Source organism: Neovison vison, chromosome 3 (assembly GCF_020171115.1).
Source record: "Neovison vison isolate M4711 chromosome 3, ASM_NN_V1, whole genome shotgun sequence".
Classification (NCBI taxonomy): Eukaryota; Metazoa; Chordata; class Mammalia; order Carnivora; family Mustelidae; genus Neogale; species Neogale vison.
In genome coordinates, this window is record NC_058093.1 from 42,013,243 (window position 1) to 42,085,331 (window position 72,089).

Genomic DNA, 72,089 nt, shown 5'->3' on the forward strand with positions numbered 1-72,089 from the left:
GCCAAGTCCTGAGGTGAGGCTGTCCCAGGGCTGGTTGTGTTAGCAGTTCAGTGATGTCATCTGAGACCCAGGTTCCTGTCCTGTTCCTCCCCTGCCATCTTCAGTGTGTGAGTTGGCAGTCGTCATGGTGTCAGGATGGCTGCTGCCACTCCACGCATCACATCTTTATTCACTGAAATTCAGAGGCGGCAAAGGAGAGCTATATGATGCCTGTGTCCAATTTTAAAAAATAAGGGAGATTTTCCAAAGCCCATCCACTTTTCTTCAAGAAGCCTTTCCCTTCAGTCTCATGACCCCTCCTAAACAAATCATGGGCAAGAAGAATGGATTAATTTTATGGCTCAGAGCCATCTTCCCCATAAGTGGTGTATAGCCACTTTCCCTGAGCACATAGCCATGAGGCAAAGGATATTTCCAAGCAAAACTGGGGTTCTGCCAGCAAGAAAGGTGACAAAGGTATAGAATTGTATGGGTTACCCAAGTGCCTGCTTCAGAAGATTTTACCCCCAATAGACTCTCCAACCCCTGATTCCATCACCCCAAAGCCTTACTCAAAGACAGGCAAGAAGAACAGGATTAAGGCACCAAGTGAATATCCCGGGGAGGTGGTCATCTTCAAAACTTTTGCAAGAAATTCCTAGCTCTATGGTGCAAACTGATTCCAAAACAGATTACACAACGCTTTTGGGTTCCTGGGGTCCACACTAACAGAGAGAAGCAGTGTGAGGTAAGAAGGGGATCTGAGACTCGTAGGATCAGCCGCTCAGATGATCCCCAGCCCTGAATGTCGGAGTAGGAGTAGACACTAAGGAGCCTTGCCAGGCATGTCATGAAATATCTGGTGGGTATGGAGAATGGGCACCACACGTGAGGGCAGCAAGACTGGGACCAGCAGCTGTGGCCACTGTGCTGAGCCCAGCTTCCAGAAGGACACTTCCACAAGCTGTCAGGGCAGGAAGGGAGAAAGCAGAGGAGCAGACTGTTAGCACAGTGATGTTAGCAGATCCTCCCCCAAGGGAATCTCAGAAAGAGCTGGAGAAGGAGATCCAGGGAAGACTGGGACGTCTTTAAGTTGCACCAAGACAGAGGGACATGTTTTACTCCAGGGCGAGTGTGGCATGGAAAATGTTAGCTTGGTTGAACTAAGGACTTTTTTTTTTGGTGAAACCGAAGGATATTTCGCACTGAAGTCCCCCGCTTCACTTGATACTTTAACCTTAATTTACCATCTAGAATGTCAGCCATCTGAAGACAAGAATCATGTTCCAAGTCTGTCTGGCACATCTGCTTAGTGGAGTGTCCCTAACATAACAGGCATCACAATTATTTACAGATATATATCTCCTTCCTTCTTCCTTCCTTCCTTCCTTTCTTTCTCCCCTCCTTCCTTTCTTTCTTTTTTTTTCTCTCTCTCTCTCTCTCTTTTTTCTTCTTCCTCTCTCTCTCTTTCTTTCTTTCTTTTTTTTTCTTTCTTTCTGAGTAGGATCCACACCCAGTATGGGGCTTGAACTCACAACCCGAGATTAAGAGTCTCATGCTCTACCGGCTGAGCCAGGCAGGGACCCCTCTTTGCACGTGTTTTTAACAGCCTTTTTTGCATGATGAATATGACATCCCAGAACACTGCTAATTACATAACAGTGCAAAAGTTCATCTGTGTAATAATGGACTCAAACATACATTTATGAAACAAGCTGTTGCAGTTGTCATTACTTACCATGATGACTTTTAAATTATATATTGAAATCATTCTAGCTTTTATGAGACATGGGCAGTTGAAATTAATTGCATAGGGAGTTAGTGTCTAAGGAGTGATAACAATCATGTGTGGCCATTAGAAGGAGAAGCCTGCAAAGGACAATGATAAGGAGGTTCATTTTCCTTAAGAGTCACTTACTAGACACTCACGCTGAAGTTGTATCTCCAGAAATTCACAAGGAGAGGTGTTTTCCTCCGGGAAGACTGCTTTGATTTACTCTGGAGGTGGAAGTTTTCTCATCAGTGAAAATGAACCAACAGGAGGAGCAGAAAGCCCCTGGAAGCCAGAGCTGGCACAGGACAGAAGGGGCCACAGTCCAGGCCTGCTGTGCCGAGCTTGCACATGTCTGGCCCCGCCACGTGCATGATGCTTTCCCACCTAGTATCTCATTTTGTCTTTGAAAACACCCTGAGGGACGGGCAGGGCCAGTGCCCTCAGCCTCATTGAAGGATTCCAGTAAAGAGTTATATGTCAAGACCACATTCCAAAGCAGGAACACTGATACCCATGTCCCCTCACCCCTTGGGGTCTGTAAATGTCCCTGTGTTAAGTGGCGAGGCATTGCCCCACCCAACAGTCTCTTGGAAAGAAATACTGGGAATAAAATTCTTCATGGACGGAACGTGGTAGCAGAGGGCTTGTGCTTTCCTAGAGCCTAGATTGCGCTCTTGAGGGAGGGAAGGCGAGACTCTGGGCTTGGGGTCAGGTATGTCAGCGGTGTTCGGCCTGAGTTCTGGGGCCTGGGTGGAGACAGGGCCCTCCCTGGCAAGAGAGGGCAGGAGGGCGGTGCTGCAGGCAGAACACCAGCCTCTGTCCTAAGTTCCCTGGAATCAGATTCCCAGTTTCCTTCAACGGTTGGGTTTCCCCCTCTAGGAACAGCAGACTGGGGACCTCCAGGAACTCAGTCTCTGGGTCTCAGGGACCTGGGGCTCCACCTGGGGCTCCGAGGGCATTTTTGAATCTCTTCACTTCTGTCTTCTCATCTCTAAGTGCAGATACAATCAAGGGATTCACTTATTTGATTAATGAATTGATCTGTTGGTGCACTTTGGAGAAAAAAAATAAAAGATCAAGCAGATCAAGCCTTAAGCGCGGCGATGGAGGCCAACACACAGTCAGCCCTCCGTGAAGGCTGGCGATGGCTCTTGTGACGATGAGGGTGCAGGACTCACGGGGAATAGAACAGAGCCGGATAGAAATACTTCACGTGACTATGTTATCGTAATTTTAATTTAATTTTAATATCGAAAAGATGCCCGTCCCCTCCAACCTATGTATAAATGCAACCTGAAAAATAATCTGGTTTGGTTCTCTCTTCCATGACTTGTTGTCACGCTCCAAGGAGATTACAACTGCTGTGATACTCTTATTAGGAGAAGTTAACCTCCCAGTGGCCTGGGAGGTCTGACCATTCGAAGAAAACCATTTCATGTTCTGAAACCCGAGCTGGGGTTAAACCACATCGTTCTTTTATTCTCACTTCTTCTACTGTTGGCCAAGAGGCCACACGCACTCTTTCTCAGAAGCCCTCAGTCTGCCATCTCTAAATGGAAGCGGCCCCATTCTCCATCCGAAGTCGGGCAGAGCCAATGTGTAAGTTGCTCGAGCGTCTTGTGCGAATGCCATTCTCAAAGGGCCTCAACTAAGCAGGAAAGGCTGTTTAAGGAGACATGAACATGGATGAGGGGTCCAAGTTTGAGGACAGAACAGAAAAGCCCCGTCAGCTGACACAGCACAGTGTGCTTCCTGGCGGGCAAAGGCCGGCCCTGGGCATTGGCTGAGCCCTCGAGGGCAGGGGTGGGCATGGGGAGCACGGGCCAAGCTCTGGGTGTGTTCTCACCTCCCTCTCTCACACCATCACACCTTATATTTCTGCTCTTTGCGCATAAGTTGTCTCTCCTTGCCAGCCCAAAGACGGGCCCTGGAATGGTCTGTGATGTTAGTACCATAAAATACAGGTTTCGGTCTCGGCTTCTTCTGACTGCTATTGTTTTCCATCCTCTGGAGGGCATGGATCCCCAAATGGTTTTTCAATAATTTTTCGGGCTTCAGGACTTAGAAATAGCACCTCTGCCCGTTCTGATGCCATCAGACTCCTAACCATCTGCTTTTTGATAAAAATCAAGCCTTGCTCATTTTTAAATAAAAACCACTAGCTTCACAGAAGTTTTATTAGGCATAAGAGTGTCCATGTCCCTCTCCCAAGCCACAGCCCTGATTCATCCCATGACAGGATCTTGAAGAAGATATTAATATGTTGTCCGTTTTCAACTTGATTAAAAATTTCATGAGAAATCATTGTTAATTTGGTGTCACGCCCATTTTAAAGTTTACGACTGAATCTAACTGATGAGAATTCAATCATCCAGCCCATGGTTATCGAGCATCTCGTTTATGCTCGATGGGATCCGGGGGCACCGGCCATCAACGATCTATGCCTGGCTCTGGGGGGCACTCGGAGCCTGGAGGGATGGGGTGTCCTGCTGCTTTGCTCAGCCCCACGTGGCTCTGGAAAGGAAGAGCACACGCCCGGCATGGTGGGAGAGTGCGCGACTGCTGGCTTGACCCCGGTCTGGCCTGGGCCTGGGGTCTGCAGCCTGCGTTCGGAAGGTAAGGACACGGAGAGGCCTGGTTAAAAGGGAAATTGCAGGGGCCTGATGTAAAGGCCTGCATGGAGGTTGAATTACCTCTTCCAGTTTGCTGGCGGCTTGTAATCAAAGCTAGCCCTGTAGAGCACAAGCTCCCTGTCAGGCCCTTCCTGAGCCCCTCAATGTATTATTTTGTGTTATGTTCTCCCCAGGAACCATGGTGACCCTGTTTTACATATGGGGAAATCGAGGCCCAAGAGGCCAAGGGCTGTTGAGTAAAATTACGGGGCCCTAAACATTTGAGCTGGAATGTGAAACTGGATCCTTCTGTGTCCAAAGCTGAGACACACATGGCACTTGGTTTCGTTGCTTGTTATCTGCCTAGTGTCTCCAGGAGCACGAGTGTAGAGAACCTGCCCTCATGCTCCTGATTCGCCCCCATCACCTTTTCTCCAGACAGTGGGCCTTTTCCCAACAGCGCCTACCAAGCAGGATGGTTTTATGGCGTCTGATGTCAAAGGACTCACGCCTTGTGCTCCTGATGTATATCTTGATGGTTTGGTCCAGACGGGAGCAGAGGAAGCCAAGACTATGAGCAGCTTTGTGACTACTCCTGGTGTTAGATGAGCACACAGTTACTTCCAACTGTACACAGTCTTATAATATTTCTGAAGTGCTTAAGAATTATGATTTTTTTTTAAAGTAGTTTCTACACCCAGGGTGGGACTTGAACTCATGACCCTCAGAGCAAGAGTCATGTGCTCTATGGATGGAGTCAGCCAGGTGGCCCAATCATGACCTTATTTTTTTTTTCTTCTAAAGATATTATTTATTTATTTGACAGAGATCACAAGGAGGCAGAGAGGCAGGCAGAGAGGAGGAAGCAGGCTCCCCGCTGAGCAGAGAGCCCGATGCGGGGCTCGATCCCAGGACCCTGGGACCATGACCCGAGCTGAAGGCAGAGGGTTAACCCACTGAGCCACCCAGGTGCCCCAGTATTTTCAATCATGACCTTTTTAATAACCGAGAGGCTGAGGCCAAGGAAGGCATTGAGGCCGTCTTCCCAAAGGATCTCTGAGGACCATGGAGAGGCACCCCATCAGGGGGACAGGCATCCAGCCCTCTCACTCCTCTGCTCAGGGCAGAGCCAGATGCTTCAGCCAGAGAAGCCGATTGGTCCGGCCTCATCAGGGCCCCAGAGCCCATCTCGTGAGCCTAGAAAGAGGGGCAACTCGAAAAAAGCCACCCAGACAACTTCCCCACGGGTTTGATTGTATAAATAATTTATTTCTGTTCACAGCATCATATATGCATATAAAAGGGAACAGGAACAGAAGAATGTTCAGGACAGAGAATTACAGCGGTAGAAACGGAAACGGAAACTGGGAGACATTGTCCCATCACCGTGACAGAGAATCTGTGAAGAGAATCCATTTGAAACAAAACCGGCCTCCCTGGGTCTATGAGAAACAATTTCAAATGCTCACGTGGGGAGGCCAGCTTCCTCTGTGTGAAACCCATTCATTCTCCAAAGGCCAGGAGGTATAATAAATCATGGGTGCTGTGTCGGGGGTGGGGGTCCCCCAAGACCACTCCAAGGTGAGTTGATGTGTGCTTCCTCTGTTTGGTCAGAGACAAAAATGGGCTATTATTAGGTCAAACAGGACAGAAATCAACTGAGACTCTTAACTATTAGTGGACACACCACAGGGCTTTACTTTACTGCACAATTACGAACAGCTGACTGCACCCTTAAGTCTTGAAAATGCAAAACCCAAAATCATGGAGCTTCGTTGGTTAAGCATGACAGGATTGGAACAGTGATCTTGAACCCAAGTATGGTTAGCACAAGATGGTGACAGTATTTGGCATCTGTAATGTCACAAAATAAATATATTATTCTCTCAATAGTGTGGAACTACCAAAATGTCAAAGTGCATAAGAAATTGTTACATGTGAAGAAAATAAAGGAAGATGGATTTTTTTTTAATAACTCTATACAGAATCTTCAGATGATGGGACCAGCCCATTTAGAAATCAGGGACTATGCTGTTGATATGTAAACCGAAATCCTGCAGGCTTTCACACGTCTTTCGCTCTCTTTTCTCTACTGAGTTCCCACAAAAAGACCAGCATTGGAGAGGTACCAAATTCACCGACAAAAGATAAAAAAAGAAGATGGGCTGGGTTTCCTCTTTTTAAATATTTCATATGAGAATTGGGTTTCAAGCAGGAAGCCAGGACTTCAACCTCTGGTTCTTAAATTAACTTTCTGAGTGCAATGGACAATAGGCATGGATTTAGAATTTGATTAACTCACATGCTCAAGCATGATCATGCCCAATTTCTATCAGCCTCCTTCGTAAAGAAATTTCTCACAGTAGGGGGAGGGGGCAATACACCTAATTCTACCTGTAAACATGAATTTTAAGAGGAAATAAAAAACCGAACAGTTAAGCGTTAAGTTTCCCTTTTGATACTGTGTTTCAGGGTAAATGACATCTTCTGCAAACCAAGACTCAGTCCTGATTATAAAAGATTTTTAAATTACATTATTAAAAATATGTATTTATTCTTCTTTTGCTTTATCTCTTTTCCAAAGCCTCTTTCAAGTAAACTGTGAAGTGCCTGAGTACAGGTGATCATTACATCACACGCTTTCTTTTATCTCAAGCACTCATTGTTTGCATTTGCTACGCAGGCCAGTTCCCACAAGAATGGATTAGGAAGGACCTCATCCTTGTGCTTTTCCTTCGCTCTTAAATCCATGCAACGAGGTCGGCTTTTGCAACAAGGTGGGGTTTTATTTTTTGGTGCATGACATCAAATACTCTGACGAGACATTTTTAATGAAATACTAAACCAGATAGGCCACAATGAACCAAATTAGAAATTTGAACATGTCGCCACTTGCAGCGTAAAGGGATCTAAAAGGGCAAAGTCTTTTTTTTTTTCTCCCTAAGGTGAATATTTCCAAGGTGAGTATTCATTTGTAGAATTTTTTTTAAAAACATGTCTGAAAACCAAAAACCCATCATCAGGCGGTTAGTATTACAAGAGGCATCCTTTGCGAAAACCATCTTGCATTTCAGCACACATCTGTAGCTGGTGTGCTTACACAAACCAATCAGTAGGCTAAGAGATTTTAAGATTCCACACATTTGGGTCCAGGTATTTATGCCGATTACACAGTACAGAGGGAGGTCCCTGTATCTACACACACACCCCATCCAGCATTTACGCCAGGAGCCTTACCCTTTAAACACCTTTAACTATCCTGCAAACAGTAAATACATCATTGGCCACCACCTCCAACAGTTTTTTTTTTTTTTTTTTAATTTTTATTGGTCTCTTTGTGTGATAATGACCTACACATGGACAGGGTCCAAACCATCTGGAAGATGTCTGATTCCAGGCTGAAAAGCAGTTCTCACCAGAACTGGTCTTCCGTAGCCACCAAAAAGCACCAGAAAAGGGGCATCTTCGCGGCCATTCCCCAGCCAAGGCCAGCGCATGTAATGCCTGTGCTCTGGGCTGCTGTATTGTTCCAGGCAGTCCTCTCATGGCCCAAACCATCACCTCGTTTGGGCCCAGAGCAGGACAAATGGAATTTCAACAGGGGCCTGCCCTGTGACATAAAATCATCCCCCTTCCAGAGCCCATGAATGCAAGGGGCAGCGGTCCGCCCCCCCCAACCAGGACCTCCCACTGCCAGCATGTCTCCAAACGTGTACTCCCAGGGTTCTGGGAACCACATACCTCCGGTAACTCACAGGTGGGAGCCCCCAGGGAGGGCGGGGCAGCCTGAACTTCTGGCCCTCCTGGAGGAAGAAATCTCTTTTGTCTCTGACATCTGAGCCATCCACCTGGGCCAGGAGGGCGGACTGCAGGCCAGGCACGTCCACTCCCCAGCGCCCCCCCCCACACCCATTAGTAGCTCTGGCATCCAGACAAAAGGTCCCCTGAGCTGGGGGTTGGGGTGGATCGAGGGCAGGGGGGCAAGTCAGCGTACACACCCAGGTTAAGTCACTAGTCCTGCGTCTGGGTGCACAGATTCCGTTTTAAAAATTCGAAGCATTGCTTTGGTTCTATGTCTTTGTTCGTGGGCGCAGATTCTCCTTCATCCAACCACCCATCCATTCATCCATCCCTGACTCGCTCGCTCGCTCCCGGCTCGCTCCCCGCTCGCTCCCCACCGCGGCCAGCCGCATTACCGCTTCTTCTTCTGCTTGAGGGACTTCCTGCGTTTCAGGATCATCTCATAGAGCTTGTCCATGCCCTCGGTGAGGCCCTCGCCGATGATGGCGCACGCCGGCTGGACGTGGTAGGTGGTGGCCGGGATGAGCTCGTGCAGCGCCAGCTGCTTCTCGATCTCGGCCACCGGCAGCGATTTGGGGAGGTCCTGCTTGTTGGCGATGACCAGCAGCGGCGTGCCTTGGTTCTCGGCGAACTTGGTCACCTTGTGCAGCTCCGTCTTGGCCTCCTCCAGCCGGTCCACGTCCACTGAGTCCACCACGTAGATGATGCCGTCCGTGCAGCGGCTGTAGGACTTCCACAGCGGCCGCAGCTTCTCCTGGCCGCCTACGTCCCAGAAGTGGCAGCTGATGCCCTTGGCCGTGCCGTTGCTCAGCTTGATCTTCTCGGTGTTGAAGCCAATGGTGGGCACCGTGTTCACGAACTCGTTGAACTTGAGCCGGTAGAGCACCGTGGTCTTGCCGGCCGAGTCCAAGCCCAGCATGACGATGTGCAGGGACTGGAAGGCCGAGATGTTGGAGGAGATGTTGCCCATGGCTCCTCGCTGCGGCGCCGGCCACTGCGGCTGCGACGGGAGGGCGCCGCCCCCCGAGCAGTGACGGGCCCGACGCGGCCGGGCGCACCTGGGCCGCCCCTGTCGCGCTCGGCCTCGGGCACCCGCCCGGCCTCGCCGTCCCCGGGGCGCACCGCTCGAGGCGCTCAGACGCCGCGGCCCCCGCGGCCGCGCAGGCCGGGCATCGCGTCTCTCCGGTGGGCTTTTGTCTCCCGCGAAGCCGCCTCTGCTACCGCGGCGCAGGATGCCCGCGCCCGGCGCCCTCCACCGGCCCCGGCTCTCTCTGCTGCTGCCTCCGACCGCGCCCCCGCGTTCCGGCCGCTGCCCGGCTCTCTGCCGCCCGCCCGCCGGCGGCTCCCGGCGCCCAGCGCTCGCCTCTGCCTCCCCGGGCGGCGGGGCAGCTCCCGCTCCCGGGCGCGCCTCGGAGGCGCAGGCGGGACGCGGGCTTCCCCGGGCGTCGCTGCCGGCGCGGCCGCCTGGCTGTCCCCGCAGTCCCCGCTCTGTCGCCGCCGCCGCCGCCGCCAGCCTGCCGCGGCGGGAGGGCGCCCGGCCCCGCCCCCGGCCCCGCCCCTCGGGCCCCGCCCCCCCTCGCCCCCGGCCGGGCGAGCACTTCCCCGCCCGCCCCTGCGCGCCGCTTTCGCGCCTTCTGAGCGTTCGAAATCACCCTCCGGGTCTCCCTCCCGCGCCGCGCCCAGACAATGGGCCGGGGCCGGCTCTTCCTCCCCGGCCGGCTGACGCATCTTATAAAAATAGCTCCAGGCTCCCGGAACCCCCAGCCTCCGAGCCCGGGCCTCACAGCCTGCCCGGGGAGCGGGGTCGGGGTAAGGGCTTGGTATCGTTGAGCAGGCGCTGGCTCGGCCCGGAATCCGGAGTCCAGAGAGGGGCGGGCAAGGGCCTCTTCCGCCCGGGGGTGCGGGAGTCGCCCAAAGTGGGCGTGAAAGTGCCCCGCGTGGGAAGGGGTTGTGGGGTCGTGTCCCCAGAAGAGGGTAATGAAAGGCGCACGCCGCGGTGAGCAGCCAATCTGCAGTTCACGACTGACCCAGCACTGGAGCTTTCCACTCTGGCGCCCTTTGCGGTGCTCAGGACCCGGGCCCTCCTTGATGCCCTGACAGGCTTTCCTGCCCGAGCTCCAGGGCCACTGCCGCGCCTGGAGTTCAGGCCTGTGCCCAGGAAGCGCCAGAGGAGGCCCAGCTTTTTCTAGCCTAGTGGTGGCCACGGTGAAGAAGGGGTCGGGCATTTGCATCCTAGGCCACAAGCCTTTTTATCCCCAATAATTTAGACAACTCACCTTTCCGAGACTCCCCTCCCCCTCCTCCGCAACGTCCCGCTGCCTAATTTTGTTTCCACCAGCATTTCTGACATCCCCAGCAAGCCTTATCATGGGCAGGCGCTGTCTGCCGCTCTGCTCTGAGACCTGAAAACCACCTGCTCGCATCTGGGGCTCCAGACACACTTGGGGACCGAAACAAAATATCGGCAGCCAGCAGTAGGTGGCACGGTGGGTTACAAACACCAGTGCCCCTTCCCTGGTTTCTGTTTCCCCTCACTCCAATTCAGTGGTTTAATTTTGGTTTGGAAACACATTAACAAATGCGAATCCTCTGGGCGCAAAGGAAACGCAGCAGAATGCATGATGGAGACACAAATACCAGGGGCAGAGGGGCTGTGCAGAGGCCACCAGCAACTGAATGGTCCACAGCATCTTTCCAACTCCAGACTATTGGGCAGAAAAGACAGGAATGGGGCCAAGAGGAACAGAGTGAAAATGAACACAATTATGAAAAACAAACACTTTATTTTATTTCTCAAGATTTTATTTTTAAGTAATCTCTACACCCAACATGGGGCTTGAACTTACAACCCAGACACCAAGAGTCACATGCTCCACTGACTGAACCAGCCAGGCCCCCCAAAACCAAATTTTCTAGAACTGCTTTCCTTTACCACCTTCCTTTCACAGACTGGGATAAAAATACATGAGTTTGTTGGTACCGAAAACGTGTGAGAAGACCACATCGGAAGAAAGGCAGGACAAGGCATCAAGCCATCCCATTTTTGGGATTCCCATAGTGGTGGCAGCCTTCACAGTCATGGGACGCCCAGAGTGGGTCCTGGGATTGGACATGGAATGTCAGGCTGGAAATGGCCTCACGGGTCCAGATGAGGAAAGCAAGTCCTCTGCACCTGGCACTTTGTCAAGGTGGAGTGTAGATATGGATACGTGCTCCAAGCCCAATGATATTCATGCCCAGGGCTAAGGGCCTGCCTTTCTCCCTCACTCCACACTCCATTAACATGCAATTTTAATGGGGAATAAAGTTGTACGCAACCTGAATCCAGTTGCAAAAGACAGAATTCAACTCACATTGGGTTGGACAAAATAGAAAACATTCACTGACATAATTGAAAAGTTGATAATTAGGCTTGTCTTCAGGTGTGGATAGATCCAGGAGATCCAGATCCAGGAGCTCAAAAGAAGTCTTAGATCAAGCCATCCTCCATCTCTCTTCTGTTTTTCTCTGTATTGATTCTTTTGCCTACTGGCCCCACTGGGCTCACAACCTTGGTTTAGATCCCAGAAGAAAAAAAGTGTACCTCTTTCCCAGTAACTGCAACAAAAGCATGGAGAACACATCCTTTTGGCCTGTTCTGCTCACTCTGCTTACTTCTGCTCACAGCAAGACTGCTGTCCAGGAGGTTGGGGCACACTGATAGACACGGCCCAGGGGCTCCAAGTGGAAAGGGGTGGTTCCCAAAGAATAATCAGGCATCTGTTCCCAAAAGGGCAAATGGGTGGTGAGTAAGCAAAAGTAACAGACATCAGAGTAGTTAATAATGATGTCGTTTGGTTACTGGGAACCCTGGGAAGGCAGGATTTTGTGTTTTGGGAAGTGATTTTCTTGACTCTCTTTAAGGTCTGCCCCATAGGTAGTCACCTTCTCAGGGGATTGTTTCTTCTCTCTCCTTGCTCTGTGCCACAGGCACAGGCTGGGGGCCAGTCTGAGACAGGATTTTGATTAATTGCCTTGGACCTGGGCATTTGGAAACCCTCTGGATCCAGCTCCCACAAATGCTCTTAATGTGGGACCCCTTTCTGTCAGTTGCATCTACCCCCAGGCAGGTGTTGCTTTGATTTTTAAGGGCAGGTGGAAGGAAATACTTTAGTAGAACATTTGATGCGTCTTCATGATGCTGTACTAATGACCGCCCATAATGGATTTGACTGCGGCAACCACCACTCGCACCCCATGATGTGGTTTAGCCATAAAGGTCTGTCTGTTGTCCAGTAGAAAAAGCAGATTAGTAGACATGATCAGAGCCTTCCAGAACAGAGCCATTAAACAGCAACCCACAGTCACGGAGCAGCCACTCTACATTCTAATTTCACTCACCAGGTGATAAGTTGATTTTGCAGTTGATAATTTAACTTCTAACACATAAAAATGTCATTCAGCTGGATCAACTAGTAACTTTCTTTTAAATATGGACTTAAGTTGGAAACAATGGAATTATGCAAAGGGAAGTAATATGTACTGCCGTGCAGGACCCACACTGAGTCTCTTTCTAGGTAGCATCAAGCTAGCAGCGTGGAGGGACTGGCTGGGCACTCTGCATTTACCTGCTCATATTCTAGCCACTGGTCAGCCCCAAGCTCGATCTTCTCAAGCTCCCCATTTCTACGCTGTGTCTAACATAATAACATATGCAGTAAATAACATAGGCAATAAATACTTAAACAAGAAACAAAAAATAATACACTTAAAGGTTTTGGCACAGTGCCCGGCACATAGTATGTGCTCAGTAAATGTCAGCTTTGCTAACTGTAAAGCCACTGGTTTTATAGTGTATAAAGTCATTTGAATAGTGACAGCCGCTCAAGGGGCAAGGATTCCACCAGGGTAGAAAACACTGGCTACAGTGTGCCATTTTCTTCACCCTCATGAATCAGAATAAGACATTTCTCAAAAAGCAGCGTGCACTTAGGTCATGCTTCAGAAGGGTTTCACCTCCAGCAGCCCTGACATTTCAGCTTCTCTCCCTTCCCTTCTACATCAAGATGACTTTACACCCAGAAAAGGACTCAGTTATTTCAAGTAAACAAAATTCAGTAACTTAGCAGTCATTTTTAAAATTTTTTTAAAAAGATTTTATTTATTTATTTGACAGAGAGAGATCACAAGTAAGCAGAGAGGCAGGCAGAGAAAGGTGGGGGAAAGCAGGCTCCCCACTGAACAGAGGGCCTGATGTGTTGCTTGATTCCAGGATCTGAGATCACAACCTGAGCTGAAGGCAGAGGCTTAACCTACTGAGCCACCCAAGTGCCCCTTAGCAGTCATTTTAAAATTGTATCCTAAAGCACTTTTTTTTCCCCTTAAGGGTTTAGAAATAAAGTGTGCCACAGATTAAAATAACTATTAAGTGGATCTGGGGAATGGAGCGATGAATAGATTGCATCATTATTATGTTTGCATTAGTAGCGTACTGGCATGATGTGTAAAGGTGTGAGCCTCTTATCTGTAGTTGAATATGTTTAAGGATAAATACCAGATCGTGGGCATGTGTGCCCGCACGCCTGCATGCAATATGTGTGATTATTTGCATTTTCTGATTGGATCCCTGGGTTCAGGAACACTGCCCCCACCCCCATGCTTAGCTGCTATAGTGCAGGAGTGCCCTCTACCGAGCTTCTTGTGTAATAGCCAAAGCCCTCTCCAGAGGCAAATTTGCCTAGTGCTTAGTAAATGTCCAATCCATATTTATTGAACCAATGAATACATAACTGCCTCCCTAACCTGGTTCTCAGTCTGGAGCTGTGGGACCAGATCTCTTATGGCCCCACTTTTTAAACTGAGAAAGTGCTTCTGGGTGGGGCTCAGAGCTTGAGGACAGTGATTCTCAGGTGTGGGCTTGGGTCTCGTTTGCTGAGACCAGTGCAGGACAAGGATGGGTGGTCGGCCAGGAGACTAGACAGAGCAGAGCAGGAAGGGGTAAGGCCAGGAAAACTGTTCAAAGAATCATAAAATTGATGGAACAGAGAGGAAATCGGCAGCCAGGAAATCCAGCTGAGACTAGAGAGTGGAAAAATCAATTTTTACATCTAATTCAGTGGGCAGGTACGGGCAGCAGTAAATGGAGAGGGAGCCAGGAGTCAGGCATGAAGGAGTCGGTTGTCTGACAAAGCCAGGTGGTCCAGGACTGAAGTTCTTTGTCTGGCGGGAGGGTCTCCTTCACAAAGACCTCCCCACCAACATTTCCAGAAGTCCTGGAGAGTGGCAGCCCAGGAAGGTCTTATCCCTGCAGATGCTGGTCTCAGGTTAGACTTGGAAGAAACTCTAAGACATTGATTCCAAGGAGAGTTTTGTGGACTGGGCAATAGATTTGGGTGGAGACAAGTGTGGATTTGGGATGCCCTAGACTTTATTGCCTCATTCAGGTGATTCAAAGCTTCGAAATACAAAAGACCCACTACTCCATTGTCCATTCAAATTCATCATTTTATGAAAACAAACAAAAAATAGTTCAGAATGCCTTATTTTTTTTTTTAATTGCTGCAAAGCAACTAGACTGAAACAATTCCGGTTCTCATTTTTCTAACAACCACTACTATGAGCATTTAAAAAAATATATTTATTTATTTGAGAGAGAGAGAGTGTGTGTACACAAGCAAGGGGAGGGGCAGAGGAAGAGGGAGAAGTAGGCAACCCGCTGAGCAGGGATCCTGAAGTGGGGGCTCGATCCCAGGACCCTGGGATCTTGACCTGAGCTGAAGGCAGATGCTTAACCGACTGAGCCACCCAGGGGCCCCTACTATGAGCATTTTATGATTCTCTCTGTTTTGGCATAAAATTGCTAAAAGAGTTTATTCCCCCTCACCCCACATTTAAGCCTTTATTACCAATTGTCTATCTCTATCATATGCCTGAGATAAGTATGAAAATTTAGAACTTCTAATCTTTTCAATCAATATTATTTTCAGATAAGAGTCTTATATAAGATTGTTTTAGGAATGCCTGGGTGGTCCAGTGAGTTAAGTGTCTGACACTTGATTCTGACTCAGGTCATGACCTCAGGGCTGTGAGATCGAGCCCAGTGTAGGACTCTGTGCTCAGCATGGAATCTGAGATTCTCTCTCCCTTCCCCTCTGCCCCTCCTTCTGCTTGAGCATGGCACATGCACACTCTCTCTCTCAAATAAATAAATTAAATCTTTAAAAGTAAAAAGATTGTTTTAAGTCTCTCCTTAGTACTTAAATTTCATGTCTTTCATATATTTTTTTAAAGTAGGCTTCACATACAACATGGGACTTGAACTCATGACTCAAAGATCAACAGTTGCATGCTTTACCAACTGAGCCAGCCAGGCATCCCTAAATTTCATATCCTTTTTGTTTCAGTAGAGATTTTTATTTTTAAGTAACCTCTACCCCCAACGTGGGGCTCAAACCCAAACCCCAAATCAAGAGTCACACACTCCACCAACTGAGCCAACAAGGAACCCCCTAAATTTCATACTTTAAATGAACTTTTATCAAGGACATTAAGACCCTACAGTCTGGAAGTTAAGGCTCAGGGCTACCAACAATGACAGAGAGTCCTCATACCAGTGCCAACATCCTTTCAGTTGAAGGGGAAGAAAAAGCTTAGTATGCAAAAGTTATTTGTGATTCATTTAATTATTCAGTCATCATAATTAAATTTCTACTTTAATAGCTATAGTGAAGAAGAAGGAAAAAAAACAGGTAACAATAAATACCAGGTGATCAGAGCACCGCACCATGAACCGAGAAGTATTTGATGGAAACTTGGATTACTTTCGTCCCCCTTCTCTATTCTCCCCAGGTGAACTGGGATGCCTATTATTTTCGTTTAATTAAAAGCGAGCTGGCTGGACCCAAGAGAGATGGAAACAATCATGCTTTTGTGCCTCGATCAAGCCCTGTCGGCTTCTCCCAGTTGTGGTGAAGGAGGACGGGGTGCATTGCCAGCTCTCCCTTTGTCTGCTGTGTGGTCACTTAGGATGACTCTTCTCTTTAATACAACAGTTGGCTTCTTCTGGAACTATCTTCTATGTGAATATGGCATGAGCATCTGAATAGAGTTCTTTAACTCGTTGCTGCTTTTGTTAGAGGCATGGCCACTTACGAATATCATTTTCTCCTTATGAGTTATGCTGTACTTTACATAATCTAATACTTTGTCCCATTAGTCATAGACTATCCATTTTACTTTCTTGATTCTGCCCCCTCCAATCTCCTAAGTCTACTTTCCAAGGGCAATCTGGATGAAAGTAAAAACCCACAAGACCTCTGTTCCTTCTTACCTGGACTTTCAACGGAACTTCTTGACCCTTCCACATTTCTTAATTTTTTTTCCTTAAGAAAACCAACTGGCCTGGCCAACCAGCAGTACCTCCCATACCCTATGTGGCCCCACATTGCTGTCCCCCAGCAGGACTGATTCGTGCTGGTGGCCATCTGGCATGGAGAGGCTCACAGGGTCAGAGGTCCACTGCCCACCATCCACATCTATGGCTGAAAAACCCCAATCCCTCCTCCTCTCTGATCATGGCCATGAGACTTTGTCCATTGGTCATTAATCCAAGGAATGTTGGTGGCTCCCCGTGTTTGGTCTTAAATGTTCTTGCCCTTTCACAGTTCTGTAGTTATTCCCACAGCCAGAGAAGCTCAGCATACACCATCCAACTCAGAGCTCTCTCTCTGTGTATATCTCTATCAGCATGACAGAGCAAGTACAGGAAACCAGCACCAGGACAACAGGTGAACTCCTCCTTCCCTTCCATCTGCTTGTTCCTTCATTCAGCCAACCTCTATTTCAGAAACAGTCCTTGGAATTAAAACTCGGAGCACTTTTAAATCACATTGGTTGGATTTTCCTCTGTTCAGGATAATTGCCTTCATTCTTGTCTTTGATGAGTGCTGTATCTACCTTTATTTTTGCATGTGAGAAGAGACTTCACCCAGGCATGTGCTTCTGTCCACTCTGCATGCACCTTGGAGAGGAGGGTAGCTCATCTCATATGCCCAAACCTGATACTTTGCCGAGACCCAGTTCATTAGCGATGATGAAGGGATGTGCATCCAGGAGTAGATCCACGGTCTGTCCCCTTCTCCACATGTCACAGGGAAGGTAAGATCTGTAGGATTGATCTTCTTGCACTCAAGGGTAGTGAAGGGCAAGTCCTACTTATATCCTTAACCTGAGATGCTTTCTTCGGTCTGGAATTCCAGAAATAGGGAGGTCAGTCATCAGTGTTTGCCTAGAGTGATAAAGCAATACTGTTTGGTCCATATAGGGTCATAATAAGTGAAGGGATTTAGACCTCAAAATCCAACTCTCAACCCCTACCGTGATGCAGAAGGCCATTCCAGTGCACTCTGGCAATGTGAGGAGACACAACCTCTACACAGCAACGGAGAAAAATCTAAGGAGAGAAGAGACCCAGTGAAAGGCACCCAGACAAGGGGCCAAAGAATGAAGGGATAGGAGGCTGAGCTTAGTTCCTCTGCTTCCTCCTCTTCTTTTTCCATTCAGAAAAAGTTGGGTATTTTCATTCTACTCAAGGACATTGCCGTCTTATGGAAGATCCAGCCCTTTATTTGCTCCTGGTAGAGCCAGTTCGATTCTCTTGACAAACCGATGTTCAAGAGAATTAAGACAGAGATGACTGAACAGATCATTTTTCAGTATTTTTAAAGATTTATTTATTTTAGAGAGAGCATGAGCGGGGGTGAGGGGACAGAGGAAAAGGGAGGGAGAGAGAATCTCAAGCAGATGCCCTGCTGAGGGCAGAGTCTGACATGGGGCTCGATCGCAGGACCCTGAGATCATGACTTGAGCCAAAATCTAGAGCTGGACGTTCGACGGACTGAGCCACCCAGTTTTGCCCGCCCCCCCCCCCCGCCATTTTTCAGTATTTTTGAATGAGGTGAACACACTGTGTAACATTCAGAAAGTACAAAAGGGCATTTGGTGAGAAGGAAGTACCTGTCCCACCCTCCCTCATTCCCTCCTGCCCCCACAGCCTCTGTCCTGGGAGGTGACAGCAGTTAACAACAGCTTGTATCTCCTTGTAGATACCTTCTCAGAGCTATTCCTTAAGGAAAGTGTATTATACTTCTCAAAAATCCTAAGCAAAGGAGCCAAAAGGAAGAGCATAAATTAATCTGATCGCAAGGAGTCCAGAGATCTAAAATATGGCCATGAAATATCAAGGCAATATACTCTAGAAGGAAAGTGAGTTTTTTGAGGAAGGAATAAGCTACGAGATCTTTCCTACTGCAGTTACTAAAGGCCTACAGCCCAGCCTCACCCAGCCCTTGAACCCCGAGGACTTCTGCTCCCAAGAGCCGCTGGGATCACTTAGAGGCACTCCTAGGGCACCGCAGTGCCTTGGAGCTGTCTCCTGCCCGGGAGCCGCTGGACACCTGCCTGGTAGGAGATCAGACCTCTGCTCCACCCACCTTGGCAACAGGCCAACCAGTCAGAAGCCCTCTCCCTGACTCCTGCGACTGGACCCCCAGCTGCTGGTGGAGTCCTGTTTGACCTGGATGTAACCCTGTGTCGATTAAATGATTTACGATGGGCTGGCGCAGACCGGAGAAGACAGGCTGATCTAAACAGTAACTCCAGCAGTTTCTCAGTCTGTGATGACTTGGGAGAAAAAAAAAAAAAGATGAACAAAAGCAAAGAAATGAGAACAAATTTGATTTCTGTGACGGAAGAAGCGGACTGAATTGTAGCTTATTTATCTGGTATCTCTTAACTTCATTTCCAGCCTACTGCTCACAGACTACGTCTTTGTCATAATTTTATCTAGTGCTAAGTGGGCAAAGCAACAAAATAAAAACAATCTTAGGCTTTTCCTGGCCAAAAAGGTCATACATTCAAATACAAAAATTAGGTCTAGACTTCAGGACAGAGTGATGATTCAAGAAACCAGGGCTGAGGGGCACCTGGGTGGCTCAGTGGGTTAAGCCGCTGTCTTCGGCTCAGGTCATGATCTCAGGGTCCTGGGATGGAGCCTCACATCGGGCTCTCTGCTCAGCAGGGAGCCTGCTTCCCCCTCTCCCTCTGCCTCTCTGCCTACTTGAGATCTCTGTCTGTCAAATAAATAAATAAATAAAATCTTAAAAAACCAAAAAACAACAACAAAAAACAGGGTCGAAATCACCTCTAGCCACAAAGACAAGGTGTTGTTGGCTTGAAGACAGGAGCCTTTGCTGAAAACTTGTCCTAGCCATAAACTGGGATGCCCATCTGCAGCAAAATTATGAAATAATCTAAGATACTTCCATGTAATTATAAACTTCTGACCTATTAAAAAGAATGAGGGGCACCTGCATGACTCAGTCAGTTGAGCATCTGACTCTTGATTTCGGCTCAGGTCATGATCTCAGGGTTGTGAGATCGAGCTCTGTGTTTGGGTTCCATGCTCAGCGAGGAGTCTGCTTGAGATTCTCTTTTTCCCTCTCCTTGTGCATCATTGCCCCCCTCAGTAAAAATAAATAAATCTTAAAAAAATAAAAAGCATGAGATGAATCTGTGTGCATTGATATGGTTCAGATCACCCAGACATTATTAAGTAAAAAAGAGCATAACACAAAAATGCTCCCACCTCCATAAAAAGGCTTGTGTGTGAATATATATATATATATATGAAATCTATATAACAAGTGTATGAATGTGTGTGTGTTAGATAGACAGATACAGATATATGATATATGATATGCATGGGGATTTTCCAAAAAGATAGACAAAAACACAAGGAACTACTGGTTATGGTTATCTCTGGACAATGGAACCAAGAACGTGATTTGGAAAAGAAACTTCTGTTTCATTGCATACCTATTACCGTTTGAATTTGCTTTCCATGTGCATAAAAATATTATTTTCATCATAACAAAGAAGGTCCAAAAAACCCATTTAGCTAATGAATGCATGCACAAAAAGAGGAAAATGCCTGCATATATATGCAGATTTTAAAAGCCTTAAATTCTGAACTGCATTCTAGAAAGAATTAAAATAAATAGAACACATGTCCAGAGAGTGAATTACCACATCAGCAAATGTCAGATATCCATAAATAAGTGATTCATGTTCAGTTGCATGAGATCCATAAAAGTAGTCTCCAAGCTTGACTGAGCTATAGGTCTTGGGAAGGAGCCCTTCCAGGGAAAAATTTATGGAGGGCATCATTTTCCTCTAGAGCTGCTAGCCTGCTACCTCAAGGTCAGACAGGCAAGGTTAAATGTAACATTAACATTTAGAAACCCTATCCCACAGAAGTGCAAGTGCAGAAGGAATCCAGGTTTCCCCAAATCTTTAATCTTTCCAGAAAGGGGCCATACTGCCAACACCCCAGATTCTTTGCAGTTTTTCTCTTCCTCTCTTTCTTTCTTTCTTTTTTTTTTTTTTAAGATTTATTTTATTTAACTTAGAGAGAGAGAGAGCGCACATGTGCATGTGCGTGCATGAGTAGGGGGAGGGGCTGAGGGAGAGAATCTTCATGCAGACTCCCTGCAGAGCACAGAGCCTGATTCCGGGCTTGATCCCATGACCCAAGAGATCCTAACCTGACCAAAACCAAAAGTCAGACACTTAACCCACTGAGCCATCCAGGCACCCCTCTTTGCAGGTTTTCAAATGACTTTCTTCTGAAGCACACTCCGAAGATAAAACAGCGAGTATAAAACAGATACAAGATGCCTAGGAGACTGGAGACATTTTGTGCTATGACTTAAAAATCAAAAACTCTCCTTTCTCCTGTGTGTGCATGCAAATTATCTTTCATAGTGACATTTAATCTACATGTCATTAACACCTTATTCCATGCAAGTGGCAGAGAAGTAGCTCCCCAGCCGAGTTTCTGTGGGTGTTGCAGAATGGACTGTGCACCGGGGTTTTTTGCACTTCTGGATCCGGCTGGGCAGAACGAAGCCCAGCAATGGGAGATGGAGAGCAAGCAGGGAAGATGAGTCAGGTCCTTCATGCTCTGTGTGTGGGTCACGAATATCCAGACAGAGTTTCCTGTGTGAAAAAGGCTACCTGACATTTTTGAAAGATGCCAGTCCTTATCACCTGAGACATGGGTGTCCTCTGTTTTGCTAACTGTGGGCAACAGCAGTAGACACTCTTCTCTCCTTCATGCCCCAATGCCTCTTGTGGAAGTAATGTTTTCCTGGAGAAATCATTCTTTCAGGCCATTTTAAATTTTGACTCCCTAATGAAATCATTAGGATGGAACCGAAATGTATAGAAAAAAAACATTGTCATTCAGGGAACCAGGGCGTCTGGCCAGGGCCGTCCACTGTGTCGTTATAACTGGTATTGATCGCGTCTGCTCATGTCAAATTGACCTTTGCCCTCTCCACAATCATTTCAGTAGACTCATTACCCACCCACCCCCACCCCCGACCTTCCCCTGCCTCAGGGCACTATAAAGACCCAAAAAAGAATCTAGTCAGCAAGTTTGATTTACCCCAGGTCTGAATATAGAGTTCTTTGTCTACTTTCCTCATTGTCATAGTCAACAATACATAGAACTGAAATGATGTAATGCAGTCAGAGGGTTCTCAAGCCACCTGTGCCTCATGTGTTCTTATACTTAAGTTGGAAACATCATCACTTCCGATTTTTGGAGTTTTTTTCTTTTTCTTGTTTGTTGAAGCCATTCTTCTGATAAACACCTTCTGCAATAAAAAAATTAACTTTGGGGGTGCCTGGTGGGATCAGTCGGTAGAGCATGCAACTCTTGACCTTAGGGTTGTGAGTTCAAGTCCCATGTTGGGTGTAGAGATTACTTACAAATAAAAGCTTTAAAAATTTCAACTTTTTAAATCCCGTGGTTAGCCTGCAATGGATCTGGGCTGTACTAATGATCTCTGAAAAGTCCGCATTGAAGTGAATGCCTGTTGGAGGTATTGGTACAAGTAGCCAAAGCGTATCATTTCCATAATGGCTCCCTTTTAAATGCACCACACCTTTCTATTTCTGCTTGTCACATTACTTCTCATGAAGAACACTGTCTCACATGAAAAAGTGCTCCATATCACTTGGCATCAGGGAAATACAAATCAAAACCACAATGAGATATCACCTCACACCAGTCAGAATGGCTAAAATCAACAAGTCAGGAAATGACAGATGCTGGCGAGGATGCGGAGAAAGGGGAACCCTCCTACACTGTTGGTGGGAATGCAAGCTGGTGCAACCACTCTGGAAAACAGCATGGAGGTTCCTCAAAATGTTGAAAATAGAACTGCCCTATGACCCAGCAATTGCACTACTGGGAATTTACCCTAAAGATACAAACGTAGTGATCCAAAGGGGGACGTGCACCCGAATGTTTATAGCAGCAATGTCCACAATAGCCAAACTATGGAAAGAACCTAGATGTCCATCAAAAGATGAATGGATCAAGAAGATGTGGTATATATATACAATGGAATACTATGCAGCCATCAAAAGAAACGAAATCTTGCCATTTGCGACAACATGGATGGAACTAGAGCGTATCATGCTTAGCGAAATAAGTCAAGCGGAGAAAGACAACTATCATATGATCTCCCTGATATGAGGGAGTGGTAATGCAACATGGGGGCTTAAGTGGGTAGGAGAAGAATCCATGAAACAAGATGGGATAGGGAGGGAGACAAACCATAAGTGACTCTTAATCTCACGAAACAAACTGTGGGTTGCTGGGGGCAGGGGGGTTGGGAGAAGGGAGGTAGGGTTATGGACATTGGGGAGGGTATGTGCTTTTGGGTAAATTGGAAGGGGAGATGAACCATGAGAGACTATGGACTCTGAAAAACAATCTGAGGGGTTTGAAGTGGCGGGGGGGTGGGAGGTTGGGGTACCAGGTGGTGGGTATTATAGAGGGCACAGCTTGCATGGAGCACTGGGTGTGGTGAAAAAATAATGAATACTGTTTTTCTGAAAATAAATAAATTGGAAAAAAAAAAAAAAAAAAAAAGAACACTGTCTCACTTGTCACACGTAAGCACGCCCTGAGCATAAAACACTTTCTTTATATTGGGTGTGCGTTGAGGCGGCTGCCCATGCTGACCACAACAGGTGGGCCATCATTCATGGATCCACAAATCCCTCTTATGATGTGAGTATGCCCAGGGGAGATAATGGGGGGAAAGATATTTACAGTATGCCCAAGACACGATCCCTTTACACAGAACATTTACTTTCCAGCTGGGGAATGAAGTGTTGACGTGTTTTTAGAAAACGTATCTTCTCACTTCACCTCTTGTTTTCCTACCTACGCATTAATCACTTATGCTCACCTTTTCCGTCTTTCAGATTTCCCATTTCCTATCCTCTTTCCTTTCTTTTCCTCTCCTCCGCTAGTATCCTAAGTTAACCAGGAATTAATCTGGTGCCTCTGTTGTTATCGAGGGCCAAAGAATGGCTCACTTGCTATTTGAAGCTGGGCAACCCCGACTTTTCTGGAATCCTTGTCTTCCTCCCACTGTTGGCCACACATGTGCCTTCTCTCACATGTCAAAGAAGGTCTGCAATGGTCCTAGCCTTATGAGGCCACCTCCCCTCCTTCCCACAGTGAGCTTTTTCTGAGTCATGAGACACAGCTAAACATCTCACTCCATGTCCAACTCAACAAAGGGAAGGCAGGCTTTCAGGCAGGTAAATGAGTGAGACCACCACCTGATGGACATCCCAGGTTCACAGTCCTCACACAGCCCTGCCACCCGGTGAGGCTGGGACAGCATCAGTGGACCTGTGTGCTCCGGTCACCATGTAAGAGCCCATGTCTGTCTTATAGGAGAGCGTTTAAGTGAAATGCAGGAAAGGAACAGCTCATCACTTCAAATACAAGTACACCCTTTGGGGAAATAATTCAGTATATATTCATTTAGGATATCATGTGTAAACATAAATTTTGCTTCAGGTGATGGCATCAGGAAACCTAGTCCTGATTCTCAGGGGTCTATAGACTAGCGATAAATGCAGACAAATTATACTGTAGGAATAACAGTGGGAGGTGAGCCCAGAGCACAGGGCAGGTGGGGGGGGCAGATGGGACAAAGAGGGAGAGGTGGCTAGTGAGGCAAATACCTTCAGGGACAGCTTCTGGCCAGGTGATACCCAAACAGGGGACATAATTCACTGACACTCAGGTGGACACAATATGTTGTTAGCTCTCTGGTGTCTGTGAGTCTGTCCCCATAGCCTTCTGAATGCACGGGGGTCCCCCAGTGGTTTGCGGCAGCATAGTCATAAGTCACTGGAAGAAGACAAAGGAGCCCACTTAAGAAGGGCTCAGCACAGCAACTTGGGGATGGGTTACGGGGTAACGGCACCGGTGATCTGTAAAGAGCTGTGGACAAAGCCCCTGAGTTATTTGAGGAATTTCTTCAAGAAGCCACAAGAGCCCCTGTTCCCAGACTTCGGGTAGGGAATACAAAATTACTCTTATAATCTTGCCATCATAGCAACCATTCAAAGGGTACGCCCTGGAGACTTACTGTATTGGAGGGTATCAGTGATCGTAGCACAAGAAATATAGCTTCCTTTAATTCAGCCAATAGTACGTGCCAGTTAACTGATAACACCTCACAGTTACAGTGTGTTCTAACCACAAGGATTTAGCACTTTATACTTCAAAGTTTTATTTTAGTAATATGATTTTAATGTTAAGTAGATTTACAGTAAGAGGCAAGTCAGGAGAATTATGAGAAGAAGGAAGTTCTCTCTAGCCTAGCTGCTCACAGAGGGGCTGCCTGGTAGAGGAGGCCGTGAGAACCCACACACCCCTGTCCCCTCCAGGGCCCAAACCCCCAAACAGCCCTGTGCGCCTGCGCAGAGCAACACCTGTTCTTTACCTTCCGTTCTGCGATACAGAGTTTCCCCTGGCCGCGCGAACACAAAGATTCACAAATCCTCTTCAGTAGAGCCCCTGTTCAAGTCTCATCGGCCTCCAAATAACTCCTTCCTCTCTCTCTCTCTCTCTCTGTCTCATTTCTCTGTTTCTCCGTCTCTGTCTCTCTGTGTCTCCATCTCTTGCCCTGCAGTCTTGCTCTTTCCCCTCTTGGAGGTGGGTGGTCTCTGCGTCTCCCCACCAGGCAGCCCTCTTTCTGCTACCTCTGCTGGCCCTGCCCCCTCTCTGAACCTGGCAAAGGTCTCTTCCTAAATGGGGCACACGCTGGCTCCCTTCCAGTCCTTACTTCCTTGTCCCTGTGGCATCTAGCACTCTGGATGTTTTGTTTTCCCAAAACCCTCTCCACTTTATCTTTCTTGTATCTCATTATATCCCTGGCTCCCAGCTTGTCAGACCTTCAGTGTCCCCCGATGGGGTCCTGGTCTTTCACTTGCCCCTGAACTGTGCATATTTTCTGGGTCCTCCTCTCGGTTCTCTTTCCTACCACACCGTCCCCTGGGGTGTTCCCCGCCCCCCTGCAGTCCCAGCCGACCTCATCTTCATCCTCCTATCTTTCTCTTTTTATTCTTTCACCTGCCCACTTGTCTCCCAGCCAGAACCTGGCAAAGTCGGACGCTAGTGAAGGTGTCACATTTTTGGATGAGCCATTCGGGGACAAGCCCTTCTACATCCAGAAGGAATATACCTGTTTTCTCTCTTGTCTGGTTGAGAGTGACCTTGATGGTGTCATCTGAGCTGCAGGAGGTGGGCGCCCTGCTGCCTCTTGAGCCAAGGACACCACTGGGTAATACCCTCCGTCCTGTGTGTGCAGCAGCACTGAGGGCACCGGCTGGGGTGCAGGTGGGGACCCAGGTGTGCTGGTCACCATCAGAACCTGCATGTCAAGCTGGCTGTGGTGTGGAGGGGCCCCGCAGAGACCCGCTTTCAACCCACTTATAACTCACAATGCCCTGTAATGACATCTCCAATTTAGGAGTGCGACTGAATGCTTGTTTTGAATATTACTAGGTGGGTATGAAAATTATAATATTAGAAATTGTTAACTAGAATATCACAGTTCATAATATTCATTTCATAAAAGCAATTCTAAATTGCTTAACACAGTGGCAAAGAAGAGCTTTGCCAAAATATAAGGCTTAGGTTATGGAAGACAGAACTCATGGAAAACGATCTGAAATGCTCCTTAACAATTATCTGGCGGGGTGCCTGTGTGGCTTAGTCGGTTAAGCCACTGACTCTTAATTTCAGCTCAGGTCTTGATCTCAAGGTTGTAAGAGCCCCACATTGAGCCCCACATTGAGCTCAGTACTGGGTATGGAGCCTTAAGGTTGGTTCTCTCTCTCTCCCTCTCTCTCAGCTCCTTCCTCCTCTCTCCCACTAGGCATTCACTCTCTCTCTCTCCAGTAAATAAATAAATCTGGAGAAAAAAAAAAGAAAGGGAGAGAGAGTTGTCTGGGGAGGCCCAACGCAAAGAGGACCTGGGTGGGGCAGCCAAACTGAGTCATAGGAAGGACATGACCCTCCAGCCTGGCCTTCTGACAACAGGAAATGACAGAGTAGCCTGGGGACCATCATCTTCACTTACAAAATTGCAGACAGCTCAGTAGATGAGAAGGAGGAGCATGAGGTCCCATGAAGAGTGACTTCCCAGGCCCCTTCCTTGGGGGTCCTGATGGTGTACATCTCACCTGCCCAAGATCGCCATGGAGGCTTGGGGTGGTGTGGCCACTTGCAGGGCTATCCTCCCTTTGTCTCCCACAGCACCGAGGAAGCCAGAGCCAGGATTGTGTTGCTTTCTCATCCACTTTCTGCTGCTCTGGTTTCCCAGGAAGCAGGGGCAGAGCCAGGATGAGGAGGAACCACAAACTCCATTGGGAAGAGATCTGGAGCCTTTCCTTGAATCTTGGACTGTCTATGAACAACCTTGGGACAAAAGTGTCTGGTACAATTGGGCAAATCTTAATGAGGGTCTTGAGACAACTAAAAAGCTCTGTTGGAAGCTAGAAGCCAGGAAGGAAGGGATTGACAGGTGGTTATCGTGTTCCTGGGCCTGCCACTTTCCAGGACAGACGGGTCTTCCTGAAGCCCCATACAGAGCATTCGGCCAGAAGCACAGTCCACACACAGACAAGCAGATGGGCTTCGTGGGCAATGGCACAGCTGGAAAGTTCAGGATGGTCCGACGTCGGGGTCCCTGAGCTTGTGAGAACTACACAACCATGAAGGGGAAGCCGTGCAGATAGCTATGGCGACCTGTCATTATGGCACCGAGTCTTTATTTAGCAAAGCTTCTCTAAAGCTTCTCTTGCTCAAGAGAAGGTCCTGTTCGTATGCAGAGACCCTCAAACAGACAATATCTGTGCTATTTTTGAGGGATAGTTCATCAACACAACAAAACAAAACCCTGTTCCTGAAAAATCCAAATATTTGTCACCACCAAACACTCTCTTCATTCACTGGGAAGACATAGGAGCAGGGAAATCTTTCAAGTATATGTGATCGCGTCCCATGCTTTTCTGAAAGGGATGCTTGACTTTGTTTTAATAGCATTGGTCCAGGAGTTGGTGAGCTCCGGGCTCCAGGTCTGCCCGTGAGACCATTCAGGATGAGGGCCGGCCTCTACTTTCCTACCTGTGAAATGGACACGATAATAACACCTGTCTCCTAAGCCACAGGGACGGTTATGGGAGGCTGAACTGGGCATTAAAGGACCCAGCGCTGTGCCTGGAGGACAGGAGAGGCTCTCAGTGTCCGCTCTTGTGGGCTTACCTTCTACCACATCATCTTATGTCAGTCATCCCATTGCTCTGCGTGATCGTTTTGTGCTTTGCCTGGAAGTCACTAGAATACCACTTTACATGCACTGGGTCGGTTTTCTGGTTTGTGATTAGTTCAGTAAATGGTTACAGCATATTTTGTCTAAGCATGCGTTCCCCTAGTTTGTGAGAATAAAAGGATATATACTCCACTTTTCGAGGGCAGAATAAGCGCCTTGTCTGTGCTCTATCTACCTCACACTCCAGACAGGTGTGAAATAACCACATCAGGGAATTTGCATATTCAAATTCCTTCTTTGTCAGACTCCTGATTTTGTCTACCGAAATCTGCCTTAAAACCATCAAGTCCTGAGGTATGGTTACATGACTATAAAATTATGATTTTTGTATAGCACTTACCTTCCCGAACAGTGAAAAGCTGGTAATTCACAATGTTAAAATTACTGCTCTTAATTTTCATGCCAACATATGAAGTGGGGCGTGTGTATGGTGTGTGGTGTGCATGTGTGTGCATGAGATGCATGGTATGTGTGATGTGTGGGGTGTGTGTGTGTGAGATGTGCGTGGTGTGCAGATGTTTTCTGTCTGTGATGTGATGTGGGGTGTGTGTATGTGCGATGTTCACAGTGTGCATGAGTGTGTGTGGTCGACTGTATTTGTGGTGTATGTAGTGTGTATGTGTGTGTGAGATGTGTATGGTGTGCAGATGTGTTTTTCATCTGTGACGTGATGCGGTGTGTGTGTGTGTAGCATGTGTGTGTGTGCGAGATGTGCATGGTGTGTAGATGTGTTGTCTGTGATGTGATGTGGTGTGCATGTGGCGTACGTGAAGGCGGTGTGCTGGTGACTGAGGTGTGGCCAGAAGTGTGGGCTTCACTAAAGCCCCTGTTTGAAAGGGTGCAGGGCTGTTTCCATCTCCCTCAACAATGGCTCTGCCACAATGGGAGCGTCAAGTGTGGGCTGTGTTACCTTCGCTGGGACCCTCCCAAGCCCAGACTCTTGACTGGGGGTCGAGGGAGCCATGACCACTGTGCAGGAGAGAGTAAACACTGCAAGGCGGACTGCTGTCCCTAGGAAAGCCTTCTCGGGATGTGGCCCTTGGCTGGGGACTGTGTGCTTTGGTGGCTTCCCAGCATCCCCAGGACTGACGAGACTGGCTCACTGTGCCCACACTGTGTGCACACAGTATGTTGGAGGCTGAACACCTGCTCTTCTCCTGGGAGGCTGGAATTTGGGTACGTGCCAGGCAGAGGGTGCCTACAGGACCAGCCCCCAGCAAGGTCCCTGGTGCTGAGTGTCTGAAGAGCGTCCCTGATAACATTTCCCATGTGTTGTCACAACCCGTTGCTGGAGGAATTTGGGGTGCCCCTTGTGACTGCGTCAGGAGAGGACCCCGAGAAGCTTATGCCTGGCTCCCTGTAGACACTGTCCTATGCTCCTCCTTTTGCTGACTGCTCTTTGTCTTTGCCCTGTAATAAACCACAGTCACAGTCCTGGCAGTCCTCCTAGCAAGCCATTGGCCCTGAGGGTGGTCTTGGGGACCCCCAACACAACCTTTCACTTTTGGGGTCATCAAGGGATAAGCCTTGGAGATTTTGAGGAACACAAAGGCCTTTGAAAATCCCTCCATTAAGAGATCTCTTAATGAGGAGAGATCTAGGCCATCTTGGGGTTTGAGCAGATAGTCGGAAGAAAAGAACCCCCTCCCTGTTCTAATTAGTCTTATAACTAGTTTCAGTCATAGCTGTCTCGGGAAAATTGGGTTGCTTTGTACATAGAAAACCTTTTTCTCTAAGCAAGAACATGGCAAGGGCAGAGGGAGAGTCTAGAAGATGAGAGATGAGCTTCAGACCTGCCCAGGGCCGTTAGAACCCCATGGTTCAGTTTTCTAACACTTGACTATATCACAGTGTTTTATCCGTTTTTAAAATTTTCAAAATCTGAAAAGTTCATGAAATGATAATTTATTACTTTCTAAGTAAACACAGAAGTGTATAAATCATAAGATCAATCTAGGAGAAAGGCACATCTTTAAGCCTTACCGTTAGAATTTATACTATCGTGAAATAGTATAAAATCTCTGTCTACTTGCCCAAGAACTATAATCCCATCACAAAATCCACCTGAACATTTTAGGGGACACATGGGTTGGCTTTTCCCCCTGTCTTGGCAGATTAAATGTCTGCAGATCAGCATTCCAGATCAATGATGGACTCCCAGGGAACATGAATGCTGTGATCAACAAATGGGGGAAAAGGGCACCCTGACGTATCCCCCGGTGCATACTGTGCAGGTCACCGATTATCGACGGCTGGAAAGTGCATTAGCTTGCAGCACGGTTCTGTAATGACAAACGCGCAGGTGCACCCAGTCCCAGGCCAGAGGACTCCAGAGGAGATACACTGGAGCTGGAATCCTGGATTTTCTTTCTACTTGTTGGCTCTGTGATCGTGGGGAATTTTCCTAACTCCACTACCTCTCATTTTTGTCATCTGTAAAAAGTGCACAATCACTGCTACATCCGTAGGTGTTTTGAGGACTCAGTGAGTAAGGTATCCAAAAAGGAGGGTGAACACGGGACACGGGAGGAGAGCGGCTGCGAGGGGACGGCAGATTCACACCTGCCGTGGGGGGGCTCACTCTGCCCTGAGTGGTACCTCCATGCAGCAGCAGCATAAACACGATGTCGGCCTCACGCACCCCTTCTAAGAAGCACGCAGAGTCACCCACGTGGCGTGCTAGAGAGGCGTAGCCCAGCCCTAGTCCTCAGTAAACGCTCCCCTGCCATTACTGGTACCCAAAATATCTCAGAGCTCACGTCTCTGACATCTTGCTTTCTACGGTTCCTTGCATCCAATCTGTTTCCTTCATACCAAACAGATTGCAGATCTTTTGAAAAATAGAAATGAATTCAGAGAATATAGTAGTCTGGAGCAGCAGGAAGAGAAAAGAGCTCCCGCTGCTCTCCGGAAGGTCTAGGGAGGTGAGCGGGTGCGTGCAGGAGATCTTGAGACTGGAAGTGAGGAGGGTAGAAGCGCTGAGAGCAAAGATGTGTGGACAGTGGGGAGGAGGATCATTCCAAGAATGCCCACTGCAAGAAGGAGAGGAAGTTCTTCTGTTATCGTCAGTACACTGTTGGTGCTGTAGAAGCATCTCACGTTCATTGTTCAAGTCGCTCACCTACCAGACTAGTTGCCTAGAGGGTAAGGATCACACATCACCTTCACCTAGAACCCCTCCTCCCAGGTAAAGCCTGCATATTGAATGGATGACTGAAAATTGTTTATTCCGTATTCAAAGAGCCGAGAGGTGAATGGTCTCAGTGGCTTTCCTTTATATCCACAAGCAGTACCCAGGACAGAAAGCCTTGCAGGGATCCACCCAGCAAATTCCAGTTTTGATAGAAACATCACCTGCGAACGGATCTTCAGGAGCCTTTCTGCATTTAGCATCAGCAGTGCCCTGGTGTGCAAAGGAGGTCAACATTAGTAGAAATTCATCACGTCCATGAAGAACATAGCTTATCAGCGACAGCCATGTTAATAGAATCCATAACTGAGTCGCTCAAGCAATTATAATGTGAGAGGACAGAAGGTGGCGGCTGTCCGTGCTGCAGCTGAAATAAAGCCGACGTGGAGCTTGAAGAACCAAAGCTTCGGTGAGCAATGCCTTTGTTAATGATATATTCTAGATGTGCTTAAAACAAAGCCTCTGAGTCACGTTGGGTTTGAGGATGACTGTCAGCCTGCACCCAGATGGCCCGAAAGTGAATTGGCAATTCATTGATTTGTTTTGTTACTCATGAGAAAGTGTTTGCTGAGGGCCAGCAACGTGCCTGGCTCTATTCTCAGAGCGCGGGTGGGGCGACAGAGAGCGGGGGTCATGTCATCACTCCGACCGTGATGATGGCTGCTCATCGTGGTTTATTGTCCAGACTGCAACCTGGCTGGGAGTTAATATGATGGTGAATGGGGAAGGAAGAGCAGAGAGAAACTGTATTTTAAGTGTGCATCAGTATAATGGATCTAAGGTCAAATTTCTTAAACTGGCCCATGAACAATGTGCCTTGAGGTGTGTCGAATCTGAATAAACACAGAGCGACTTCAGGGAGCTCTCCCTACTTATTTTACTTGAAAATGTGAGGGAAACCTGTGATTTTTGAATATAGATAAGTTATATTGGGGAATGCAGAATTTTCTATTTCTTTTTAAAGATTTTATTTATTTATTTGACAGAAAAAGATCACAAGCAGGCAGAGAGGCAGGCAGAGAGAGAAAGAGAAGCAGGCTCCCCGCTGAGCAAAATGCCTGATGCAGGGCTCGATCCCAGAACCCTGAGATCATGACCCGAGCCAAAGGCAGCAGCTTAACCCACTGAGCCACCCAGGTGCCCTCCTATGTTTTTTTTTTAATAGTGAAACACGGAGCTTGAGGGAATTTCCTCTCTTCTAGCAGTACCTTCAAATCTAGGTCTTTTAGAGGATGTGTTTGTTCTGTTCTGCTACTAGGGTCGTCCGATGCAAAAAAAAAATCTGGAGTCTTGTTTCAGGGTGTTTTTTCTATTCCCACATGTTCTGGTTAAATTTCTCATTTGACATAATCGACAACTACCACTCCTTGCAATAGAATGAGAGTGGTTTAGAGGACGGTAGTACTGGGTGTTTGTGAAAACAAGGCTTAACTTTTAATGGAAACCAGTCTGGTCGCTCCACAACCCCACATGAGAAGGTAATCGTCATTTTTTACTGATATAGCTGGAATATAAAAGCTCCAAGGAAAGCTGTCCAAATGGTGTCTTCTTTTTTTTCAAGAGAAGACACCTCATAAATAAGAGCTGACATTAAAATAAACTAAAGTAATTGATTTGGGGAACAATGAGGACAAAGTATTGGATGACCTAAGTTCTCCACCGACAGCGAAGGTCAAGCTCAGAGGAGGTCACGGATGTATTGATTCATAAGACATGGCACTGGCCTGCAGAGGTCGGCTGGGAGTGAAAGAATTTTGATAGTTTGAGAAATAATCTGATCAATTCATGGATTAGGGTCACTTGGGTCCCTAGCAAGGCTTCTCGAAGCTCTTTGTGAATAGGGACGGTCTAGTTGCTTGTTAAGTCTGTGGATTCTCGGCATCCATCCCAAAGATTCCAATTCAATAGGTCTCCGGTTGGTTTGGGGATCATGCGTGTCCTCACCAGCACCTCAGGGGGTTCTGATACAAGTTGTGATTTGACTGTAGCTTGAGAAAATTTGGCACTGGGTGGCCCATGGACAGACTTCATCGTCGTTGAGATGGAATGGCAATTAGTTTTGTGTGTTTATATTCCTGGACAGAGGAGCCATATCTTTCTTCCGATTCTCAATGGGGTCCTTACACAAGAGCACGTGAGGCTAGGAAGGAGACCCTAAAGTGGGACCCTGCAGTCTGCAAGATAAAGGAAGGAGATAGAAGAGCAGAGCTATATGGACTGGCATGGCCATTTAGTGCATGGCTATAAAGAACCAATTTGGACCTTAAAATAAATTAAAATATTGGATTAAAACAAAGGAGAGGGGTGCCTGGGTGGCTCAGTGGGTTAGGGCCTCTGCCTTCTGCTTGGGTCATGATCCCAGGGTCCTGGAATTGAGCCCCACATCAGGCTCTCTGCTTGGCGGTGAGTCTGCTTCCTCCTCTCTCTCTGTCTGCCTCTCTGCCTACTTGTGATCTTTGTCTGTCAAATGAATAAATAAAATCTTTAAAAACAAACAAACAAAGGAGAGGGTGCCTGGGTGACTCAGTGGGTTAAAGCTTCTGCCTTCAGCTCAGGTCATGATCTCAGGTTCCTGGGATCGAGGCCCGCATCGGGCTCTCTGCTCAGCAAGGAGCCTGCTTCCCTCTCCCTCTCTCTCTCTGCCTGCCTGTCTGCCTACTTGGGATCTCTCTGTCAAGTAAATAAATAAAAATCTTTTAAAATTATTTTAAAGAAAAACAAAGGAGAGAAGATACTTTATAGATGTCTCAGGATGGGAGCAATTCATGTCTCAAGACCTTCCATCTATCTCCCTGTCAACAGACACATTGTTCTTACGACAGCGCGGGGAGGAAACGTGCGGTGGCAGCTGGAACTGTCATAGGCAAGCATCACGTGTTCCCAGACGGACGGATTACTTTTAACCTCCCCGGAAGACTGACCAAGAGGCCAGGAATGCTGGACTGATCGTAAGTACGGGAAAGAGATCCAGGTTTCTGGGTTTTTCTCCCACCCACTGGCTCCCCCAAGTGCTCTCCAAACAGTTGTCAAAGAAAGGTGGAAGGGTAGAAGGTGACAGCGCTTAATCAGAACAAAAAAAGAAAAGAATCAAGAAATAAAAAGAGAAGGAAGGGAAGGGGAATGCGTTTCTATCCCTGAAAAATGGATTTCTCATAAAAAGAAATGGTTTCATCTCCGTGATCAGACACTGCATCGAGCGTCCTATCGATGTTTCTACGAGGCTACGGTGCACTCTGCAGGGCCTGTGGCTTTATAGAGAGGGATCCGGGGAAGGACCGCTGGGCGAGCAGTAGAGAGATGGGCTCCCACCCCTACCAGGGTAGTGTTGTGTTGCAGGAGAGGGCCATTCTCCATACCCAAGCCCTTCATTTGGCACCTTTTGTTTACTCTATGCTTTCACCCTGTGGTGACTGGTCACTCCACAACCCCACATGAGAAGGTAATCGTCATTTTTTACTGTTATAGCTGGAATATAAAAGCTCCAAGGAAAGCTGTCCAAATGGTGTCTTCTTTTTTTCAAGAGAAGACACCTCATAAATAAGAGCTGACAGCGAGTCTGCCTGGTTTGAGGGGTGAACTTCTGTTTTCTAGGTTCCTCGCTCTCAGAAAGGGACCACCATGTTCTCTCTCCCACCCCCAGCCCCAGCCCCTGAAGGAGCGCCGTGTACCCTCCCTGCCTTGAGATGATCTGATGAGAGGCTTTAACCTCCCCTTGATGTGGCTGCCTCAGCCCCTGAGCCTACGTTGAGGGGGTGGAGGTCTCTGTTCGAGCCTGGATTCCAGGGGTGGGGACATGAAGCTGGAGTTTAAGAATGCTGATACTCTCCTCCCCAAGGTCAGGCTGCCACTTGCTAACCAGCTGTGGTTTGTAGCGTACCAGGGGCCCTAAGAGGAAGGTAAAGGCAATAGGTGAGTCTACTGAGTTCCAACACACCTGGCAATGGCTTCAGCCAGCTGAAGAGGCATGGATGAAGGGACTATTTACAGAAGCAGGCTGGAAGTAAGCAGAAGGATGGGGAGCCCATTATGACATGGAATTATAAAGGTTCCGGCTGGAGCTGCAGCCATGGGATGACCAGCTCCTGCCGACCCACGCCAGGGAGGGAGAGCAGAGGGGCATCAACAAACGCTCCAGCCTCTCCCTTCTGCCCTCCCAGGATTGTAGCCAGTGGCACCCCTTGGCTGGATCCAGTCAGAGGCCAGAGGGCCAGGAAGCTCCAGTAAGGGAGCCTCTAGAAGTCAGCCTTCTGGGCACAGAGCTGGGTAGAGAAGGGCGGATGAGTCATGTGCGTGTGAGAGGTTGCAGTGGATGAAAACCAGTCCAGATATAGAAAAAGGATGTAGATGAGAGGCTTGTGACCTGGTTGTGGCCACAGAGGTTGACCGTGAATGAATCTCTTTCTGTCTGAAGCTCCCAATACAAGAATGGGTGGGTGGGAGGCTCCCCACGCTTGTTAAGTTTAATGAAACAAGTCATAGGATGGTGTTATGGACCGAATTGTGCCTCCCTCAATTCCTATATTGAAGCCCTAACCCCCATATGACAGCATTTGGAGACAGGGTCTTTAGGGAGGTAATTAAGGTTAAATGAAGTTGGAAGGGTGGGACTCAAACTGGATTAGCCTTGTAGAAGACAAGGAATAAACCATCTGAGCGCTCTCTGTCTATTTATGGGCACGTAGAGGGAGGACCAGGTGAGGACGCAGTGAGGAGGGAGACGTTTGTAAGCCAGGGAGGGAGGCCCCGCCATATACCAACCCCACTGGCCCCTTGATCTCAGGGTTGCTGCCTCCAGGGCTGTGAGAAAGAAATCAGAGTCACCTAGTGTAAGTCACCTAGCCTGCGGTGTTCTGTGTTGACAGCCTGAGAAAGCTAACACAGATGGAAACTCCCCTGTAGAGAAATCCAGAATTGGGGCAGGACATTGTTATCTAACAGCAAACAGTAGAAAATGAAGGGCCTTTGTTGACACACCCTCTGCCTGATTCTCCTGGAGTTCTGAATCTTTTTGTCACTCCTTAAAAGGGGAACAGTGGATGATTTGGGGCTTGGCAAAGAAAAGGGAGATTTTTCCATGACTTTGCATGGGGATTCCCCTAAAATAGGTAGAAATCATCAGTGAAAGAGACCTTTGGAGCAGGAAGGGTCCAGACATCCTGTGATGGGTGTAGAGCAGCTAAAGTGGACACAGACAGGGAGTTTATCAGGTGAGGGAGGTGGCGGCTTTGACTCATATGATGTCTACACCAGCCTCAGCCTAGGTGGCCCCATGGGGAGTGTGACCACCAGGGGGAAGCAGAGGAGCTCTCCCAGGACATCATCTGGTCTGACAAGGTCTTGGCTGTCTGGGTCTAGCTATGCTCACTGGGGTGGTGGGCAGAGACAGGTTCGAGATTTGTCTATCCGCAGATCCCGATCTGGGTCCAGAGGTGGCCATCAGGATGGACAAGAGCACTCAGGTGCCCAGAAAGAACCAGCCTGATAGCAATTTAGTGCTTGGAATTTGGAACCTCTTCTCTTAGGCCTTCTGATTTGCAGCTTATATTTGAAGCAGTGTTCATTGTAACGGTGTCTTCATGATATGTCAGATTTCCTCTGACCGTCAGTCACCTGGATGCCTTGTTTTTACCTCGGTGTGTGTTCCTCTGGAGAAAATAACTATTTCCCTGAGTCGTCCACAGGTACACTAGAGTAAACCATCCATATGCCCCAGGACCAGATATTCCAATACATCCCCAAATTTGGGGGGAAAAAGAAAGGGATACTATTAACTTTATTCATAGAAATCTCCTCTGATAAAATTCCCCGGATAAGCTCTAGTTGGTTTGGATATATACCATTCCATTCTTTTTGCTAGGATTTTATTTAGGACTTTTGTTTCTATATTTGTGAATATGATGAATATAGAATTTTCTTTTTTTGCATTGTCTGAGTAAGCATTTGGTACTGGAGTTATGCTAACTTTATAAAATATACTGACCTACATGAAAAAAAAAAAACAAACTATAAGGCTTTACCAAGAGCTATAAAAAATGGTTGAAGGGAGAAAAACCAGATGGAGATATCCCCTACTGGATGCAAAGTGAACATTAAAAAATGTTTACTTCTTGCCATAAATGTTTAGGTTATTATAGACTTCACCATCATCTTTCAGAATTTGATAAAATAAACATAAAGTTTGTCTGGAAAGGGAAAAAAGCAGAAAAGAGTAATTTTGTTATTAAGGTTCTCAGTGTATTTTCTAGATAATGTAGTAAACAGATTTAATTTTTCTCAGCGGGTGGTCTTTTTTGTTTAACCATTGTTACTGATCTCACCTTGTACAAGGACATTCCCAGTGTGGTCAGGGAACGGGATTCTGGGATTTCTGGTCTCGGGAATTCTGTCATGTTTTCTTTTTAGCTAGAATGTGGTCATCTCTTACACACAGTCCTCTGTATAATCTTTGTAGGTAAAGATAGTCTCCTTCATTATTTATTTATTTACCAGAGAGAGAGAGAGAGAGAGCGCACAAGCCAACAGAAGCAGAGAGAGAAGCAGGCTCCCCGCTGAGCAAGTGAATGTGGGACTCGATCCCGGGACCCTGGGATCATGACCTGAGCCGAAGGCAGCGACTTAACCGACTGAGTCACCCAGACGCCCAGTGCACCCCAAGGCTTGTTCTTTTTTACAAGGTTTTATTTAGGGGCACCTGGGTGGTTCAGTGGGTTAAAGCCTCTGCCTTTGGCTCAGCTCATGATCTCAGGGTCCTGGGATCAAGCCCCGCATCAGGCTCTCTGCTTGGCAGGGAGCCTACTTCCCTCTCCCTCTCTCTCTGCCTGCCTCTCTGCCTGCTTGTGATCTCTCTCTCTGTGTCAAATAAATAAAATCTTAAAATAAAAAAAAGGTTTTATTTATTCATTTTAGAGAGAGCACAAGTGAGGAGGGAAAGGGGCAGAAGGAGGAGAGAATCTCCAACAGGCTTCCTGCTGAGTGCAGAGCCGGATGCGGGGCTTGATTTCACAACCCTGAGATATGACCTGAGCTGAACCTGAGAGTCCAACGCTTAACCGACTCAGCCACCCCAGTGCCCCTTAACGCTATTTTTTTTTTTTTAATCTGGCAAACTATTTCAAAGTCAAAAGTTCAATGACCCACTGAGGGTAGAATTGCAACATATATTTGAGAGACAAATAATAAATTATTTGTAAGATCACAAGAGGAGGGAAAAGATCCATGACTATGAACCTTATTTCCGCTCTTTCAGTAATGTAAAATTATATCTTTTGACCTACTTAATGCTTTTTCTTGAGTCCTCTCTTGCCCGTCTTTGAACATTTTTATTCCTGCTTCCGTTTCTTTCACATTTGCCAAATATATCGCTTTGCCTTTTTTTTTTATTTTTAACTTTCTTGGGTCATTTTATTTTTAGGTGCATTTTATAAGCAGAATATCTTCGGATTTTAAAAAATTAATCCAAGTTTGCCCTTTTGAGGAGAAGTTAATCCACACACATTTACGTAATACGAAATAACTCTGATCTACCCATGGCATCATTTTTTTTTTTTTTTTGCCCTTTTAAGAAGATTTTGTTTGGTGTTTTTTATCTTCTTTTGCAATTAAATGATGTCTGTGGACGTTAACAGTCCCTACTAGTCCAAAGGCCAGCCTCCTTTCTGGGATTCCACCCGCCATGTGGAATCAAACACTAACCCAATGCATCACTAATGTCAGTACATAACTTCTTGTTATGGCCTTTCCTGTTTTCTACCGATTTTTCTCTTTCTTTTTCCTCCTTCACTTTTCCGTGTTTGCTTCCGGTGCCTGGGTGGGGGTGGGGGTGCCCCGAGTTGGCTCCAGCTGTGAGGAAGCTGGCCGAACGCAGGCAACATCTGACCACAGAGGGAAGTCACGGTGTTTGAAGGGCTGTAGACAAACCAGGCTTCTGGCAGACTTCGGCCTGTTCCGCCCCATCTAGAGGTCCCTCCTCAGGAAAACACCAGCATGGCTCTGGCTACAGACCATCCAGTCAGGTCAGGTCCTCACTTAAGTAGTGAGAAATTCCTGTGACATGCGAAGCAAGGGGGTAAGAAGTCTTCAGGCAAATCTACCAGAGGAACTGCGAGACTGATGTGATCCAGGCTTCGCATGCACCCAGGGGCCGGTATGTGTCCTGGACCGGGAGGGTGCTGGGCCCCAAGGACAAGAAAGAGAGAGAGAGAAAGAGAGAGAGAGAATCCATCCCCACCTCCTACCCCACCTGAGAGCTTATGGCCTCACCAGAGCCATCCAGGTGCCCCAACTGAGCAAGGTATGTGCTGCACCCGGGGGGAGATCCTGGGAGAGCACCCCCTCACCCCTCCCAGCACATGAGAGACAAAGCTGAGACCTGAAGGAGGCAGTAGCCATGCTCGGGGGACAAGAGAGGAACAGTGCCGCCTGCAGAAGGAGCAGTGCATGTAGAGGCCTCAGGGGAGAGGTAACTAGGAGGTCTGGGTTTTGCCTGGTGGGTCCCCACCAGGGTTCTGGGGCACAGACCATAGAAAGTGACTCTGTCGGCCTTAGTCTAAAAAGGAGCTTACCTGGAAGTTACTAGAGGGTCTCAGAGAATGGAAGATGGCTGGACACTCAGGCTGAATGAGGTTTGGGTAAGATCCAAGGGGCCTGGGGCTCAGACCACAGCCACATTCACACCGTGGGAGTAGCCTTGACAGAGAGATGCTATCGTCATGCTGGGATGGCAGACGCTGTCGCTGGGACTTCCCTCTCTGGACTCTGGAGGGATCCTGTTAACTACATCCTGGATGTCAATGCTATTTGTACCAGTATCAGGTTCTGGGCCAGCACCCCATTTATCAAGCCCCACACCAGGCACAGGACTGCTCCGTCTAGAGGAAGGGGCATTTTGCTAATGTGCAAACTGGAGAGAGCTTGGGGTGGGACATCTGGTTGACCGAGCCCAGGTCACATACTTGTGCCCAAATTGCCAGGGACTGGGGGGACCAAGTGTCCAGACCTGTGTTGTCCTGCAGTGACTGGTGGGGACCAGCTCCCACCCAACCTCATGCTGTGGGACTCCCCAAACAGAGGGAAAGAGTACTGCAGTGGGCATCTGAAAACTGACAAATATGGGGGACAGCAGGACAGGGTGCAGCAGGAGACAGAGCTGTATCAAAGAGCAGGTTGTTCCCTCCTCTTAATGAGCAAAGCAGCAGACCCCTGGATCACCACGGGGGATGGTGATTTCCAGTTGGACCGAGGGATTGCCTGAGGGGGATTCCCCTCCCTCGGGGTGGCAGGAACGACAGGTGTCTAGGCCACAGGGGCTGTACTGTCAGACTCCTCCAGCACACTCATTGTTGTGGTTCCTCAGGGCCTATCTGCTTGAGAACTGACCCGCCGCCTCCCCAGCCCCAAGAGGAGCCCAGGACCTGGTGCTGGCAGATGCCTGTGGGGCCTGCAGGTCTGGACTGTGTGTGTTGCTGTACCAAGAGAGGGCAGGCCACAGTCCGGCCGCAGCCAGCATGCTCTAGAAAAATAGACCTCTCCAAAGGGCTGGCCCATTCCATCCGGAGCCCTCCAGGCTGGGCTGGGAGGGACCCTAACGGGGGCACAGGCAGGCAGCTGGGCCTCTGGTCCCACCTCGGGGGCAACAAGGGCAGACTTCCCCCTCGATGCTCGTCCTTACTGCTGGCGACCACACGTCCAGCCCCTGGGAGGTACAGGGTGAGGCCCGAGGGTGACGTCCAGCATCGTGGCCCCCCACACTCTCAGCCTGTCCCTCGGTCACATTGCTGGCTGAGTGGCATGTCTCAAATCTTAAGATCAATTCTGTATTTACTAGGTGAAGAATTTCCTTGTATTTTTGTGTGTTCAAAGCATTCATTTGTTCAATGTGAACTTTAAGCACATTGTGTGTGGAGGCATTTCCCATCGTTCTTCACTACCTGGGGGCTCACACACTAGGTGCTGGAGCCCGTCCAGACTCTGAGGGGTCCCGGCTCCGGCGGGAGACACTTAGCTTTCCCACGGCCTGCCAGACCACCCCGTCCCTGACACTCAACAACACGACTGGCCTCCGGAGCTTCCCTGGAACTCGGAGAGCGAGGTAGGTGGGTTGGGGACGTCTGTGGCCATCCTGGGGAGGGAGTGAGCCTCTTTAGGTGTTGGGTGTATTTGAGAGATCTTTAAGGAGTAAAGTGAATAAGGCATTTCTTCAACTGACTGGGCTTTTTGAGGTTTGCAGACCGGAGGAGCTGGATTGGGGGAAAGAAGGGTATTTTGAAAAACCTGCGGTCTTGCTGGAGAGACCCCAGGGCTTCCCACTTAGAATACAGCCCCCTCTGTCCTGCTAGGGCACCCATTGCGTTCTTTCCCTGGTGGTGGGTTCCTGTGCTTTCCTAGGGGGAAATGGGTTCAGCTTGACCCTCACGGCTCCCAGGCTGACACCTGTGGAGCGGCAGAATTTTCAGCCCCACTGGGGATGACTCACACTCCCCAGGCTGTGTCATTTGGGATCCCAGGACACCCAGGGGCTGGGGCTCAGAGAAGCTGCTGAGAAGTAGGCACCCAGGGTTCACCCTAGCTTCCAGCTGTCATGTGCTAGGAACTATGGTTTCAGGATTGTTCCAGAAAATAAACCATCCGGAAGATGCCTGTGTGATTACGGAGGCCAGAAATGTACAGACACACCAATGAATGTTGAATATAGATGCTGTTGATTTTGTGAGCTGAGGGGGATGGTAAGCTAGTCTTTTCCTTTTGAAAGAAAAGAGAGAGAGAGAAAGAGGAAAAGAAGAGAAGGAAGTGGGGGGAAGAAGGAAGGAGGGAGAAAGGAAGGGGGGAAGGAAGGAAGAGAGGAGGGAGGAAGGGAAGGAGGGAGGGAGGGAGGGAGGGAGGGAGGAAACCACAAAAGCAGAAGACAAAGGCAGGCTGGGACTCCATCCACAGCAGCAGAACGCTGTCAGTAAAGCAGGACACAGCCTCTATCAGATGATAAGACTGGATCCACCCCCAGGGGACATTTGTGCCTGGACGTTTAGGAGAGAAGGATGTAAGCCTCTCAGCGGCCCAACCACCTAACCTCCCCTGTGTCTTCATGGAGACGCTCACCCTGATTCCCAGCCCCACGTTGCCAAGGCAACCGAGCAGGCACATTTGGAGGGTGAGGAGGGAAAGATGGCCACTGAACCCACTGGCTGCTTGTGAGGTCCACAAGAGGGCCAGAGCAGGCTGGCGGGGAGCGGGAGGGAACCAGTGTGCAGCCCGTGAGGGCTCCCCCCACCTCCGCGAGGGCAGCAAGGCTAGTCAGCTGGTTCCTTCATTCCTTCTGTCAGGTGTGTGCGCTCAGGGAAGGTTTGCAAAAGAAGTCTGTGGAAGGGAAGCGTGCTCCAGATACCCTCTGTCTAAGGAGGCGGCTTTCCTGTGAGTCTGCTTTCTCAGCCAGCTAGGATGTCCTGTGTTCCTTTCATGCAACACCTGTTTTTATTTATTTTTATTTATTTATTCTTCTTTCAGGATTTCATTTAAATTCGAGTCAGTTAACATAGAGTGTGGTGTTAGTTTCTGGGGTGGAATTTAGTGATTCAGCACTTGTGTGTAACAGTGTTCATTACAACAAGCGCCTCCTTAATGTCCGTCACCTAGTCACCCCATCCCGGGGACAGGATGATTTTAAAGGGAACTTTTGTCGATACAAAGTGATGCACTCTCACTTACTAGCTATAGAGAAGAATTTAAAGGACCATGATATGTCGAATGTGGACACACAAGCTTCCCTGGCTGCCCTTTGCCACTGCCCCCGCTACCCTGAAGCTGGTGACTCTGCTGTCCCTCTCCCATGCTCACATGGGCCAATAAATCACACGGGGCTTGGGGTCCCAGGTCTGTCTCCCTGCACCTGCCTTCTGTACTCTGCTCTGCAGACCCCATTTCTGCCCTGCCAGCCGCTCCCTCGGAGTCTCTGTCCATCCGGGTACCAGCAGAAGCCTGGCAAGGGGGAAGAGGGACAAGGCTCGCACTGCCCCCTCTACTTTCTATGGCTGATGGTGTTGCCTCTCCCTGAGATGGGTCCTCAACCCGGTGGAAGCTCCAGGACAAGCAGGTCCAGGGACACTGGGACAGTGTCGCATTCCTGGAAGCCTCCTCGGAGCACCTGAGGCCCGAGTGCAGCCTGGAGAGGGAGCTGTTCCTCCGAACTTCTGATCTGATAACCTTACCTTGTTTCCTTTGCTCTCCCAGCCTGAGGGCTGGTAACTGCCTGCTCTGCCACCTGTTTCCCCCTTTGCCTGCTTGGTGCCCCAGTACCTCTTTGGCTAATTTCCTGTATTCAATTCTCTCTGTCCAGGCACAGTGCAGCTTTTGTTTTCCTGATGATGTGTGCTATTGCATGAGTGTGAACCCCTGACCGTTTAAAGGACATTGTCCCATATTAGTACCTGTAACTCTTCCTCATGTGTTTTTATGTCTGCTCGCTCTTCCAGATGTGGAGGCATAAACCCCCTCCGTTGATGGGCATTTGGGATGCCCCAGGTTTTCACTACAAACAATACTGCCTTGAGCAGCGCTGGGCAAGATGGTCATTTCCATGCATATGTATTTCTGTAGGAGGCTGCTCTGAACTCCTTCGTCTTTTCTTTGACCTGTCTTCCCATTACTTGGAGAGGACGCCCCCACCTGCTTCATCAGCATGTCATCCGAGCCACTAGTGACAGTCACATCTCTGTCCCCTAGCCGACTCAAATGTCTCCACAACCAATTACTGCTTAAAACTATTGCTCTGGGGGTGTCTGGGTGGTGCTGTTGGTTAAGCATCTGACTCTTGATGTTGGCTCAGGTCATGATCTCAGGGTTGCAGGATCCAGCCCTGTGTCGGGATCCAAGCTCTGGGCAGTCTGCACTCTCCATCTCCCTCTGCCCCTCCCCTCCATGTCTGCGCATGTTCGTGCTCTCTCTCTAAAAGTAAATAAATCTTTAAAAAACTATTGTTCTGTACACAAAATTTTTATTGCCAACAAGGGGTAATGAACTTGATTTCCTACAACATTTTACTATTTTAACATGCTCTTGCCTCTGTTTACGCTTACGAAGATGAAAATTAAAAATTTATTAAATCCATGCAAATCTCTGTTATTACTATGAATGCTACACCATACTTAAATTATGAACGATTCAGCTGGCTTTCTGTTTTCTGCTTGGGAATAAACTCACATTCTAAATGCCTTTGTAAATGTAGTTGAAATTTGCCTCAGGTAAAGAAGAGCTATAGCTTTTTTTTTTCTTTAAGCCCAAGGGGAAAATTCAGATTAACTTCTATTGATTCTATCACTTAAATAAACACATGTGAACAAATCTGTATTATCTTTACTTTGGGACTTTAAAGATTTTATTTATTTATTTAAGAGAGGGAGAGAATGAGTGGGGGGTGTGGCAGCAGGGGGAAGAGACAGGCTCCCTGCAGAGAAGGGGTGCCCGACACGGGACTCGATTTCAGGACCCTGGGATCATGACCTGGAGGCAGATGCTTAACTGACTGAACCACCCAGGCGTCCCTTTACCTTGAGACTTGAAAACACAGAAAAGCAGTAAATGGGTAAGCATGTGCAGTAGAAAAACACACAGAGGCCCCTCCCAATCTACATTTTGTCCCTTAAATATAGTCTATGAAATTTTGTTGGCGATTTTAGATTGAGTTCTGAATTTTTTAATTTCAGTATAATTTCGAGTATAACACAGGTCCAGCTAGCTCCTGTCTGAGAACTTACTTCATGCTGGGTATAGGCCAAGAGCTGTCGATGTATTTACTCATTAGTCCTGACCACAATTTATGGCCCCTTTCCTGAAGAAGAAACTCATATTTAGTGATTAATTCACTTGCCGAAAGCATACAGCCCCTGAGTGGTGGTGTGGGGGGTGGGACCAGCTCTGCCTAATCCCCAAGGCTGTGAAGGAATCACAGACAGACGACCCTGGGGGATAGCTGCCTGCAGGGAGGAGACGGCTTCATCCTCTCCATTCCCTCTCCACGCGAGGATCTGCAGGAACAGTGCTGTCCTTAGCGTCCAAGCCCAGAGGGACGTCTCTCCCACTGGCTCTCTCTCCCCCACACAGCTTGTGCTTTGCTGGACCTGGAGCTTCAGGGCATGCTGATTCTAGAGAATGGCCCAACCACACCCCTGTCTCCTCTCTCACCACCGATCCCTCCACCCCTCAGCTCTTAGCGTAGGTGTTGACTTCCTCTCCGAGGAATTGCTTGTGTACTCATCATTGTTCACTTGATTTTACTTGACATTATTTGTTGAATGAATGGCTTTCCTCCCTTCTGGGCTGTGGCCATTTTATCACTTCTGTGTCTTCAGGACCCAGACCAATGCTTGACCACAGCAGGTATTAGCTGATGCCTGGAATGGGGTGTGGGGGGGTGGCGGTCAGAGGGGCCAGAGATGCTGGAGGACCTTGGGGCACATAGAGAATATTGGTGAACAAACCTGTGAACCTCTTTGGTTCTTTTTTGACTTCCAAAAGTTGATTACAGAGTAAGAAATCAGGAAGCACTGCCTCTGTTCCCTTTAAATTTGTCTCTATTTGGGACTTTCTTTCTTTCTCTCTCTCTCTCTCTCTCATATTTCTTCTCTGCCTGTCCCTCTTAGAGGCATTCCGGGGAAGAGTCTGGAGTCAAAGTTCTGAAAGTATCAAGAGAGATACCCTGGAGTCTGCACTGGGTTGGACAATGTCCCCTGAAACCTTGTAGATGAGATGCTACTTGGAAATAGGGTTTTTGCCAGGGTCATCTATTTAGGTCATCGATTTTGCCAGGTCATTAGTCATACAGGATTGGGGTGGGTGGGCCTCTATCCCAGGACCGGTAAGGAGAGGGACAGTGAACATAGAGACACACCGGGGAAGTTGGCCATGGGACAATGAAAGCAGAGATTGGGATCTGTCTACAAGCCGAGGAGCCCTGAGGATTGTAGGAACCACCAGAAGCTGGGAAGAGGCAAGGGAAGATTTTTCCCAGAGGGAGCATGGTCCAGCAAACACCTTGTTTTCAGACTTCTAGCCTCCAGAATTATGAGAGAATAGATTTCTATTGTTTTAAGTCACCTACTTCATGATCCTTTGTGATGGCTGCCCTGGGCAAGTAATACGGGGGCAAAATTCCCTGAGAGGCCAAGCCTGCAAAGACTGGTGGACCAGCAAACGTGCTTAGAGGTGGGAGGGGGATGGAAAAGGTATTAGACTATAAATACTCCCAGTCCTTCCAGGAGGGCTCAGACGGCCACAAGAAGTGATCGGATTAGGGTGCCAGGAAAATAAAAACTTGAACAAAACTGGAACCAAACACATCTCGGTTTATATAGTTCAGGCCCTTGAAAATACAAGGGACATTTCTAAATACAGAATATTTTGAAATGGTTGGGAAATTTTTTCCTACTTTCAGTAAAAAAAAAAAAAAAAAAATAGAGGTAAAGTATTCCCCTTCTGACTTGTGCTTTATTCAAGCCATGTGCTTCCTCAGGAGATCCCGTCCACGTCCTTGGCTCTAAGGATGACTGACGTGTAGGCTGACGACCACCATATGTGTCGTGAACTCAGACTTCTTCCCGGTGTGTGTAACTGCTTATTCCACATTTCAGCCAGGATGTCCGAAAGTATCCCTCACTCAGCCCGTGCGAGATGTAACTCGCCCCCTTCCCCTAAATCTCCTGTCCTCCGCTGACCACCATTCATGTGCACGCTTCACCAGTTTGAGGCCCAAGCCAGAAACCATGAAAGCATTCTTGGGGTGTTCCTTCGCCTGATCCTCCCCAACCAATCAACCCCTAAGCTCTGCTGTGTGTGTGCCTTTACATATTTCTGGAATTGGTCCATTTGCCTCTAATCCCATTGTCACCCTCTAGCTCATGTCATAGTTTCTTCCTGGGACTACTGCAGTAGCCTCCTGCCTAGTCTCCCTGTCTCAGTCCTGCCTTATAGGACCCTTTGACGCAATCTTCCTGCTGCCCCGAGATTCCCGCGTAGAGTGTCCGTCTGACTCTCACAAGGACTTGTGCACGCCGGCCACAGGAGGACTGAACCAGTTTCTCAGTGTGAGCTGGACCAATCTGTAGCAGTCTTCTCTGACCCAGGGCATGGTGTCCTGGAGTCTCTGGAGACCAACCCAGTCGGACTCTGCTGGAGGGCAAGGATCTGGGTTGGCCTTCAGGTCTGGAAAGATCAAGGAGGTGGAAGTTCAACGGGAGACCAGCTGGGAGCAGAGGCGAAGAGGTGAACCAGCCACAGGATCCGTAGGAGGAGGAAGGCCAAAAGTGAGGTAGGGAGGTCTACTGCTGGTTGGAACTGAGTAGAAACAGGGCCAGAAGCAGACTCCCAGGTGATGTGCTGGAGAGAGGGACATTCATGTACAGTGGGGTCTCTGGTGTGTAGTGCCTTAGGTGGACTGACAGCCTGGGGAGACTGAGCAGAAAGACAAAAAGGCTGGTGAGGGGTGAGGGCCTCCGTTCCAGGAGCAGGAAGCAGAAAACTGGGTAAGGGCAGAAGCAGAAACTCAGCTGAGGAAAACTGGGAGAAGGTAGTGGTGGTTCGAGGGAAGTCTCTCGTGTCCACAGGACTCAGTGAATGACTCTAAGCAGAGACTATAGAGTGAAGGCTGTTTAGCCTCTGGGTTCTGGGTCTGTTGCCCGATGGCTTGCTGTGGCCAAGACAGGATGTGGGTCCTGGAAACTGAGCTGGCAGCTTTCACCCAGCGGTGCCCACAGGAAGGTTTCATCCTGCCCCCTCTTCCGACTCACCCCTGCCTCTTCCTGCGGCTATCTTTCTCTGAGCAATTCTTACAGAACCCCCTTCCTAACTTGTTTCCCCATCATAAACATTCATCCAAGAACAAGCCCCTCTCCTTGGCTTTGCAAATGTGAGCTGAGAAACTGTGGATAAAAACATGAAGCCCTGGCCCCAGGTGGGCCTGGAGTAACTCCGAGGGAGGATCCCATAATGGCTTACGGTCAGGTTTACTGCTGATGGTGCCTGGCTGGCCAACAGTGGCTGGGGTGCACGTATGCTGGGGCGACCTTGCTCTGAAAGTCGACATTCTGAGGGTGTCTATGTAAGATCCCTCCCCCTGGGAAGAAATATCCACAGCCCTCCACCACTCTCTGTCACTTCCCCTCATCCAGACAACATAGGTGCTAACCAGGTAGGGTCAGTCTGGATCCTGGCCTCCCTCTACAGTTGGGGCATGTGTGTCGGCCACACTCTCAGCATTTTGAGCCCCTGAGCACAGCAGCGCAGCAGGACCCTGGTTTGCTAGATGTCTTGGTGCTGGTCTCTCCAGGACCCTCCTGAGTCCACTATCAGTAGAAGAAACAGATACTCAGATTATGTGGGTTCTGCTGCACTGGGAGACAGGGAGGATTTCAGAGGAGCTCTGAGCGGTCAACAGAACAGATGAGAAAATAAGAGGTGACGGAGGCTGCCAGTCCCGTAACACGGTGTGGCAGATGCCTGGGACATTGCTTACTGCACAGAGAGCTGCCCAGAAGGACTGTCTCGGCTTGGATGAAAGCCAACTGCGCAGGATGTCTTACCAATTTTTCTTTTATACCCAAAAAGCCTCGTGACCTTCACGTTAGACTAACTCAGATGTCCATCGATCATGTCTATCCCTCAAATAGTGTCAGGCCTCCTAGCATGTGACCTCACATGTGACAACCAGAATATTTTCAGGGCCATGAGTTAGGGCCATAGATAATTGACAAGAAATGCAAATTAGGCGCCAATTGGTAGCATTTAGACAATCTCCATTTAAATTGCTAATCAAGCTGAATCCACTTGCAAATGTAGAAATCAACATGTACATAAATTATTCCGGAAACTGCAGAGCTCTGTAGAAAACAAGGCCTCTACTAGTCTGTGTAAATAGAACAGAGAAGCAGCAATGTCTTGATCCAGATAAGGCCCTTCAAATCGCCCAGCTGTGTTATTGTGGAGCTTTATAGGAAGCCTCTGGGCCTGCACTTCTAGAATGTGTTTCTCAGCCCAAAACCATTCCGTGAGATGGTTATTAATAAGTACTTTACACACATGCAGAATGAAATAAATTTGAGAAAAACAGCATCCTGTAATCCCTCTAGAAAAATAAAAATGTATATTGGTACATTCCAGATTCTGAGAAGTCCTGGGAACGGAAACCTGCTTCCTTTGGTCGATTTAATGCAGCATTTCCAGGAGGCAGTTCGGAGAAGGCTAACTTCTGCTGGTTCACCTATTCATATCTTCGGATACACACATTCGGAAGCGCTGTGCTACCAACTGTGAGTTTTGCCGCTGACAACATAATCACTTACACTTTTGTGGGGAGACAACTCCTACACCAGTAAGTAGGGAAACAACTCACAGCTGCCCCCTTTAAGCCGACACCCCATTCCAAATAAGCAAGTGTTTTGCCAGCTTCCCATCTGTTCTGTGTGTTTATGTCTAAATGAAACCCCCATCAGATTGAGAAACAGATGATCTGTGCTAAACCCCTCTAATAATTGCACTGAGTTGACAGCAAGTGTCATCTTTCTCCTGCTCTGTGATCTACAATGGCTCCCTTTTGCCTCCCAGACTACCTCATCATCCTGAACCTCAAAGCCTCGTGTACCCTGAACCCATTGTGCTTGTCCTGCCTTTTCTCTCCTACCACCTCAGCCCCTGTCTGTGCCTCGGTCTGACTGCACTTTTCATTGCTTCCCTCAATACTGTGTCCTTCTTCCCTGCTCCTAGGGCATGCTCCACCTCACTTATCCACAGCAGAGGTCAGCAGACTTTTCCCAAAAAGTAAATAATTTAGTCTTGGAGGACCATACGGTCATAGTTGCACTTGTTTAACTTGACCACTGCAGCATGAAAGCAGCCAGTAACAATATGTACATAGGTGATCATGGCTGAGTTCCAATAAAACTTTATTTATAAAAATGGACTGTAGGCCACATTTGGTCTGTGGGCTGTATTTTGCCAACCCTGGTCTATATGATGGTCCACTTCTAAAGAGTGATTTCTGGTCTTATCCTGTAAACCTTTCGCCTATCACTTCAGCAAACATCCTTCATTTTACTTCCTCATTGTTCAGAAGGAAGGATCAGAGATTTCACACGAAGCCCCGACTTAACGTTCTGGGTTTTACATAAGATGTATGATGAAATTCAATAATTTAACAAATATTCCAAATGCACAAATGAGCAGCCTGGGGCTCAGAGTACCATGTTTACAGTGAAATAGTTGGTGGGAAAGAGTTAGTTCAGTCCAGTTCTCCAAGATTGTACCATGCCCATCTTCCATGCACTGCACTGTGCTGGGCTCCTTGCCAGTGCATCGCAAACGCCATCTTGTACGAAACTTACAACACCCCAGGGGTGTAGAGATTGCCCTTACCCTGGTTTGCAGATGTGTAAACTGAGGCTCTGAAGTAATCAGCAATGTGCTCAGGTCACAGGGCTGGTCACCTTTGAAGATGGGATCCCAACTCATATCTTCAGTTGACAAAGGTTATTGCACCATGCTGCACTGCTTTCAGCTAGTAAATGAGGTCCTTTGTGGTGAAACTCAGAGGTCAGCAGAGCTTACTTAAAGCTTGTCAAGACATTCTGGGCAAATCAATTTGCAGACTGACTCCAGATGTAAGGCGAGGTTACAGGCACTCAGAAAAGTATCGTTTGCAACTTGACCCCTAATTTAGGAAGACCAAAAAGATAATTTTTGAAAAAAATTAAATCTGGGCTTTTGTTCTGCAGGAAGCTATTGGAGAAGGCTGATTAATTAACACACTTCCTTCTTTCGAGTTTCTATATTGATTGAGAACAGATACAAGGAATCAGAATATGCATTGAAATTACTGGTAAAGCTGCATCAAAGAACTCTAACATTGCTGTCTTAATCTAGAATTTGAGACCTCATTATGCAAACCAATCCTTCAAACACAGGCAGAAAAGCTGGAACAAAAATGAGCAGAGATCTGATTGAGCCTGACAGAGGCAGGCCCTGTTTGGTCTGTTTCTTGCATAGAAATAAGCCCATAGTGCCCTTGGCTGCATGGAGAGGCTCTGTTCCATCCCTAACATGCTGGAGGTGGGTTCATCTTTCCCCAGACTCATCATTCAGACTAGGCAATGAGCTTTCCTGGGGAAAGAGAGAAAGAGAGAGAGTGTATGTGCTCTCTCTGACCTAGTGGAGGGAAGGTTTTCTCACAGAAATAGAAAGTTAAAGGAATAAGTTTTCCCTTGTATTCCTTAGCTATCACTAGTTATGCTGTGTAACAAACAATGCCTCGCATTGTAGGACTTATAACTACAAAGATTTCTTTCTTATTTAGTTACATGCTATATCCATTCCACATGGCTTCCTCATTGTGAAATGCCTAAGGAAGCAGTTTCATGTTGACTTCTTGGCAGAAGGAAAAAAAAAATCAAGAGATCTGGCAAGAAGTACGCATGTGTCATGTCCCACGTGTTACTGGTCAAGTCACATGGCCAAGCCCAACACCTCTGGGTGGTTATATATATAGTCTTCCCACAGGAATGTAAGCTCTTGGGAATAGTCTGATCTACCCAACTCTCCCAAAGGGGCAAACGCATACCAAACTAGAACAAGAGAAGGCCTTTCCTCTCAAGAAAGGCTAATTGTGTTGTCCAGCTTCACTTAATCAGGTCAATGGATCAGTGACAAATTCCAGATATGTCAGAAAGAGATGCCATATGCTATGTTTATTATAAATTTAAGGTGAATTCTAAAATGCCCTTAAATCTAATTCCATTTATTTTATTTAATAAATTTTTAAAATTTTCACCATCACTATTAATTTTATTTTTATTTTATTTAGGTTCAATTAGTTAACATACAGTGTATTATTAATTTCAGAGGTAGAGTTCAGTGATTCATCAGTTGCATTTAATGCCCAATGCTCATTCCATCACGTGCCCTCCTTAATTCCCATCATCCAGTTACTCCATGCCCCCACACCTCCCCTCCAGCAACCGTCACAGTGTTTTCTGTACTTAAGAGTCTCTTATTTGTCTCCCTCTCTGATTTTTGTCTTATTTTTCCCTACCTTCCTGTAGGATTCTCCATTTTGTTTCTTAAATTCCACATACGAATGAAATTATATGATTATCTTTCTCTGATTGGCTTATTTCACTTAGCATAGTACCCTTTAGTTCTATCCATGTCTTTGCAAATGTTAAGATTCAGGGTTTTTTTTTTTTTTTTTTTTTTAATGGCTAAGTAATATTTCCATTTATTTTAATGCCCCCATCTTGGTCTATATCATTGTCACCTCTTCCTGATCCCCTACTTCTAAGCCGGCTCCTCCAATCCATTCTTAATACTGTAGCTAGAGCAAAGTTTCTAGAGAAAAATCTAATTCTGTCATTCTTTGTGTAAAATACTTCTGTGCCTACAACCTATACTGAAAAAGTATAACTAATTCTATTGCTCACTTACTATGTTCCAGACATGTTTCTGAAATAATATATGTTATTTTATTTAATCCTCCCAGAAACACTATTAAATACTGTTATTAGTGCTAGTACTAATGATGAGGGCCAGCGACTTAGATCAAGTAACTTTCCACTGTTGAGGCAGGGTTTTAAATCCAACAGGAATGACCCTGTGGAAGCCAACCTCCAAGATGGCTTCCAACCCTCCCTGCCTTGTAATATCCACATTGTTGTGTAGTTGCCTCCCATACTCTGTCAGGATTGATCTGTGTCCACCAATAGAATTTGGTGAAAGTGACGGTATGTGACTTGCAAGGCTAGGTCATAAAAGACATCGTAGATTCTGCCTTGGTGTGTCTCTGGGATCACTCTCTCTGGAGATGGGGAGTCACCATGTTAGGAGGAAACCCAAGCAGCTCTACAGAGAAGACTGCGTGATGAGGAACTGAGATCTTTCACCTGTGGTCAACAAGGAACTGAGGCTGGCCAAGCTGTGTGAGTGAACCATCTTAGAATCAAATCCTTGAGATGGCCACAGACCTGGCCAACCCCTTGATTAAAGCCTCAGTAGAGACTCTGAACCCAGAACCGTGTAGCTAAGTGGCCTCCAAAGTCTTGCTTGAGCCATGGGGAACTGAGGTGAGTGCCCAGTTGGCATGTCCAAAGACACTAGGAAAGGGTCATGTGGCTGAGGAAGGTGAGTGCAGTCATGTGTAGTAGGAGACGAGATCTGACAGGCAACAGATCAGGCAGCACACTTATGGGTGATTTCCGGGACTCTGGCTTTCAGTCTGAGTGAGATAAAAAGCATTGGAAGGCTTTGATCAAGCAAGTGACACTGTTCAACTCATATTCAGTGCCTTCCTGAATCCTTAATTGTTAAACAGAACTAAAACACAGTAGCTAATATTAGTTCACTGACAGCTATGTGCCAAACATTGTATAACATGCTCTACTTGAATTAAAGGTATTCATGGGATGCCTATGAGCGCTCCCATTTTACAGGTGGGAAAACCAAGTCTCTAGGAAGGTACTGTCACCCACATGCCTTCCACAGCCACTGAACCCTGGAGCTGGGGTCTGAACTTAGGAAGTCTGGATCTTCTGATCAAGGAGATATTGTTAATATGACAAAGTCAAATGTGGCAGGTGATGAAGGAGACTGAAGTACTCCTCTTAAATAATACTGTCTTGCGAGATCAACCCCTGCCAGGGGCCCCTTGACCAACCCTGCTGATAGCTCTTTGTGCATCGTCCCCAGGAAGGGCTTCACAGGCCCGCAGAGGCAGCATGGCCCTGGCCTGAGAGGGCTTGACATTTAACACTATTTAACACATTTAACACATTTAACACATTTAACAACTTTCCCTCCCGGGTCCCTAGTCGGAGTGCTCTGTCCTAAGTTTCTGTGACAGTCAAGCCTGTTGTATGAATCGTGTGGCACATGATAAATACTGAGTTACCATGAGGAACTAGGATTTTCTTTGTGTCATTACTCTGAGGGGATGTCTAATATCTGAATCTATACACATTGCCTTTGTGATGATTTATTCCAGTATTCCACAAGGTGAAATATATTTTGTAAGTGTCCTACAGTTTCTGAGTAAGAGAAACTAGGCTTTTCCTTTCTTCTGATAACATCCCAAACACTGTTGATTTGGGCCCCAGCCACGTGACTGCTCTAAACAATGGTGGTCATCAGAGCAGCTTTTTATAAAGACAGATCCTTTCTGTCACAGCCGTTATTCGTGTTTAATGCTCTCACCCCTCAGCAGCCAGAGAGAGAGATGGAGTAATAGAGATTTAAACAGTGGTTTTGTCACAAAGCAGATCGGTGACATTCTCCTAATGGGGTTCTGTCTTTTCCAAATGGACTCACTAGTCACACGTGAGTGTCGGTGAAGAATGCAGTCCCATTGCCATCGGGCCCTGACCCAGTTTCCTATTAACACGCCCACATTGAGGCTAGGTCCACCGAGTGCCATGCCCACTACTTCCAAATCAGTCAGTGGTTTATCCGATCGTAATACGGAGCTTTCAAGCGATGATATTCACGGAGCAAGACATGTAAGGATTCCCAGGCAGGAAATACATGACGGAGGGAAACAGATGTTGGGGACTATTTAAGGACTCCGTCATAGCATAATACTTTGCAGATTTTTTTTCTTAGAAAGAACAGAACATGTCTCTTTGTTACCTCCTAGCGGAGAAGAATTTCTCACAGCAGCCTAGCTCAAGAAGAGCTTTTGATGGTCAACCTTTTAAAATAAAACGAGAACACTTGGGTCCTCATGGAGCATCCTGCAGAATCCCAACACCGCCCTCCCCACTGCAACACTCCCCACCCCCCACCAACCCCCGACAGCTCCATCCAGGGGAGTCAAGTAGAGTTGCAAACAGGTGGCTGCTTCCCCAGTCAAGGTCTCTTCCTGACTCTGTGCACTCTTCATTGTTGTCTGAGCTCGTGCTCTGGGCATGATGCCTACCACAGAAGGATAAGGATAAAGAAAGGAGATTCAGGCACCAAGACTGAGGACCGAAGCTGTGGGAGGCGTGGGGCTAGTCAGGAGAGACCAAGGCCAGCATGTCCATTCATGCTGTGAAAGTGGGACCATGCATCATCTCAAGTCAAGTCAAGGAGGAAACAGTAGGTGGGCAAGATCAGCAAGATGCCGACCAAGTCAGTTGGCAGGGCTCTCAAGGGGGGACTGGAGAGTTCTGGAAACTGTGTCCACACCCTGTGGGAAGAGGATGCTCCTCCTGTGGGTGCCCTGGAGGTTCTGACAAAGTCAGTGTCCCTTTAAAGGTGTCTCACCAGACTCAGTACTTCCTGGTTCCCTGCTCCACCTACCCCTCCCTCCCTCCCTGTTCCCCATGGGCCTTCCATACCACACCTGTGTACCTTCCAGGCTGTAATATATCTCTCTGCCTTTCCTGGGTCAACCATCTTCAGCCCTGTTCAACCATCTTATTCAAGAGGTATTTCCTGGGGTGCCTGGGTGGCTCAGTGGGTTAAGACGCTGCCTTCGGCTCAGGTCATGATCTCAGGGTCCTGGGATCGAGGCCTGCATCGGGCTCTCTGCTCAGCGGGGAGCCTGCTTCCTCCTCTCTCTCTGCCTGCCTCTCTGCCTGCTTGTGATCTCTCTCTTTCAAATAAATAAAATAAAATCTTTAAAAAAAAAAAAAAAAAAAAGAGGTATTTCCTGAGCAATGACTATGTGCCAGGGAGTGTTCTAGATGCTCGAGATCCATCATGGAATTTCGTTCTCAGGGGAGTGTGTGACATGATAAACAAGGGGACCTGCAGATAATTCTGTCCTTGCCAGCTGTATTACAATACACAGGCCCGACCAGGGAAGTCAGAGAGAGCGAGCCAGGGGGAGGGACTTGGAGGGGGGTGGAAGGAGCCATCATGATCACGTGGCGGGCAGACCAGGCTGTCCCTGACACCAAGTCCCCCTGAGCAGGCAGGCAGCAGAGCAGAGAGTGCCCTGAAAGGCCTGTGACTGAGGGGGAGCCAGTGGGATGAAGGAGGCTGGGTGAAGGGTCTTGGGGGCCAGAAGAAGGAATCTGGAACTTCTTTAAAATGTAAGGGAAACAAACCTCTTTCTTCTGCTTTCTGGTCGTCACCTTCCTGGAAGGGGCTGTGTCTCTCTTCAGGACTCCCTTGAGACCTGGCCCTCTTCCTGTGAGGGCTTGTGTGGGGCACACCCCGGAGGAGGTGGGCTCCTGGAGTGGAGGCTTCCTCCCTGTTCCTACAGCCCACAGGATGTGGCTATCGGTGGCATTCATTTCTGTGGTGTGAGGGACTCCACGAGCGAAGGTGTGACAGAGGAACAAAGGACAGTCTCCAGGGATCCCAACTATTCAGCAGAAAATGGTCTCTGAATGGGGTTTTTTTGCTCCAAAATCTGCCTGGGTACGCAAAGGGATCACAAACTCTGTCCTCCCCTGGGAGTCTCCCCAGCAAGTCTGGAAGCCTCTGGTGCGCAGGACTGCCCCCCCCCCCCGGGCTGTGTGCTGCCCCTGGTGGGGGACAGGGACAGCCCCAGGGAGGCCATGTGCTCACCCTGGCTGCTTGGTCTCCGCTGTGCACGGCCTCTGCTGTGGGCTGCTTTGCCGCTGCTGGTGTGTGTGTGCACAGATCGTAAACTCATTTCAGCTCACAGGTGAGCAGGAATCTGTCAGAGAATATAAATGAACTGTGATGCTACAGTGTTTTAAAGCTAAATTGATGGATTTTGGACAAAGTGCTATTGTGTTGTCCCTACCACACACTATCTCTGTCTCTCTCTCTCTCATACACACACACATACACACACAATGCGGTAATTAAGATCAGAATCAGAAAACGCCCTGTGAAAACCCATCTGAATAGGTCTGGGTTTATTGGGATTGTCACAGTTTACTGGTTAGAGAAGCTCTGATAAGATCTCTAGTGAACGGAAGCATCCGAGTCTTTGCATGGGCAAAAAAACATTCTGAAAGGTGATGATTAATTATTATATTTTTAAGCTATCATGTTTGAGTAACGTGGGGGTTCTTTTTTGTTTATCTGTGTTTTCTGATTTCTCTACAGTGTATTTCTGCTTTTCTCACCCCCTTTCCTTCCAAACAGGACAAGTTAACAAGAAAAAAAATAACAACTCTTTTTTGTTGTGTTTTAGGCAGAGGAGGGGACAAGCCTTCCTGTCTTCGTTTAGTTTACAGACTCTGTCTCATTCTCATTCATCCTCTTCCCATCCAGATCTGTAGGAAGCTTGGGATCCTGAGGGCAGAGACACAGTGGCCGACTTGTATCAGCGTCTTACTTAGTAAAACCCACCTGCCTAGTCCTTGGAGAGGTTTGGGTTTTTGCTTTTCCAATTATTAGCTGCTGTCCCCAGGATGGGTAGAGGGTTTCTCCGCATGGACGAGATGCCAAGAGTAGAAGAAGGAGAAGCCCATGGGTCGGTGCCGTGAGGCCACCTCAGTAGTTCTCCTCGTTGGGCGCCTAGGTTGTAGCGGCTGCCATCGCCGTGGCTGTGAGTGTGTGTGAGCGGGAGGGTGAGTGTGTGTGTGAGCGGGAGGGTGTGTGTGTGTGTGTGCGCGTGTGTGTTTGAGCTGGAGGGTGTGCACATGCGTGTATGTGTGTGTGGGAGGGTGAGTGTGAGTGTGAGCAGGAGGGTGAGTGTGTGTGTGGTGTGCACGTGTGTGCGTGTGCATGCGTGCGCTGGGACCTTGTTTGCTTCACCCCGACACTGGGTGTTCAAACACATCTCTCCACTTGAACACATCTGCACCCTTGACTTTGACTCGACCTCCGTCCTTGTTCATAGGCATCCCACTTACCTACATGATTCTTGATATCGAATGTGGCACTTTCGAAGCCCTTCCTGAAAACCTTCTGCATTTTTAAAAAAAGATTTTATTTATGTATTTGAGAGCAAGAGAGCACAAGCAGGGTGAGAGACGAGACGGAGGGAGATGCAGACTCCCCACGGAGCAGGGAGCCCGACGTGGGGCCCCATCCCAGGACACCGGGATCATTTCCCGGGCCACATCTAGTCATCAGGGCTGGCTTGTTCCTTCATTCTGTAAACACCGATGGATTGTCCTACATGCCCCTTCTAGACAGCGGGAAAGACTGGTGAAGAAGACAGATGTTCACACCCTATGGGGAGAGACCAACACACAGCTGTTGGTTGATTCTTGGCCTTGAGTGTCCACAAGGAGGGAGCAGCTGGGGGTGCCCCACACTCCTCCTGAGGGATCCAGGGTCTCCTGGAGGAGGTGTTATCTGAATCAGGCTCTGAGGGGGTAGGTGTCCCAGGAGGGGGTAGGGATGGTAGACAATGGGGTATAGGCTCTGGGGAGGGGGACATCTAGTGCAGGGCTGAGGGGGTCCGAGGGGAGGCTGGCATGTAGGGTGGGTAGGGCCCGCTGTGGTGGAGGACGGACAGGGTGGTTAGAGATGGTGTCAATAGGGTGGGAGGGAGAAGAGCAGTGGGAAGGGGCTCAGGAGATCTCTGGAAGGGTTGAAGAGAAAGGAAATCCGGACTGGTGGGTGTGAAAACAGGTTCCAAAGCGAAGCAAGTGTTTGGGAGAGGGTCATGCAGAATAGGGCCAGGAGGATAGAAAGAAGCAGAGCATATACACGCTCCTGATTCAATGTTTGTAACACCGCAGATTTCCAATTTCTGTCAGTTGCAACTTATCAATTGCACTGTGGCCACCTCCTGGAACACAATCTTCTATTTTGGACTAAAAGAGAGATAATGTAGCATCTGTTAGCTGAATAGCCAATGGTGTATTAGACCTGCAGTTAAACTCTGCCAGTACCAATCATGATTATTTCAAAACAAATTATGTAACCTGTGGGTTTTGCCTTTGCAAGCCTGAGCTCCTGTCTTGCAGTTCAAACACTTTTGTTTCTGGTCTATGCCCAGTCTCCTGGTTCACAACGCCTCGGATCCCAGATGAATGCTTTTGGGGGCTTTATAAGTCAATCATTTAAGTGTGCAAAAGCCTGACAGTACTTCAGTTCACCTGGTCAAGGTGGTTTTACCTGCTATGGGCTGAATCTGCCGCTTTAATGCTCCGTTCCTTCTTTCTACCAACTCTGCTGAAAATGGAGATTGAATGTCTCATTTTATTGCCCAGTCTGTACACCATGACCTTGGACAGGTGACCCCGATCACTTCTCTTCGGCGAGGGTTTCCGTACATGGTGCTTGGTTCCTCTGATCCCCTGATGGTAGCAGACCGGCTTGTGTGGTTGAGCTGCGGCAGGGCCTGGTGCAGTGTCCACACAGACGAGGGCATATTTACAACCACCTGACCCATGACCTGGACCCGGGCAGTCAGAGCCCTCCGGCCCCCCCATTCCCCGCGGTCCCTGCAATGTGCTTTTGCCCTCCCCATTCCAGATGCTTCTCCAAGGTTACAGCTCTAGACAGTGATGTACTGTTGAGACCATCTGGACGACATACATGACTGAATCCAGTGAAGGCCTTTATGTAACTGATTAAGATTCTGGTGGGCAGGTGCAGAGATCATGCCAAGCAGCTCAGAGTTCGGCCCACTGGCTGTGGCTTATTTTTGCCTATGAGGGTCCACTTGGAGGGGCGCTGAGGAATTGTTAGGAGCCGTGGTCCTGTGTGTGGCTGGGGGGATCCTTCCAGAGCTGGGACCAAAATCCTAGGGGTACTCTCCCATTCTGTGGTCTCTGCCATAGCATCTGACCCATAACCTCCAAACTCACAGACACCTCTAACTCCAGTGGTAGTTCTGCTTGGGAGATGCCCAAGCTTTTACCTTGCTGGGCTAGGATTTTCTTAGCTTTCTCAAGGGTGACTTGCTGCTCTGATCCACACTCCCATACAAGGCCTTTCTTGGTCAGGTGATAGAAGGGACAGGGGCGCTCTGCCAGGTGGGGGAATAAAAGTCCCCTGAACCCAAAAATCCCTATAAGACTTGCACCTCTTTCATGTGCTTGGGTTGGATAAACTTACGCCTTATCAATCACAGTTTCTGGGACCACGCGAGTCTTACCCAAAGAGACGACTTCCAAAGACATCCCAGCAGTGCCTGGGCCTTGGGTTTTCCACAGGTGCACACCCATCCTCTCCCTGACAGATGTTCCCGGGAAGCCTGCAGGGTGTCTTACAGTAAAAGCAGACCTTCACATGTTGGCATATCATCCGAGCAATGGGCCCATTTCACCGATGTGGGGAAGACCAGGGATCTACCATCCCATGACAAACGGCAGGGTGTGCAGATGGCCTTGGGGAAGCACTTGAGAGGTCTGTTGTTGCCCTTCTCACAGCAAGCAAACAGTATATGCTGCCCACTAACTCAGGGTACACTGAAAAAGGCATTTGCCAAGTCCAACCCAGCACTGTGCCCTCCTGGGACAATAGCCAAGATATCCAAGATGGCAGCCACGTCCGACATAGCCCCATGGGAGAGGCACCACCTCGTTCATTCTCAGAGGCCTGCCGTCAGCCTCCATGGGTCGTCGGGCTTTTTTTTACCAGCTATACCAGGCTGTTGAAAGCACTGTGGGCAGGACATAAAATGCCCGCTCAGTGCGGATCTCCTGTCTGCTTATGCCCTCAGGAAGTTCACACTGTTTGAGGGTCACCACTCTTCATGGTGGCGGCCGGCTTCCTGGTTCCCAGTTGGCATTGCCTTTTGGCCCTGGCTTGGTTACTCTAACCCAGAGGCAGATTTCACTGACAGAGACTTGCAGAGTTTGACCTTGTAGGGTACCATATGTTCTCTGGTATCGGAGAGATCAGAGACCTCAAGGGACAGGGAAAGAATTTGAGGTTTCTCCTAGGAGTTTTGGGGTTAATTAAAATTTAAAATTTCCCTTTGTCTTAGGGATCGGGAGGTACGGGGCATTTCATCCGTTTTTCTGTCTGTGGCCACAACACCCTCCCCTTCACTCTGCTCATTTCCCCCAGGATTCCACCACTTCGTGTCCCCAGCAGGCTTTCTCAAAGGGGCCTGCACCCAAATCCATGGAGGCTTGCCTGCCCCTGGCTTCACCCATGGCCCAGTCAGATCTTGGGTTCACTCTCCTGCTCTATCGCCTTGTCTCTGGCCCTGAAGCCAGCAGAGTCGTGGATCCCACACATCCTTCTCCAGCTTCAGCCTCTAGCTGAGTTTCAGTGGTCCGCCGACTAGCCCTGCAGACAGCCGGCCATTGGTTTCCCCTCTCTGCCTCCGTGCACTCTGCATGGTATCTCCCACACATGCATTGAACCAGCCAGTAAACATGGGGCATCCCTGTGCTCGCACAGCAGGCCACCAGCATCTGACATACAGGCTCCCCAGTCCCTCACTGTCCCCAGGCAGAGGGCGACGACCAACTCCAGATTCCCCCAGAAAACACCTCTTGCCCAAGACCCATTTCTTCCATGTCCTGGCTGACTCATCAATCATTGGTTTGCTTCCTTGGGGCCTCCCGGGTGAAATCTGGAGCTGGACCCCACATGCAAAAGGCAGGGAGAGAGGAGAGAAAGGGGGCCACTCCAGACTGGTGGGTGGCAGGTGTAATAAGCAAGGAAACTTACGCATGGGGCTTGTCTTGGCTCTCTGCAAGTCAAGGAGATCTCTACACCTGTCCTCCAGAATCTTAAAAGTTGACCTAAATGTCTTAATTGGTTCAGTCCTGTATATCGTTCGGATGGTCTCAACAACGCATCACTATCTTAAGGTTGTATCCTTGGAGAAGCTTAGGGGAGTGGGGAAAACAAGCAGAATGCACATGACTTGAACTGGGGGGCCGGAACCTTCTAACGGCCTGGGTCCAGTTTGTGGGTCAACTAATGGTCACGTCCCTCTGATGACCTCTGCCAGCATAGCTTCTTTATGATGCTATCTCACAGCAATGCTATGAGTACAAGCTGTTACTCTTCCTATTTTCCTAAGAGTACAACTGAGGCCAGAGCAGGGAGAAAGGTACCCAGCATCATGAACTGCCAAGTGTGGAACTGGAAATCCCAGGCCTGTGCCAATGAGAGCCAGCCAACCATGGGGCGGGTCCTCAGGCAGCGGTGTTTCTGTCACTGGAAATTTTCCAGAGGGGGGAGACTGAGGGGCCATTTGCAGATGCCTCCCCAGCATGTATATGCCCTCCTGCCCCCTACAAAGTCCAGTGTCCCTCTGGGCATCTGAAGGGTACTGGGAAAGACAAGCCACCCTGCTATCAAGAAGAACCTGGTCCACTCAGCCTCTGTGGTCACTGGGCTGCTAGGCGGAGCTTGCTTGAAACCTCTTACCTTGAGGCTCCTCACTGCTGGCTCTGGCAGGGGGTCCTGACCAGAAGGAAGAGTGGAAGGTATCTGGGAATTCAATTAAGTTTGGCAGGAAATCTGCAGATCGGACAGAACTGAGGAAAGAGAACTCAAAATTTCCAGGGTAGAAGAGAGAAAACAAGTCAAGAAAATGGGCAGATCAGAACACCCGCAATTGCCAGAGGAAGCACTCGTGGGTTGCAGAGGCACCCTGCCTGGGGACCGTGGCTGCCTGCCCCCCCAGCCCCTGTCTGGCCACAGACACCCCTTCCCCCCTTTATGACCATAGCCTCAGACCTGAGAAAAGCCACATGCACATGAATGAACAGCCATTATGAGGGGAGCGGCTGTCAGGTTAGCTGGGTGGAGAGGAACCTGGGCCAGCATTCAGGGGTGTGTGTACCACAGCAAGAATGGTGTGAAGAAGCACATGGCTTCACAGGAAAGGGCTCTGGGACCCCCGTTGGCCCCATGGTTCCCCAGGCCTGTGGCCTCTTCTCTACCCTGAATAAAGGCTGGGTCAGTCACAGAAGAAAGCGACCAGTTTCTCATCCATGTGGTGTCACCTGATGTAGTCTTTGTCATGTGTTCTGGGAAGACAGCATCTCTAGGCAGGGCAGGCTCCTGGGGCCCACAGAGCACTGGCCTGGGTCTCTAACAGCACAAACAACTGGCTGCCATCCTCCTCCTCACCGGCCTCCTCACACACCCCAATGTGCACATAGGTAGGACAGGGAGTCCATGGGTCCCTTTATGGTAAGCCAGACAGTTCTCTGCAAATCTGACTGATTTAGTTGAAATCTGTCCACCACCTGCCAAGGATGCCGTCAAGAAATCACCCCATTAGCAGGTGGATCTTGGGCCCTTGCTTTCAATTCTAAGACTCTATTGTTCCCTTATGATTTGATGTAATGTGATTGGTTTTTTTTTTTTTTTTCCAAATGTAGTTGTCAAACATCTTGAAAGACAGAGTCTTAATAATTCACCCTCACGGGTGCCTGGGTGGCTCAGTGGGTTAAAGTCTCTGCCTTCAGCTCAGGTCATGATCTCAGGGTCCTGGGATCCACTCCCGCAGAGGGCTCTCTGCTCAGTGGGGAGCCTGCTTCCCCCGACCCCGCCACAGCCTGCCTCTCTGCCTACTTGTGATCTCTGTCAAATAAATAAATAAAATCTTAAAAAAAAATTCACCCTCACAAACGTGAGGGAGACAAACAGTGACATATCCTTTTAACCTACACTTGCATACCTTGATATCACAGGTAAGATTGCCATCAAGGGTACGAGAGGCTGAAATCAGAAAGACACGTGCCCACAGCCGCCTTGAACAGCAGCTGTAGATGGTCAGTTCAAAGTAAGGCCTTGAAATTTTATCTGGGATACAGAGAAGTGGTTCTCACTGTCTTGGGTTTAAAATGCAGTAAGTAAATCAGAGAAATTCTAATGTAGTACTCGACTTTTCCTTTGAACAAATGACATAAATTATAGTTATTTTTAACAAGATTATGAAGATTAACTAAATCACTTGACAATGTAAGATATCTGAGTTCAGAGGCAAGTATAATAATGCTTTCAAAGGTAAGTATAATTAGTTTAGAAAAGGCAAAGAAAAATTTAAATAGAGTTTTAAGGTCACAGACACACAGAGAATTGTATAACTTGTCACAACTCGTTCCTTGTAAAACTCTGTTCTAACAAATCTCTTGATCTTGACGTTATCCAGCGTGTTTTTCATTGTTGAGAATCTGCAAGAATGTGGGGTGCAGATAGCGTCCCCAGGCAGAGCAGGAGAACGAATAGGAGGAACCCTATTCTTTGAGAATCAACCCTGAGCATATTTTTGCTCTCACGGTGAAGATGCTCAATTTTACCACTAGAGGGAGCATGTGGCACACAACATAAGCAATCAGAGCCGGAAGGGAAGGGGGAAAAGGAGACAGAGAGAGACAGAGATGGACAGAGACATAGAGAGATGGACACAAAGACAGAGTGACAGAGTCAGAGAAAGTGCTACACGGAGGGAAACAGATATTGAAAAAGAGAAAGAGAGACACAGAGACACAGGACGGAGGGAGACGTTTGCAGGAGCCCCAGAATCTAAAGTTAATAGAAGACCCCCACAGACCAGAGGAAAGTTCCCTGTGCTATGGAACATAAGCGAAACTATTAATACACCCATGCTGTGGGTTTATAATCTTGGGTTATGTTAACGGAGATCAGGGTATGAAAGTAGGGAATGGCCCTTGTTTCCCTGAGTAGCTGTAGTCAGGAGTAACTGTGAGTTTTGTTCTTTATTATGATAATTAAAGAAAGACGGGTCTAAACACACCCTAACAACCTAAAAGGCTAATTGAGTTAAAAATAGAATGTCTCTTCTTTCAAATATAAGAGAAAGAAAAAATACACATATGAAATATGCATGTACATCTCTCTCCCCCTCTATTATGTCTGTCATCTACCTATAAATCTAGATCTATCATCTATCTATAAATCTATATAAAAGATAAAAGCTGCAGAGAACTACATAAGTCCCCAAAAAGAGGAACTGTGAAATCACACAGCAAGGATGAGTGAACAAGAATTGTTGGATTACCACTATTTAAAAGATAAGACTTAGATTTTGAAAAACAAACAAAAATTAGCAGCTTCTTGCTTATCAGAGGTGCACTTGAAGCAAAAGGTGTATGGAAGATTACTGATGCGAGATTGGAAGGCAGGCAGAGACACATCCAGCCAGAAAACCAAACCAGAAGTTAGGAAAATTGACATCAGGCACATGGGCTTTTCTGTCCTTGGATTCTGGTTGACCTCATCCATTTTCAGGGGCTCAGAAACCTCACAGGTTAGTGACTTACACATCGGTGCCTTCCTCGACCTGTACAACTGACTTCTTTTTTTTTTTTTTTTTAAAGATTTTATTTATTTATTTGACATAGAGAGACAGTGAGAGAGAGCATGAGTGAGGAGAAGGTCAGAGGGAGAAGCAGACTCCCCGTGGAGCTGGGAGCCTGATGCGGGACTCGATCCCAGGACTCCGGGATCATGACCTGAGCCGAAGGCAGTCGTCCAACCAACTGAGCCACCCAGGCGTCCCTACAACTGACTTGGCATCTGCTCAAACTATCTCATGGGGACCAGGAACTCAGTGTGAGAAGCAGCACACTTGATCTCGTCCACTGAACCCCACTCCCTGAAGTCTTTCCCATTTATTCATTCAACACACACACACACACACACACACACAGGGTTTATCTTTTCCAGACAGAGACTGAAGACAAGCCATGTGACACTCCTACCCATTCATACAATTCACATATTCATAGGAAAGATAGATAATAAAAAACTGAACAAATTAACAAGACAATCTCCGAGAGTCATAAAACAAGAGCACACTGAAGCCCAGGACCAAGTCACAAAACCTTGTTGTGCTTCTCTTTTCTAAACTTCTAATGTTTTTGTTGGAATGGGTTCCCCTGAGTGGCACTGGTAGGACAGAGGGTGTGTGGATTAGGCTGCCTAGCAAGGCCTCTCTAAAGAAGCTGTGTTTGGGCTGCCGATGCAGGAGCTGCTCCTTCAAACGACAAAGACGTGAACTTGCAAAGGAAAGGGAACAGAGCAAAGGCCAGCATTCGGGGTGAGCTGCACATGGATGCAGAGCTGGAGGGAGAACTGTTGGAGATGCGGCCAGAGTGTTAGACAAGATGAGGACTTGTTGGCCTGAGATCTATGTGTATCTGTCAGCATAGTCTAGGTGAGGCTGCTGTGATAAACAGCCCCAATGTTCAGTGATTTACAATGAAAGTTAATTTCTTATTCACTCCTTATCTTCACGGAGGTCGACTGGGGATTCCACAGTATTGTCCTCACTGTGACATCCATGGTGACAGGATGGCTTCTGGCCTTGGAAGAAAGCAAGGCAATGACCTGTTACTGAAATGTTCTGCCTGGGAGTGACGCGCATTAGTTCCGCCATGTTTCATGGACAAGTCCTGTGGTTCAGGCAGTGTCAGGGATGGTAATGTGCTCAGGGCGGGGGAGACAGGCAGATTATAAGCAGCCCTAGCAACCACTACACGCAGGTGAAAGTTTAGAGTTTTATTCTAAAGGAAGAGGAAATTTTCGGAGTATTTTAGGCAGTGATGGGCATGATTTGGATCACACTTGGTGTGAGTAGGAGTGGCTGGGGGGAAAGCTGCTGGCAGGTAGGAGATATATGGAGGCTGAGCCTGAGGTGGTGGATAGGATGGGCAACAAATGGTATGAAAATTGAACTGGAAATCAGAAACCTGGAACCCACCCTGAACACTTTTTCTCACCTCCTTTGCCCACTGCTCCACTGACCAAATGGAGTTCTAGTCCATCCGATTTAGCTCCTTCTCCTCACCAGCTCTCTCTCCCAATACCTTCTAACCTTCTCTTTCTCCAACACCCTGATGTGGTCCCCTAAACCATTCCCCAGGGGTGCTGGTCTCATCCTAGGATGGACATGGGGTCCTCTGACTCCCTCTCGCTCAAAGTTCCTTGCTGCTCCCAAGATAATCTCCTGCATCTGCAACATGGAATCTTCTTCTAGACTCCTTCTGCGACTTCTGCTCCAGGACTCCTCAGAACCGCCTCCCTTTGCAAATGCTTCCTCTCAGCCGTTCACACCAGCTTTCCCCCTGCTTGCACGGCTCCTCACCCCTCCCTGCTGAGATGTTCATGCACACACTCACATGCACACAGTCACATATGTGCACACATTCACACATTCACATAGCCACACACGCACATACCCTCACGAACAAGCACATGCACACGCATGCAACACAGCCACACATGTGTACTCACACATGCAAATACCCACACACATGCATATACACAAACACACATACACAAGCCACATACTAACACACACACATGCACAGACACATGCATGCACAAGTCACACACTTAACATTCAACACACTCGTATATTTGTACACATTCACACACTTACATACAGTCACACATATGCACAATTCGCACATGCACACACTAGCACAAACACACTCAAATGCACAATACTCACACTCAAACACGCACACACTCACATACACTCACATTATCATGTGTGCACATATACTCACAGACATGAACACACGTGCATACACACAGACACACACAACTCCCACTCACAGACACGCACCTGCCCACCTCTAACCCTTACGATTTCAACAGAAATGACTTTGTCTGGGAGAAGCCTTCTTTGACCACCATTTTTATGTCAGACCTCCAACCATACGGTTCTAGAGCGTGCTAGATGTTTCCTTCCCTGGAGTTAGAGTAGTGTCTGACTCCGTATTCCATTTGCTGAGCTGATGGAGCAGCTGATGTATCTACTTTGGAAGAGGACAGTATGTGTGTGTGTGTGTGTGTGTGTGTGTGTGCATTTGTGTGTATGTGTGCGTGTGTATGTGTGTGTGGCTTACCACCGAGTCATGGGTGCTGAGTGAGGCATCAGCTGTAGAGTCAGCCTTCAGCACATGTAGAGTAAATGAATGAAATGAGTGACCTGAGCAATGGTGACCGTCCAAATGCCCCCAAAGGAGGAAGGGATGCAAATATAAGACCATCAGCAAAGAGAATGAAATGGAACCATTGAGACATTTCTCATGAAAGGTTTGACTGATAACTTGCTAATAAGAAGTTGCTAATAAAAAGATGTTAAGAAAAATTAAATAAAATCCAAACATGGGTCTCTGCATACTTGTGATATTTGTTAAACCAGGAACTGTCATCTGAGTGTCACAGGACAAATGGCATTGTATTTTTAAACAAACTAGACAGAGCACACCTAACAGACAACATGAACCCAATTTTATATAAAATAAGTTATAAGCAAACGGGATCCTGATTTTGTCTTCTAACCCCCCTTCTGTTGAAGGTGTAGGAAACATTCCATTTATTTGATGTTAAAAATCCTCACCAACCAATTCTAGTCCTTCCTGCCACATTTACGTGGTGTCTCAGCTTCAGACAAAGAAGAAACGGAAAAGTGGCTCAGGTCAGACTCATGCAGGAACATTCGTGTCATCCCCAGGACTTCGGGGATGTCACACTATCAGGGGAGGGGTGGCCTCGAGCACCCAGCACTCCAGCTCAGCCAGCCACGGAGCAGACTGCCTTCACCCCCAACCTCACCTGGAGTTCACACGTATGAGAAGATGGCCTGGGGAGGATGGGGAGCTGTTCTGGGTGTGCGCGCTGTCACATGTATTAATAGCGTTGGTGTGAAAGCGCACTGAAAAGGGAATGACAAAGTGACTCACTTGCCAAATTCTTGTATCAGCTGGTGTAGAACTGGTCTTGGGTCGGCATGGGAAGTCACCAGAAATGTCTCAGATTGATCATAGGCTCCCACCAAATGTGAATGCCTCTCCCCCATGCTGGGCACGTCCAGAGGCCACTGCGAGTGGGGCCCCAGCACTGGTTGCAGGGAGGGGGCTGGACACAGACACATGGGAGGGATGAGTCCCTGGGGAGGTCAGCCTGCAGGGTGCCTGGCAGTGGGACAGGAAGTGAATTCCTTATGAACAGGCTCAGTGAGCTTTTTGGGGTCTCCGGACTCTGCATCCTTTTGCTAAGATGCACCATCTGAACACACACTTTTTAGCAGAACTTTCCAAAGCAGGGGGGACTTCTCTCTATACTGACCCTACCCTGGAGCACGGTCAGTCCTCGTAGGAAGGCTTCTGGTGGCTTCTGAGCAGGTGGAATGTCCTACTGATGTCTCCGAGTGGTTTGTTCGTCCCCACACTGAGGGAAAAAACCTGTTTACTGGAATAAATTCTATTCTTAGGATTACCCAAAATGCTCCAGCTTCTTTCCAAAGAAAACCTTCCTAATAGATGAGCAGCCCCAGAGACTTCAGGCATCAGTTGGAGCATATGGTGTCCCCAGCCCCAGAGTTCCAGTTTCCAGAGGCAGCATCAGGGGATACTGGAATGAGCCTCAGCATCTGGGAGTCTCTGTTTGAACCTGGAATTCACCTACCTGTACCACCTTGCGCCAGTCACCAGCATGTCCAAAGTTTAAAGATCCACCCTCTTTGGATTAGAATGGGAGTTCCTACTTCCCAGGGTTGTTTTAAAGCTCCTTGGGGAGTGGGAATCAAGGGGTAGGGCAGCACCCGGCACCTGGTGTACTTCCCCTGTGTGTTTGCCCAGGATGTTTACGGGCCAGTTAGTGCAAGCTCTTCACGTGCATGGTGTCAAATAATGGCTGTGGCCCCTGATCTGAAACACAGCAGAGTCCAGCCATCCCCTTCACGCTCTGAGCCTGTTCTCCAAGGAATGGTGCCTCAGCCTTGATGGCGATCCTCCAGGGGCCACGGTCTCATGGACAGCCAGGCTGAGCTTGGGACTCAGTAACGCCCCCATCCTTCCCACATGCTACAGTTAATCCACACTTTGACATCAAGTGGAATTGGCAGGCGCTTTGGCCACAAGTGCCACCTGTTACCTGCTCCCTGGAAGCTCCTCCCACTCCTGCCAGCCCCAGTGTGGGCAGGTCCCATTATAAAGCATGCAAGAAACCATCCCAAATTGGATAAGCTTCTGTTCAAACCTCCTCCCTCCCTCTGCCCAGTCCAAGTTGTTGGGAGATCTTGATGTAAGCACCAGACCCAGGCCCCCTGATGCTCATTTTTGTGGATGCTTATCCCCTTCTCTGGATGCATCAACCAGTCAGAATGGGTTGCACGGGTGCACGTGGAGGAACGTGCTGCCACAGATTTCTAGAAGAATGGCAGTGCCTCTCAGTGATTTTGTCAAACGCCTTACTGTACATGGATAGCAAACTCCAGAACTCCAAACTCCCGTGGCCTAGCCAGAGGAAGGCCAATGAAATGAGATAAACAGTAAGCTGCGGGGGGGGGGCTTGATGAAGGAATTAGAGATTTGTAAGATAGAATTTAGAAAATCAGTCAGAATAGAGACATGAAAGAGACGTAGAGAAGCTATTGAAAAGCTCTCTATGCATCAAACAGAAGGGGGAAGAGGCAAAGTTAAATTAGACCTGGCTAGTTATTTCCAGACCAGAAGGAAATTATGGGCTCCCAGACTGAAAAAAACACATTGAGGACCAAGTAGGAGAAACATACAAACCAAAGTTCCTGTTTTAGATGCATCACGGCAAAACTACAGCTCAGAGAACACAAATTAGCCAAACTACTAAAGAGAAAAGACATTTTATTTTACCTTTTAAATTTCATTTTTAGTAGGCTCCACTCCCAAAGTGGGGCTTGAACTCAGGACCCTGAGACCAAGAATTGGATGCTCCACTGACTGAAGCCAACCAAGTGTCCCCAAAAAAGACATTTTGTACTAAGTAATGGCCATCAGAAAGACAGCTGAAGATCAGTGCCAGAAGACAAGGGACCAAAGTGTCGAAGGAAAGTCATTAGCGTCATAGGATTCTGTGCCCCACTGAAGCACCTTGTAAGAGTTATGGTTATATATAAATATTCTTGGACATACATGTTATCTGGTCAAGATAGTGACATGAGCAGATAGCAAACCACAGTAACGTGGTAACTGAGAGGAGAATTTGAAGGGAAGGTAAAAAGTTCTTGGTATTGACTCGGGTAGTGAATTCAACATGAATCACACTTCAGGATGTACATTATAGTTCACAATAAAAATCTTATGTATTTTTAACAATGTTATGTATGTTTGATGCATAGGGAGCTTTTCAAGGTTCCCTGCCTTGTTCAGGAGAGTTGGATTCAATTTAGACTTTGAATTTAGGGAAGTATATGGCATTGGGCACTTTTCCCCCACCATGTGATTCTTCCAAAGGCACAAGCCTCTCTGTGGCAAACCAAAACTGCCTTTCTCTGTGCTGTCTCCTCCTGGAAATGCTTTTTCCTTATGGCAATGCTGAGATCTAGCCTATAATCACTTTCATTTTGCATATGGCAATAAACATTCAATTAAAGACCCCAGCTCACAAGATCGGAATCTACTAGCTAACTCACAAAGCTGACATAATTACCAAACCCTGAACGCTGGTTTAGAAGAAAGCAGATTACAGTTGTTAATATCCACAGGAGGGCTCTCCTGGTGTTCCAAACTTAAAAGAGAAGCTTGGCTAAAAATAGGAGGAAATAATTCGAGGAAAAATGGACTGAGCCTTCACAATTTAAACAACATTTCCATCACTTATAAGCCCCATTTCCATCACTTATAAGATTCAGAGGGTGCCTACTCAGATACAAATCTGATGCCACACACATTTATAACTATCCCATGAAAGACGCATTGGTACCAAAGAACAAGTATTTTTTGACAAACCAGTAGCCTAAAAGCAAGTGGAATAACTTCAATAATAATTTCAATACAAAGACCAGGACCAACAATCTGGATTTCTGAATACTTCATTGTCTACTCCTCCTTTTACTTAAACAGTCCGATAATTGAAGAAATGGCACCTGAGAAGATAAGACTTGGTCAAGAGCCTTTAATTTCCTTTTCTCTCTCCCCTTCCTACTCACCCGTTCGTTGGCTAACAAGGCTATTAATAACAAAAATCGCTCTTGAGTTGTAAAAGGCTGATCAAACACAACCTCATCTATCTTTAGTTCTGAAGCTATGGAAAAATAAACACCCAAAAGGTAAGGATTCAATACAACATTCTATTTATTCTCTGGAAGCTGGGGTAGACAGTGCAATTCAGACTCAGTGTGTGGTTATGGTATTTTATCCCTGTGCCCCAAATGGAACTTTCCA

General features: G+C 47.9%; 1 protein-coding gene across 1 annotated transcript; it reads right to left on the bottom strand.

Moving 5' to 3' along the window:
• Positions 1-5,613: 5,613 nt before the first annotated feature.
• Positions 5,614-9,629, bottom strand: ARL4C (ADP ribosylation factor like GTPase 4C). The gene has a single exon (XM_044241897.1). The coding sequence runs from the start codon at positions 9,134-9,136 to the stop codon at positions 8,558-8,560; it is 579 nt and encodes a 192-aa protein (XP_044097832.1). The 5' UTR covers positions 9,137-9,629; the 3' UTR covers positions 5,614-8,557.
• Between the last annotated feature and the right edge of the window lie 62,460 nt (positions 9,630-72,089).

Coding starts and splice junctions, on each gene's coding strand:
- ARL4C (XM_044241897.1), bottom strand. CDS start 9,136: ATGGGCAACATCTCCTCCAACATCTCGGCCTTCCAGTCCCTGCACATC.